The sequence below is a fragment of the Spodoptera frugiperda genome, chromosome 26, assembly GCF_023101765.2.
Source record: "Spodoptera frugiperda isolate SF20-4 chromosome 26, AGI-APGP_CSIRO_Sfru_2.0, whole genome shotgun sequence".
NCBI classification, from domain to species: Eukaryota; Metazoa; Arthropoda; class Insecta; order Lepidoptera; family Noctuidae; genus Spodoptera; species Spodoptera frugiperda.
Genome location: NC_064237.1, coordinates 5,513,948 through 5,586,036, shown reverse-complemented (window position 1 = coordinate 5,586,036; position 72,089 = coordinate 5,513,948). Strand labels below are relative to the sequence as shown.

At 34.8% G+C, this 72,089-nt stretch overlaps 2 protein-coding genes across 4 annotated transcripts; one reads left to right on the top strand and one right to left on the bottom strand.

Moving 5' to 3' along the window:
* Positions 1–15,902: 15,902 nt before the first annotated feature.
* Positions 15,903–24,470, top strand: LOC118281870 (FK506-binding protein 5). The gene is made up of 8 exons (XM_035602636.2): positions 15,903–16,115; positions 16,261–16,478; positions 17,608–17,721; positions 17,804–18,223; positions 21,946–22,153; positions 22,325–22,817; positions 22,902–23,036; positions 23,901–24,470. Exons 2-8 carry the CDS (start codon positions 16,268–16,270, stop codon positions 24,036–24,038), a joined length of 1,719 nt encoding a protein of 572 aa, XP_035458529.2. The 5' UTR covers positions 15,903–16,115; positions 16,261–16,267; the 3' UTR covers positions 24,039–24,470.
* Positions 24,471–24,793: 323 nt separating this feature from the next.
* On the bottom strand, positions 24,794–63,766 carry LOC118281871 (sodium-independent sulfate anion transporter-like). Of its 3 annotated transcripts, none has more exons than XM_050705056.1 (13): positions 63,580–63,766; positions 41,577–41,795; positions 40,764–40,959; positions 38,095–38,234; positions 37,414–37,494; positions 35,504–35,667; positions 34,094–34,248; positions 32,093–32,254; positions 30,508–30,620; positions 29,719–29,892; positions 29,007–29,157; positions 28,484–28,657; positions 24,794–27,963 (listed from the first exon to the last, which is right to left on the bottom strand). In XM_050705056.1, the coding sequence occupies exons 2-13, from the start codon at positions 41,775–41,777 to the stop codon at positions 27,776–27,778; spliced, it is 1,899 nt and encodes a 632-aa protein (XP_050561013.1). In that variant the 5' UTR covers positions 41,778–41,795; positions 63,580–63,766; the 3' UTR covers positions 24,794–27,775. The 3 variants fall into 3 exon arrangements, with proteins under 3 accessions (XP_050561013.1, XP_050561011.1, XP_050561012.1); XM_050705054.1 differs by lacking the exon at positions 63,580–63,766 and adding an exon at positions 61,701–61,722; XM_050705055.1 differs by lacking the exon at positions 63,580–63,766 and adding an exon at positions 59,738–59,906.
* Positions 63,767–72,089: the final 8,323 nt, after the last annotated feature.

Sequence of the window (72,089 nt, the reverse complement as noted above, 5' to 3'; positions counted from 1 at the left end):
ATTTTCTAGGAACATCATTAGGTATAGTCAGTTACAATTTAATTTTAAACCAAATAAGCAATTTGGAGTTATTTGCTTAAAACCAACGCCAATGACTAATTTCAAAAAGAATCACAAATGTTGCTATAATGCTCATTGTACGTATGATATTTACGTACTATAGTTAGTTTGTTTATTACGTTTCTTATACCCCATTATTATTTTTTTCCTTTTATTGTCATCAATCAAAAATCATTTTCTTTCCTTCTCATCATAATATGTTTAGTATCTGATTATAATATGTTTAGTATATGAACGACAACAACAAGAGAAGTATGAGATACCGATTGCTTTTAGGTGGTACGTTAAAAAATAAACAGTCCAATTCACTCAAAGTAATCAATATTTGATTACTTTGAATGAAGTGACCACGATAGATACTTAATATTCATACTGATCAATGAATTTCTAAGGAAATATTCGAGTATCGGTCTGTAGCTAGCAGTTATACCTAAAGCAATTGACGAATCCTATATACTCTTGGATTATTCAACGTATTTCTTAGAAGTTTTGATCACACTACCTGCGAGTCTGGCATGACCTAGTGTTTTCTCTGAAATACAAGTCTTCAGTATTGGTTTTATGATTGCGTCATACAATTGTATGCTCTATAAGAAGTAGGTATTATAATATGTGCATAGCAAATCAGACTATACTATGACTCATGATTGGTAAAGACTTCAACGTTAAGTATGTATGAATGATCTTCTATAAGCATTTTTTTTTCTTAAAGCATTTTGTTTTTTCTAGCAGAGGTAGGCACATAGCTTCACTGCTAGACAGACTGATGGAAAATTTTCACGTTGCAAAAGTGCATAATTAAAGATTAATTGATAAGAATGCGTTTATTTCATTTGACTTAGTAATCAAAAAGAACCATATAGTTTCATCACTCATAGGTTAATCCAATAAATGTGTCATTCATTTCTTTCATCATTGGAATATAAACAACAGAATATAATTAAGCAGTTACAAGCTTGCCCTTCAACTGATGGTACAGTGGTGGGGTGGTCACGAGGTGCGTCCAAATGGCGGGAGAAAGTCACCAGCCATATTTCCACCACTCTGTCAGGAGCTCATGTGACTCCGAGGAGTGAGGGGCGAGGGGAACCGCACTACACAATACATTGCGAAAACAACGTAAACTGGGCTACCAGTGTTATGTTCGCGATACCTCTTATTTTGTATTTCTAACATGTGTGTGTATTTATTGACATTCTTTAAGCAATTACGTAAATCAATTATCGAGTAAACGCCAGCGTATCGAGTTATGTACCCAAAATTGGTAAAGATTTTTAATAGTTTTAGTTCAATTGATCGATGGGTGACTGACGACCTTGAGAGAGATTCCTAGGTAAAATTAAATTGTGTGTTAGAAGTTTAGTATTGGCATAAAAATCTTTTATTAGTGAAATGTGTTTATTACACTTAATATTCTGTCTACTCCTTCGAGGAATAAAAGACGTGATGTTATTATGTATGTTGATGGCGCCTGTATATACCAACATATGTATATACCTATATAAAGTTCAAAATAACATAAACATGATAATCCATAAACGGATATGTAAAGTCAGTTATGAATACTTAATTAGGTTTTTACGAAATATTCGATCAGAGTGGAAAATTTAATTATAAGAAGTTATTAGCACATAACTTTATTTATCTAAAATGATGTTTTAGGTATGTTTGTGTTTTGTATTCCAATCATTGGAATTTTTCTCATGTTTCTAATTATAGCCAGTTGTTTCTAAGGAGGAAAGAAGATTAAAAGCGAATATAACTGATTAGACTAGCTGGACATGTATTTGAAAAAAAAAACACATTTTATTCGTGTTTTTTCTACAATTTTAGAATCACTACATACATTTTTATTATAAATGGTTTAGGGATTTCGCATTTCGGAGTTATTTGGCTAGCCACAAATTCCGCATTGCATTATTTTATTGCCAAGCAAGTGTTGTTTCACACCTTTTTTAGTGAAGTCGTGGTATCACTCCAGGCAAACCGACTCATTCATGCCAAAGTATAGTTCTCTTACGTTGATATAGGCATAAGCACGGAGTCTTTTATGCTGTTAGATGTTATTATCACAATAACAACACACAATTATTGAGATATTGCAATACCGTAATGGATCTTTCCCAACGTTTATGGTCACTAGTAAAGAGGAACGATTATATTACAACAGTGGTTTTCTAAACAAGTTTGTATCAAACTGTGTCCAGGAATTCTGAGGTTTCATAATACCTATGTTAATGTTAAACATGTCAAGAATACGTAAGTAGGTGGCGCTTGTATCGGTTTTGGGATTCTGTCCTCGATTTTGTTACTCCAATTCTTTAAGCAAAGAACATTCTCGGCTATTTCCTATACTAAAGGCCTATACAGACTGGTGTGATAAAATTTACCCCCGAAGAATTCTCCAGTTTATAAAAGAGAGAGAATAGAATAAAGCACGGAACATGTAACTTTTAAACGATGAGAGTTTGACAATAATTCGATTTACATGATGTAGACTTTCTTATTCAAACATATAACGCCTAGAACTTAATTGTTTGAAGATAAAAGCGATCTCAGCAGGTTTCGTCAAATGAGTCAATAAGATAGATCATTTCATCAGCCTACGAGAGGTTGTTCATAAGATTTTGTAAGCCCAACCTAAATCTGTTATAAACATTCAGGTTATGAAATATAAGAAAAACAATAATTAGATGAAAAAATATGTTTAGTAAACGTTCTATTTGATTTATTATTTAATTGACTATGGATTTCATTTCGCTAATGAAACCACAGAATCGCCAATTAAGCGAGAAAGCGATGGCAGTTTCTAATTTGTCAAAGTTAATAAAAAAAACTTATGTGATAAATTGCTTTAACACAAAAGTTGCATAATTTGACAAAAAAAATTACAGATCGAAATTTTCTTTCTGTCTGTATTAGCACAATTAGTATGAATGAAAACCCAGGAGTCCAAATTTGAAATACTCGTAATATTATATACTGTCGTCCTTACGACTGTCGAACTGATATCTCAGCATACCTTGTTCTAACGTAATCGCAATCTAAAAGTGTGTCAACGCTTTCTTAATGCGAAGGACTTTTCCGGGTGTTGGAAGAGAAAATACTTTGTAACAGTTTTTTGTACTTCTCCTTTACCTTGGAAACACTGATTACCAATATTTCTACGAAGAAAGATTTTTTCGTGCACAAAAACTTCCGAATAATTTTTAATTTCTGCAATTCTGTTTAGTAAACTTTTTTTGACGATTCCGGTATTTCCAATGTTCATTATTCAATCGCACTTTAACGTTATTGTCAAGGACAAAAAACTACTAAATCTTTCCTCGAAATATTTTGAATTCTTAGAACGTCAGATGGGAAATCATGTATTGAGACTTCGGTTGTTTTTTTAGAGCATCAATGACCCATCTCAAAAAATATGTAGGCACGTGATATAACAGGTCGGCTGTACCAGTTACGGGTGTTGTGGAGATCGGAGTGGGCGTCCGTTGGGTAAGAGGATGTCAGGCGCATCACATGACTTGAGATAATACGTCAAGCTTACGTAGGTAGCAACAGGCTCGATCTGATGGACGATAGTGTGCGTTGGCGGGACTTTGATATCCGCGAGTTGAGGTACAATAACCTGTTGTCGGTCACAACGCAGGAATCTCCAACGTCGCCTATTTTAAGAGCATTTTTGTGGTTCTGATATAAATAATTTTACATTTTTTTCTGATGACTAATGATCCGTTATAAGATCGTCACGCGTTCGTACGAGCGTCAAGATATTTAGCAGCTTGCGTAGTAATTGACTTTGAGAGAAGCTATTTATTAAAGCACATATTGTTTACTTTGTTTTATGCTTAGTTAAACTCTAAGCTCACAATTCAACATGAGTGTTATCATTGAAAATATACTCGAGATAGCCAATAATATTAACTTAAGAATCACAGTGAGTAACCAATGAAATTCACTATACGAGTAGCTACCATTGAATATAATTTCCTGCCAGCTTAGTTTTCGTGATGTTATGTACTAGAGTCATATAACACAAAGTTAAACGTAAACCAGCGTAATAAAGCGGATGTTTCTATCTCTTGAATTCTAATGTTGCGAATTGCTTTGTAATGCAAATGTGTTGGACTAAGAATATTCCGCCAATGACATGTTTATTAGTACACGGTACATGGGCATCATACAAAGCAATCTAAATCTTCATCAGCTCGTACTTAAATGGTTAACAACAGCTTGGATCACGATTTCGCACAATTGCCTTTAGTTCTTATTTCTGTGGAGGTCCGTAGCATTTTCTTTGAGAAAATGTATTGAGAAAAGCTTTTTACAACTAAGTGATTTTAATAGTTCTGTAACTTTTGATATCCAACATGATAACTAGGCTTTTAGTTACCAGCTTTGAATAGAATCAAAAAGTTATTAAAAAAGCTAAAGCTAAGCACAAAATTTCTTGATTATTTAAACTTTTTTCATCAGGCTGTTTTGTTTGGATTTTGGTAGGTTTTGGTACCCGATTCATGAGTTTATATATCATAGGCAGCTAAGTGTTAAATAAATGTTTCAGCCTACAAGAAAATTCTTAGAAAAACTTATTCCAGTAAACATTAACTTTAGCTTCGTGAGATTAAACCCAGGATTACTCATAGATAATTAAGAATAAACAGACAATTTGTGTGAGTACATTGAGGTGTTGGTACTTTGAAGGCTGATTATTAGACGCGTCCGTTTGTGGGCAATTTGAGACGATAGGCGTAGACTACGACTACGGATGTAGTCAATGGGCACGCAACCAAAATTTATAGTAAAGATCAAGTACTATGATCATATTATTTTTTTTGCATTGTTTAGTTTGAACTATGATCATTTCAGAATAATATAGGCAAAGCTAACGTTGTATGTGATTGATTGATTACAATATAAACAATTAATCATAGCATTTCATAAGTGATTTGGACATCTTCACATTGTTAAACCATGTTATATACCGTAAAACATGGCAACTTTACCATATTTTGGAACAAAAATCGAAATATATTTTTAACCATAAGACGCATAGAAACCAAAACTATATATTTAGAATTGTAGTCTATCTGGCTCACTTTACTGTAATCGTCATTATATACAAACGCTTACTTTAGCCGTAGTAAAGAAAAAACAACGTGGGTAAAGATACCAAATTTTTGGCAACTTTACCTACGCGCCGTATTCATCGTGTATTGCATATTAAAGAGTTGTTGAGGTACAGAGGGCTTCATCTAGGACCTCTTCGTATTATAATGCAAACAATATGAGGAAATCTATAAAGATAACGGCTACACAGATAGTAGGTATAGTTGCCACGGGTTTCATCGTAATTTACATACAAATAATTTGTTACGCTCGGGGTTGTCAAAAAATGAGATTTTTTTATGACATGTACATTTAAAAAAAAAATGATAAACCTTAAACCTAAAGTAAAAAAAAAGCATAAATATCTGACAAAAATATTGTTCCCTTTTAAACTAAATTAAGTTCTAAAATTTTAAGTATTTATGTTTAAAATTGTAAAAAAAGGCTACAAAATAATGTTTAATCTTTTGACTTTTTAATTTTTTGACTTCACTATCTCCATAGCTAATTTTAACATTACTTTCGTATACTTTTTATATTGTCTAGCTCCGAGTTTTCTGCGGTTTTGTTTCATGTGAGCCATTTTGGCTCTAAAATAAAAGGTATTATTAAATACATTATAACTTATCATCCAGGATATTCACTATTATGCTGGGAAATTTAGGTATTCGAAAAGGGTTACATACACCCAAACAAGGAAAAAAACATTTATTGCCAACCCTAACTGTAGGTAAAGTTGCCACAAAGCAGGCCGTGGCAACTTTACCTAACCTGTGTCAACATTACCGAAGCGATTATTTATCAATAAATTAAAGAAAAGGCAATTGCTGACATTACAACAGTAATCCCAACTATATTATACATACAAGATCAAAATTTCACTCACCTGTGACAAATAATTAAGGCTCTGTGAGCACAATTTAGGAACTACTAGCTTTTAGCACATTTTCACGCACTACACTGTAACGGCCATTACTGGCATAATAGCAGTCTTACGTCTATGCAAAATATAGTAAATATTTCCTTTTAAAGTCTAAAAAATACTACTATTACAAAACAGAATTCTAGTGGGTAGATTTTTAGATAAATGAGTTTATACCGAATACCTATAGTATGGTAAAGTTGCCAAGGGTCTGGTAAAGTTGCCATAGTTTACCGGTAGGTCTTCCCTAATGATTTCCAATTCGTTGATCGAAAGTGATCGCTGATAGAGAATGATTTTCCATACAATTTTCTTATCTCAATTTAGAATGTTATGACTTTACTATTTCGTATAAATCTACATAACTTAACAACACATTAAAATAGACGATACATTTAAGAAAACATGTCAATCTATAATTAAAGCATTATCAACAAAAATAGAATACCATGACGGTACAACTGAATCGTTCCACGTAAGCTCGACCGGTCGTGGCTCGTATCATCGTCCTCGTTGGAAAATGTCAAGGCTTCCATTGTGTTAGTGAGGCGGTCACATGACGAAAACGATCGCTAATATTGATGTTACAGCAGATCCTCCCACCCCAGCTAGTGTTATATTCAAACAGTCATGTGATTCCACCAGCCTCCAAGTTTGTTTGACATTTTAATAGCTTTGAACTTGTCCGAGTTTTCGTCAAGATCATGTGATTAGGATTTTGAGTTACGGTTGTTTGGTTGTTTTTTTATGAAACAGGGGCAAACGAACAGACGGTTCGCCTGACCAGACCTGACCTGGCAACACCAGAGGAGTAAAAGTTACGGTGCCTTTTAAAAAGAAGTATGGGTGTGGTGTGGTGGTTTTAAAAATTTGAAATCAAATCTAGCTGTTACGAACCATTTCAAATTCTGTGTCTTCATGTTTTAATATATTTTTCAATTATAATACCGCTGGGGTTTTTCTTCTGTTACCAACAATACAAATGGAAACACCATTTGACCTTTTCCAGGAAGAAAAAAATCTTCAGGAAAACAGGTACTGATTGAAGTATGGGCACAAGCTTGGTTAAAAGTTAAGTTCGACTCGATGCAACTATAAGAATATTGCCTACGATTCACGTGATTCTATTTCGTAAATAAAATATCAATAAGAAATTAATAATTAAAATGATATTCTTTCAAAATACTTTTGCAAGAACACTAGCAATTAAACTTCTTTTAATATTGTATATTGTACTTGTGTAAGATTTGCTTTTAATTTTAATAAGGCGCTGTGCTCACAGCCTGCTTTATTGAAATCTTTAGGTAGTGTTACAAAAGCGTAAAATTATGAATTATATTTTTATGCTTCATTACGAAATGTGTAACAGTTTCTAATTTCAATATAATTGATCTTGTTCTTGAATTTCAGCTACGAGAACAATAAAATGTTAAAATACTTCAAACAATTGCCAATTACTTTTTAGGCTTTTTATAAAACTAAAACTTTAAGAAATATGACAATTGCGGAATACTCAGTAGCAGCGTGACAGTCGTCGCTTTGTGTGTTGCGGAATGCTGCCCAGGAATATGAACCTCTAGAATGGCTTGAAATTAGTTGATTTCCTCGGCAAACAGCTACGTGAGTATGCAGAAAACCATAATAAAATTAATTGAGGACTTTTACTTACGGAGGTTTTCGACGAAGCGCCTGTTATTTTTGTATGAGTTATGTGTAAATCTTCAAATTGTTGACATCATTTTTATTACCTCTTTTTACACAAAACCTACACAATACCGACTCAGGTACCGTGTGTCTGAAACGAGAACTGGTCACCAAGAGATGAACATATATTTTTTTTAATCGTTGCCCATCACGATGATTTTCTACTGTATGGTACAAATATACAAGTTCACTTACAAATGACATCCATACCCGAAACAACAATTTGTGAATCACATAAAGATGTGTTCTGTGCGGGAATCGAACCTGCTACATGTTGCTACATCCGCTAACCTTTCAATTGTGATGCTGCCTGGAAAGTGCGACCATTAGGGCGACGAACCCCTACCTCTAGGGTGGAAGTCTTTGTTCAGCAATCAATAGCCTCTAGCTAATTATACTGATGCTGATTATAATCAAGATATTTTTATTGTTATTAAGTCAAAATCCAAGAAAAGTCGTCTTCATTATTTTATTTGTAATAAATAAATTTCAATCAATTATCCTAAATCCATCAATTATGTCATTGTATTTACGATTATACATTATAATAACAAACGAATATTATTCGAATCGATTTCAACGCCATCTATAAAGATAAAGCGTTACTAAACAAGTTCTAAGACCCCAATAATCTTTGCTATCGACAAACAACAGTGAACGTCTCTTCGAAATTACTTACAACAATCTGATGTAAGACTTTTCCACTAGATGGCGTGCGCTAATCAATGAGCAATGTCTACTTATATGAAAGTAGAAAACATCTATTAAATAATATTACTGAAAAGGTGTGACATTGTAAACATTTTCATAACGTTTATTTTAACTTTCAAAATTATAGTGTAAAAGACATAAACGCGTCGCGCGTTGATGTCTTTTGTATGGACGGACATAAAACGAATTTTAGTACTTTGTAATCGTGCGTGATTGTAAGAAGTACAAGCATATTTATGTTTTATCGAGTGGATCGATTAACCAGGTTAAATGGTCGTTAATTTAGTAACTTGCTAATAGCTTAAATACTATGTTTATAAATACTGTTACTTGTTTTTAACGGACTTCTAATAGAAATAGAAAATAATATTAAAGTAGATTTATGTAATGGCATTTCAGAATTATAGCGAAACTGGTTCCCCGAATTAATTATCAAATTATAATTATTATTTGTTTTAATCTACTTTATAAAGTACGATAGTTAGATTTTACTAGTTTTAACATATCCTTTAACATGCACTTAGCCTACAGGAAGTATATAAATACGTAGAGGAGCTCTAAGATATCTGCTTACCCCGTGGGACAAAAGCGTAAGTTTAAAATGTGTATGACACGTAAATAGAAATGTATTACACTAAGAAATACTATACAAATTAATATACACATACAATAACTATGATGTTATAAAGAGTATATTATATTGCAGTGATTACCATTTACAAATAGCCGTTATAGTATTTACATATACTTATGTAAGTGAGCCTGTACACATACATACGTATGTATGTATGTATGTGAAATCGTAGAACATCAACGGAATGCCAAATTAATATTCGGCAAAATGAATTCCAGTTTCACTTTTTAAATTCGAAAGTCAAACTTAAAATTTTTCTAAACTAGAAATTAATTTTATTGATTTTATCAACATTCTTATGTTTCTGTTACTGGCAGTTTGTTTTTTCGTAGATGTCTCGTTGTTTCTAATGATGTCGGTGAGCCAGAGAGATGTTGACGAAATGAAAAATTAAGGACGAGAAAAAGCATAAAAATACTTAAGTTTACTGATTTATACAATTTTGTAAACTAAGAAATATTTTATTAAGTTTTTAGGAGCAATGATCTATGTCAAGAAATTAAATTAAGCACGAAAAACACTAATCAAAGTTAAAATAACACGAAAACTTTAACTTACGAAAAACTCATTAGTATACTTAAAAAAAACCTAGTAACAACAAAAATCACCCCAAAACCAAACTTCACCTACAACATACGTCACAATGTAGGTACTAGATGTGGGGCGTATATAGGTTCAAGTCCTGTGCCGGTTGCGTGGAGGCGCGCGGGCGCAGGCGGAAGTGAGAACGCCCGAAAGAAAGTACTCGTTGGCAACCGGTCGTGATAGTAGGCCATCAGAGTTCACCACGGACGCTAGCTCGCGCGTATCACCGTCAAAACATGACATACTATGACTATCCCGTTACTGTGTAGGCTGTTGTCATTTGAGCCCTATATGATGAAATTAATTAACATATTCACCAATTAATCGTATCGTAAATCACAGAGACTTACTGTTTACTGTAACTTAGAAATCAAAATGAACAATACAATACTATTCACCTATTAGTTGTAAATAACAGGGGCTATTGCTGTTTACCGTCTTCGGAAAAAAAAGTGACGACTCTCGTTTCTTAGATTCATATTTATTTATTTGCTTTCCAAAATCCTTCGATTTTTGTGTATAGAATTGAAGAAAATATATTAAGATTTGTTTCTCCACAACAAAGTCAAAGTCAAAATTATTTATTTCAAATAGACCAGAAAGGCAGTTATCAACGTTAAAGCAAATATTACAATATTGAAAAAGAAATGTCTGTTTGTCTGTCATGAAAAGGTAAAATTTCCAGAACAAGGAAAATTGTTAAGAATATTTTTTGTTTGTTTGCCACAAAGCAGGCCGTGGCAACTTTACCTAACCTGTGTCAACATTACCGAAGCGATTATTTATCAATAAATTAAAGAAAAAGCAATTGCTGACATTACAACAGTAATCCCAACTGGTCTCGTATTTGAAATGTCATTTGGGACAGCGAACGTACAGCAGTGAATGTTTGATGGCTGCTACTGCTGCTGATTTAGAATGGGTTACTGAAACGAGATTGAGGTCGTAGCAGCCTTGTTTGAAATCAACGAAACGTTTAAAGAAACAATTAAAAGTAATTAAATATGACAAGAACATCCGTTGCATTGCATTTATGTAAATATATAAATATCTAATTATGTTGAAAGTCACCTATTAATAGAATCAAGTCTATAAAACTAAAACTATATGCAATATCACGCTTTTTATCTCCGAAGGGGTAGGCAGAGGTGCACATTACGGCACGTAATGCCGCTATATAATGTATACCTACTTTTCACCATTTGTGTTTTAAGTTCTATGTAATAGGGTGTAAGCCTTGCGTGGCGGGACGAGCTCCGGCGCGATCTCATGGCGGATTGGCAGCAACGACTGTCGCAACCGAGGGCTGGGTTCGCTGTCATTGCAGCGGTAAGTCCCCTCTTTGAGGAGTGGCTAGAGAGGCGCCATGGCGTCCTCACCTACCGCCTGACGCAGGTGCTTACCGGACATGGGAGTTTCGGTAGGTTCCTGTTTTTGATTGGGCGGGAGGAAACGCCCGGGTGTCATCACTGCGAAGACCGCCCGGAGGACACGGTGGAACACACGGTTGCGGTCTGCCCTGCGTGGGCTGAACACCGCCGTGCCCTCAGGGAAGTGATCGGCGACGGCGACCTCTCGCGTCCGGCTTTGGTTCAGGCCATGGTGCGGAGCGAGGGGGACTGGGATGCCGTCTCCTCCTTCTGCGAAGCAGTCATGCTAGTTAAGGAGGAGGCGGGACGCGTGAGGGAACGAACTTCCTCACGCCCCAGCCGACGCGAAAGACACTCCGGGCGTCGGGGATCGCGTGACGATCTCCGGCCACCGTAAGTGCGGGTCTGCGGACGGCGAGAAAGGGTAGCTCGCCGCCCGACCAGAACCAGACCCGTGCGTGCGGCGCGTTGCGTTCCGCGCGCGCCTCAAAGAGCCATCAGACCACCACAGATGGGGCCCAGTAGGGCTGATGCTTAATCCGGAGCTGCGGACAACCTAGCGGGTTTACCGGGGCTCCGGCTCGACAAGCAGGAGTAGGAACGGGGTGGTTTTTAGTCAGTAAGAGTCTGACACTCCCTCTCGCTTTGCCCTGACGAGAGAAGTCATTGGATGATTTTACCCCCTGAAAAAAAAAAAAAAAAAAAAAGGGTGTGAGCCTATTGCCGTATACTGTGTATAATAACAAACTCCGTACTACTACTAAAACAACTTTCGAAAAACCGAAAAAAAGCCCAGTAATACTTTGCCCGGGAATTGAACCCGAGACTCCTAGACCGGTAGTCGCGCTTGCATCCTCTTTACCAACGAGGCAGTCTAGTCAAACTAAAGCTAGTCACTTCTATATTCCCAGAAGTTACAATGTTTATCACATTGTAACTACTGCGAGAGGATATCGGTAACCACTTACATTTAACGACCCATAAAACATTCACTTTAAAAGTTAACTCATCCATTTTGAACCGACGTCTATAATTAACTCCCAGAGATAACAAGCCAGTTAAAAGAAAGGAAGAAAGCATAAAATGTTAGAAGTTAATCGAATTATATAATTTTGATCTAAGCAGTAACTATTAAGCGTAATATTGGAGAAAATAAAACCAATTACACGTCATAAATTGTAAAGTGAAATCTAAAGGCGACGGTTTATTTTTGTCTTGATGAAACTGTGACTAAGTTTGCTTTTACATAGGTACTTGGAGTAAACGAGAGTTAAGTTGTTGGACCTTAGCCAATTTTAAAAGAAATGGGTAAGCAAGCAAGGTGAACAATTACTTCAGAAGAATAAACTACTGTCCACGAAAACATTGTTTACTTAACTAACTCGAAACTGGTAGAGTTTTTCTCGATTGTTGTGAGTAAACCGTGATTTTTAGTTAATGAATATGTCTCACAATAGTTATTATAAAATATGTTTAACTAAAAAGGACATAAGCTTATATTCCGTTTAAATGCGCACATCGTAGAAAACTCATATATAATCAAGGGAAAAATCCAATACATTTACTGATATCTGTGTTGATAAGTATCATTGCAGACTGACTAGGCAATATATTGATAGCTGACTAGTACTAGAACCAAAACGTAAACGTGCAGAGATAAAATAGTTTGCATAGTATTTACCAGACCCTGTAAAATGTGTGACATTACAAATGTGCACATCTTCACATATGAAAAATACAAAATGATATTACAAACTCAAACATTACAGAAACAAAAAAGATAAAAATACTTCACATTCATAAGCGAAGATTATACCGAATAAATTGTTCACGTTTCTGATTGCATGCCTTAACACGTATAGTCACAGATATCATCACTAGAAAGAATGCAATCTAAAAATAATTCGTAACGCACGAACCGACACACAAGTATAACATAAGTAATGTTATTGTAACTCGTGCGCCGTGAAAATAGATGTGTGTCTACTAACCGTGAACTCAGCTTAAAGTTATTTCATACAACGTAACGTTTTGATTGACATGTCATTATATGCCGCTTAAACTTGACCCTCATATTATCGACTTGTTTGGATTATGATTGTGAAGATTGCACGTTGTTAAGTCGTATATGCGATCGATATTACTAATTGGAACCTTCATACTATGTACTTAAGGGTTTTCAAAAACAGTTTTTGGTATTAAAATCCAATTTCCCAATGAAGTATACTGTTACATAAAAGTCTTAATGAACCAAGTTGCTGCAACGCAATGCCAATCAAAAATGCAGTTACTTAAACCAATCATCCATACTTATAACATCGATAACGGCTTTAAATCGATAAATATCAATCGATAGCCATCATTCAGTCCTAGAGGAAGTGAGGGACGACTAACACAAATATTGTTCGTAACTGTGTCACTTTGTACGCGAATACATTGACCTTACAACAAGTGTCGCGATTTGGGAGCGCTCGCGTAGCCCGTGACTGTGTGCAGCTGTGTTGCGGTACAAGCGAGTTTTGGGGAAGTTTGATAATTTGCAGATTAAATTGAAAATTGAAGAATTGTATATGCAATAAACGCGCTATTTTATTGCGAAAAATAGTATACATTTTTGATATAATTAGTAACTAATGATGCTATACAGTTATTCATACTAAATAATGTTAACTGTATTTTTAATACATATCTCCTTAACATAATCATTACTTTTACAAACATAGCGCCGAAGTCTGGTTTATTTATCTTAGGATTGATGAAGTAAAAAAAATGATTTTGAAGATAAGAACAAATAACCTAGAAGCGATCAAAAATAGTAAAGCCAGAGACACAAAAAGAAGACCAATCCTCGGAAGTTTACAAAAGAAACAAAATACAAAAGCTGCCTGCAACAGAAGCACCATGCATACACGACACGACCTCGTCAGTGTTAGAGACTTCGAGAGAAAGTCCTCGGGGTCCATTCACAAGGCGCATACAAATATTTGTGGACGCCTACTATACCAAAAACGAGTTTAGACCTTTCTACCTTCGGCCGATGTCGCGATATCGACCTCTATGGCCGGCGAGCTGACATTTTTCTTAATGAGCTTTATACAACTATAAAACATTATATCAATTACAGATTGGAACAACCGAAATGTTTTATTTTTAGTATCCTCAATTAAGATTACGGAGTGGACTTTTAAGTTTGTTGACAAATTGCTGTTACTTGGTTTTATTTAAAGTGAATATTTAATTGACATATTTTTTTATCTGTAAAGTTTGATGAGCTTACTTTGACGATATATTTTAGAGAGTATATAAAGTTATGAAATAAAAACTATCTCTGCAATAAACATAGTATTGTATACAATGTTTCAGTCATATAATATCTCTATACTTTTCTAAGAACTTCCTGAACTTTCTAGCAATGTAGATAAACTCGTGTGGTGCGTCGTGACTTCTCATTTCCAGATGACACGACAATGTTTATCTTAGATAAGTGACTCAGTATATTTTGTCAATTTCTAAAACATAATTTCTTTTTGTCTTTACAATTTAAAACCTAGACGCTGGTGAAATTTCTACCTCCATCTGTAGTATGATGTATAACTTAGAGTATTAGTAAAATGCTAATAAAACATAATGAAATATACACAAATGATATTTTATACCCATTCATGTGTTAGTAACAGAAGTTGCATAAATGGAAATTTCATTGCTCATAAAAATATTTTACAGTGGAAATATGTTTAAATATCTAGCTTACAAGTGCTTGAAGCATGCTACATAATATGTTTTATTACCCAAAATAACATTACTTAATAATAGAAATTGAAAAGTAAGACATTACACAAGTTCTTGTATAAGGAGAAAACTTATTTAGAAACACGTTAAGCTAACAGTAACAGTAATAAAAATCTACAAATGGTATCCATTAACTCCGAAAATCTCCAAAAGTATCAAAACCAAATATTTTCTCTTTTAAAGTAAATCGATCGAGTTATTTAATAATACCATGTACGCAGTGGTTCGGAATGTGGTTGCAAAAGTTATTATATGTCCAATGTCCATACGGAACGCCCAAGTTTTCGTTTTTACGTCACCTTATCAATGGCACTTAAAGCGCGTTTACACACATAACCTTAAGTGAAAGTATGGGGCTGGTCTCCTCATACTAATGTTCAAAATACTTAAAGATTCTGACACAATACACTGCTCGCACATTTCTCCAGTGAGACACGGCAAGTCCGTAAATATGCTGAATAAATTAATCATTTGGACCTAACCAACCCCTCTTGGAATGCCATAGATTATGAAATTGGGGGAACACCGATTCGTATCCGAAATATGAATATTGAACGTAGATTTTGTTTTTCTTTGAATTCCTTTATGAGTAAGTGAAAGCTTATATGACTAATGACTCTGTTTGCAATATGCAAAACACGTTCTGCTGAAATGATTTGTACAAATGTTGCAAAATACTTAATGTTTGGAATAACCGATGATCAGATTAAAATCATCAACAAAAATAAATTGAATCATTGAATCGATTAAGTCACACGATTAACCTGAAAAAAATCTGGTAATTCAAAGTTATAACGATTGTTTAATACTTCATTTCTTATATTTTATATCAATGATACCTTAATTAATGGATCGCATATGTATATTATACGAAACAAGTAACCCATGAACAAAAAATCAGGAATAACAAGTTTTAAGATAAAGTGTCACATCAAAAGAAAATTCGTTGAATAAAGTAAAATACGTAATGAAGGCATGGTGGCCGACAGGTATAAATATGAGTACGTCTGCGTGTCGGTTGATCTGTGTCCCCGTCGTCTACCATCACTACTTTCCTTCCCTGCGTGTGTGACGTAACTCTATAAAAGAGTGCGCGGTGAAGACGCCGCCGCTATATCGTTTCCGCTCGCCACGCTCGGCCATAGCGTCCCAAACACCGGCATAGAAGGACGCGGGCGGAACCTCTTCCGCTAGAGCCCACACGGACTCAACAGTGACAGTTCAACAAAAGGTGAAGTGTCAAGGACATAGTGCATGTGATTGTGTTCGTGATAGTGTTGTGATATCGTGATAGCTACAGTGGGCTGGTGGTCGGGTCGGCACTGTCGCGGTCGCGATGCTCCCGGTGATGTAATTAAAGGTTGTGTTTGTTTCAGATACGAGATGAGGTCGTTGTTCTTGTTAGCGGCTTTGTGCTGCCTAGTGTTGTCGGTATGCGGTAGCCCTATCGCCCGGCCGGAGGAAGACAAGGAAGTGGGTAGGCAAGCTGCGGCTGCAGCGCCTGCAGCCCCCGCGGCCGCTGCCGACGACGATGACGATGATGACGACGACGACGACGATGATGAAGATGTTGACATCGATGACGCATTAACAGGTGAGTCCAGTACCCTCAGTGATTACTTTACTAAAAGTGTATCAATACGATCTTTAGATGGAAAGGGGTTATATTCCCTTATTGATCATTTGCAGTCTTTGGTTAAAATGCAAATGGTCCACAAAATATGAATATTTGTTTTACAATAGAAGAGATAGATCTCACACACTACTTAGTTTACATTTTGTATTTACATACGTTCTATACAAAGAAGGACATTTCAATAGAATTTAATTTCCAAAGTACAGTAAGGTTGTTAAAGATTCCATATTGCAAAAATATCGATACCTGTTTGGTTTACCGTTGAAGTGAGCAGGAGCTCTAACGGTAGATGCGATAAATACATCTCGTGTAGCATACGCTGTCAGCGATAATACTGCATTAGTAAAAGCACTCGAGCTTAGACTCTTAATCATTGATAGAGAATTTATTGCGTTTTACAAAACACCTGCATAATTAATCTGCAAATAGCATGGTAATGGCTCGTTAAATGATTCAGGCATAGCTGAACACATTACAGATCAATTTGCAATTATAATTTACGACTTAATGCACTTGCTTTTTCTATAGATAGCTTCTCTGATATCGACATCCAATCTAACTTAACTATCTTAGTGAATTGTCAATATCCTGTCAACACTGCAATTACTACACAGTTAGAACAAATAGGTATACAGGATAAGCTTAGATATTAAATGAATCATAATCGATAACACTGAGCTATGGTAAAAGTGTTACGCTTTATCGATAAAAATTCCTTAGAATCAGGACGCAGCGGGGCCAACGTGGAATGTGAATCGAGCAGCGTGACAGGCGCTCTCAATCGTTAATTAATTCAAACAGAAAGACTCAATCAGAGAAATTGACGCTCCCCTGCTTTCTCGATACGAAAGCCTCGCTCAGGACGTCACGCACCGCGAGACGTCGGCGCGCGGCTCTTAACTGTTTGTTTAACAGTTCATTTGTGCTTCAGTATCGGTAATAGTGCTAACGATACGTGTGTATTGAAACGGAAAAAATAAGTGATGTGTGCCAATAACTAGACAGGTGTACAGTTTTAGACAATGTCATTGCCCTAGTTCAAGCTTGTTGTTGAAGCAGTGTTTTTATTTGATATTGTTTGTCTCAGGTGACGACGATGACGACGATGATGATGATGACGACGACGATGATGATGAAGAGGCCGATGACGACGATGATGATGACTACCTCGAGAGGTTCTTCGATGACATCTTAGGAGGAGGTAAGCACTCGTAACATTTGGACGATATAGCATTTATTGCAATTACGGACAACATTTATCAACAAATACTTTAATCTCGCAGAAGAAGACGATGATGATGACGAGCCCGCGGCAGTCCAGCCCGTGGTAGCGCCCGCCGACACTGTTGCGGCCGCGCCTGCTGCACCTGCCGCTGCTGCATCCGCTGAGGATGTTGCCGCCGTCGCTGAAGAGGCTGCTGAGGGAGAAGTAGAGGCTGTTGAAGGAGAAGAGGGAGCAATTGCACAAAAAGAGCCCGCCAGCGCTGAGGTCGAAGCCCCTGCTGAAGCCGCCGCGGAAGTTGCCGAGGCTGAGGCTGAGAACGAGGAGGATGATGATGACGATGACGATATTGGCATTGATGCCGTCGGAGATGACGACGACGACGATGACGATGATGACGAGGCCGAGGATGACGACGATGACGATGACGACGACGACATCACCGACGCGCTCGGCAGGAACATCTCCGCTAAGAACGCACGTGAGTCCAAAAAGCTGAAGGCGAGCGTCGCGGCGTATGCGAAAAAGGCCGGAAAAAAAGCCAACCATCTGGGTAAAGTAAAGAAAACCAAAGCGACATCCGCCGCGGCAGTCGCCGCTGAACACAAAAAGTTCAGATAGTGAGTAGGCGGCGAGATCCCGGGCGAGCCACGCCCTCTCATCCACCTGACGAGACCTCCACGGTCCTCTCCTTTAGCTTAGCTATTTATTGACTATTTATTTATGCTATTTATTTTATTTATTAAGTGAGTGTGTTTGATGTGTGAAAGTGTAAGTATGGTACCGAGAAAGTTAAAGTTAAATTAATGTCTAGATCATGTCACACTGGTCTCGTGGCAAATTATTTGAAATAAATCTGTTGTTCTAATTTATGTGTGAAATTCTTTATCACTTTACCTTTGCGACGATTTGTGCGTCATAATTGTACACAATACATTAAATGTTGTACATGACTAAATTTTGTCGTACATCGGTCAGAAAACTAGTTGCCTATTCTATCTCGGTGTCTACTACTCGAGTGACATTATCTAGTAATATTAATTTAATTTTGGTTGTTGTAATAAAAAATGTATACTAGTCAGCTTCAACTATTTATGCTCCTCTTACCCCATCCATAACTGTAACATTATGCTGTAGACTTGTTCTAATATTATGCATATATTTAAATACTCTATCTCCCATATTATTTCCATAGTACATTTACGTAGCAGTATTGTATGTAGAAATTAAAATATAGATATAAATAACTAGCCTTTTGACCGATTTATGTATGTATTATAACGCACAAACATCCTCTATCCTTATAACATCCGTTCCTTGAATCCTTATCTGTAGCGTAATTATTGTAAGTATCTGTATCTGAATCAAGATTTCACTAATGATAGGTACCGGGGTTGTATCTTTGATAGAAATCTTGAGCTCCGTGAATGTGTCGGGTGCGCGGCCGCAGCGAGCAGTCGCTCGACAAGGAACTAGTTCGGTATATGTGTGTTAGGAGGCCGACCGACGCGGCGTCCACCGGCCGCTTACTTTCTCAACCGGAGCTCGAGCGATGAACCCGCCCGATTTCTTCTACAACCTTGACACTTTCTTTGACCTTGCTCCGGCCGCGCCCAGGAGTGACCTTGACGAAAATTTAAGTAATATTCAAAAATAACCGATAGAAAGTAAATCGAACTAAATATTTACTCTCACTTAATGTCGAAATCCACCGCAAAATTTGCGTGTCGAACGTCCGGCACAGTGAAAACAAGATAATGAGATGCGAAAAGAGAAATTTTTAAATATTTGTCGTCGTGAAATGCTGGGAGTGTCGCGAGGAGTCATATGTGACCTGAATGAAACTCGTTTATTGTCGACCATATGGACACCTGTAGTGACCGCCGACCCGGAATATAGCACCTTCCTACTGTAGAGATTCGATACAACCATTACTATGTAAAAAGTTAAATATCGTTTAGAATGACCATAGCAACGTAACTAGAGATTGCGCAACTACTCATATCACAACACAATTGTTAGTACAAGATCACACATGAATGAAGCGGTTTTGTATTTATTTTAGTTATAAACGATAGGTAAATAACAGAATTTAGTGTACCCTAAAGAGTAACTGAAGAGGCCCCGCGTCGTATCAATGTATGCCGTAATTAGATTTCTTCGAATGTGCGTGGTACGGCACGCAGTTTCTTTTACGTGTGGAAAATAGAAAATCCACCGTTGACTGGGCGTATTAATTGTGAACGACGATTAGAATTCAAGTGGGGCTCCGAGAGACCGATACAGTTAGCTTGCGTGCCAGCATAACGTGGCTAGAATCAGGTGTAGGATTCACTTGAATAATTATTGAGCGTACGTTAGTTACACTCGCACGCAGACAAATAATTTAGGTCTGCACCATCAAAGCGACAGGAACGTGACAAAACGTTACTGCAGAAAGAGAAACTGTACCTTTTACAGTGTGATTTAGAACAACCAATATTATAATTAGACAACTAAACATAACATTAAGAATAGACGAATAGAATAATGAAACAATCGTTATTATTATCTATTTATTTATTCAATAAAAACGTACAAGATATGACTTATAATTGAGCGTGATGTCCAACAAAACTATACATACAACGTGTAACAAAAAGTGGGTATACATATCAATTGCACGGCTTCTAGATAACATAACAAACGATACGGTAAGGGTTTTTTAAACTCATGTGTTCATGGTACCAAGTTATGAATTTTTCAAATCGCGCCGCCGCGTGATTCAAAATTAGGTAGACAGGTACTAGGCGATCAGATTGACAGAATAAATGTTTCGTAATATTAGCGAGTGATCCCTGTAGTGTTGTGACACGTTTTTATGATTTAAAATCAAGAACCATGCGATATCAAGTATTTGGTACAAAAATTTTTTTAATCGTATTTTAAGCTGAAACTTCGTGTAGAGACTCTATTCAACCTGTATTCATCAGCGCTTCTTGATGTATATGGGTATTTTGTTACACGTTGTATATAGTATTACTGTTGGATCTTAGAAGAAACTAAACAGATTAAGCTGACAAATATTCTTACCTAAATCGCGCAGATCTGAGTTTACTATCCGAAGGGAGCTAGAATAAATAAGAACAAATTAAGAGACATTAGAATTAAATCTCATAATAAATAAGCTTTCTTCCAAACAAAACAATGAAATATTGAAATTTTCACTCACCTTTCCACGTAAGAACCGGACCGCAGATGTATTAAATTGTCTTGTAACGATAACGACGTCCTCTTGACCACTCATGCGTCACTGTCACTATTGATAGGTAAATACAAAATGTGGTGGGTCTCGATGAAAATTTATTTACATCAACAATTTCTTAAGCGTACATAGTACTTGTAGTACATACTTTTAATCACTGGATATTTAAATTAATTTTAAGAACCGTTAATCCAGATGGCGTATACTAACTTTTTAAATAATATTAATAACGTTTGGTCATAGTTCGAGACGTGAATATTTTTGGTCTTTATGCACCAGCTCATAATAGGTTCCATATTTTTAAAGGTGATTACGCGATCAATTCGTCCATAGGCAAAAATAAAGAACGATTCCTACTCCGATTCTAGCTTCTTTAGCTTCACATTAATGAATCTGACAACTGTCTAAATGTCCATTATGTCAACTAGTGTGTTAAACATGTGTTTTTCCTACATCAAATCGATTTACCAGTTAAATCAGTGTCATATAGCAATTAATAATGCTTAATTAGGTAATTATCGAAAACAGACCGTATTACTTAGGCTTTAGCAATACGTATTGCAGTTGTTAACTAGGCATCGAATTATTGGAGTGTAACAAATGAGATACGAAACAAAAAAGGTTTTACTTTTGCTAATAAATGAACGTAGATTCTTTGCTAGTATAGAAAATGATTAATAGGAAACGAAGCTGCGGTTTTTGCAATACATTATTCCAAACTCGTTTTATTAAAGATCCTCCAATACCAATGTTGCATTAAACTGGGTCTCCAATATCGTTACTATGTCCAAATATGGTTGAATTGATAGTTAAACACGTACATTTAGGTATGTAACCATTCAGATCAAGGTCAAAACAATCTATCATATCAAAACATGATACAAAGTAAATTATATTGTAAAGTAGGAAGCAATAGAGAGCCTTTTTCCATTTGTCTTTACCGCCAATAAATTTAACAGGCGCTCTCAGTGATGAGACCACAAAGAAGCCGACGACTGTCCCCGCTATCTACATCGTCAAGTACAACCGATTCGTTGACAACATCTTGGAGAAAATGAACGACATTTTGAGGACATCGTACGACCCCGTCAGTGTGAAGCTGCAGCCAATCGACGCCAACAAGAAGACTTCCAAGCCAAAGAAGGGTAACAAGACCAAACCAAAAAGGTAAGAACTTTTTCAACCTCATACATTCGAAAGGGAGAAAGTAAAAATATGAAACTTGGTGACTAATTTTGACAGTGCATAAAACCAGTGTTTTGTTTAAACGACACACAAACTGACTCAACGAAATAATCCGGATACATATGTCATTACATAACTAATTTTCACTTTTAGGAAAAACTCAAACAAGAAGAAGAATACAGCGCGCGGCAGTGAAGCAAATAAGAACAAAGAGAAAGCTGTATCTGAGATCCCAGAGACAATAAAGGAAGAGATTACTCAAGTTAACGATGTGAAGCCTAATGAAGTTGTTGGAGAGCAGACTCCTGTTGCTGAGGAGCCTAGAGCAATTAAGGAGAAGGCTTCAGAGAAAGCTAAGCCAACAGTGACTAGGAAGCCCGCTGTAAAGCCACCAGTTAAGGCCCCTACTAAAGCGACGAAACCAAAACCGAAGCCAACGAAGACTACAACCAAGAAACCAGCAACCAACAAGACCAAGAATAAGACTAAGACTTCAGAGAAGAGCAAGCCGAGGGCAAAGGGAACGTTATACGGCCTGTCGTCTTTGAGGAGGACTGGAGATGTATCAGTCAGCATCATGGCCGACCACACTACTGTCAAGAGCAACTTTGCTGTTGGACCGCTGATACTCAGAGTTGAGAAAGAGGTAATTGGATCGGATCTTTATGATATTGGTTGTTAAGTTAATATTCCTATGAAATCTTGTGCTAAAATGAATTTATTTCTGTAGGTTGGCCGTGGAGCTAAGAAAGACATCAGATCAGCGACAGCAACTACAGCTGAGATGCTGGGTAAACTGACACTGAGAGTAAATAACCAAGGAGTCGCTACTCTACATACCATTAAGGTTCTGCAGCCTAAACAGGTAATTTTATATGGTTATTTTTTAATGTGATATCTTTTTCTTCAATGAGTTAGAAGTGGATGTTTCTTCAAAAACTGTAATTTTATTTAACAAATCATTACTCTCCCGCGTTATTAAGCATCGTGGTAGCTTATTATCATCCTTCTTTTTGTTGCATTGGTTGAAAGTAGTGCCACAGCTTGATTTATTAAAACCAAATTTTGTGTTACAATCGGCAGAATTGTTAACTTTTGGTCGAGGATAATGACGCCGTTAACTTTTTGTGATTTTTTTTTTAAGAATCACCCATGTGATGATTTTTTCTATACAACGAAGTTGAATGTTTATCGACGTGTAAATGAAATTCCCTTACATATGCCATTTGCCTGCCTGATATCGTGTTTCAAGTCGTTCGTGACTGGTGACTTGTTATAAATATCGACAGCTTCCGACTCTGACAAAAAGCATGACAGCAACATGATTTATTGCCAATTGTGACTACTTTAAAGCATGCAAGTAGGGGTTTGACTTACTTACACTAGAAATAGTAAAGTTTTTTTACGTGTAAAAATGCTATTTTGTGTGTGAAAAAAACAAATTCTAAGGATTTTCAAGCACTGGGTTTATTATCGCTAACCGTGCGTTGGCGTGGTGGCTGGGGAAGGACCACCATTTCTTCCTGTCTGAGTGTCATGTGCATGTGAACTTGTATGTTTGTAAACGCACCCACAATACAGGAAAAAATACTAGAGCGCGGAACCGTTTTTTTTTAAATAAAAAAGTAACTATCTCAGTACCATTCAGATTGCTCTGCAACTGTAGATTTCTCTTACAGTAGTCATAAGATATATTTTTTTACCTAATGACTATTTATTCGATGCTCAGGTACGAGTGGACAGCAACAACGAACGCACTAGGGAACTTGTATGGCAACGCAGCGCAAGAATAGCACACGTCGTCTCAGAGAAACTGCTCTCAGCATCCAAGCCAATGTTCCACCAACAAACCGTCGTCAAACAATGAATTTTAGACTTTATTACAATGAAGTTATAGAGCACAATTTAGCTTTATAGCAAGGGTTACGGTGGTGGGCAGTTGAAATAAAATATTGCATTTAAGTAGCCGACTCGTCAGACGCGTAGATTAAAGAAAGGATTTATGCAATAGATATTTGTTTAGATGAGATAAAACGGTACCAATGTCTCAGTACATCACAAATACGCCTTTGAATTGTCGGTTCGTTTAATTGACTGAATGATAGTTATATACTTAATTTATTTTTCAAAGTTTATTATGTTTAGAGTATATTCTCAGTCGCGAGGCTTATGATACTCATTATTTTTAGTACATAGTCAGACAATGCATTTACTATGTTGTAACGTTATGGTGCTAAGATCTTAAAGATAATTTTATACGCTGTACATTATTTTATACTTAATAAATACTTTTTACATATATTTTTTGTTTATTTCTTAACTATAAGCCTGTTTCCTAAATTGTATTTTAATGTGCCTCTGGTAGATTAATTTAAAACATAACACACGTACTTTTTCTTACAGAATTAAATTCTTTTGACGATATATAAGATGATTTACCACATTTTATAAGGAGCGGTGACATAGCAACCTCCCAGTCTGTCATCATCCCTATTCCAAATAAGGAGCAAAGAAGATTACAAAGTAACATATCTTAATCTATTCAACAAATAGTGAATCAAAACTACGACTTTAAAATTACTAATTACTAATCAACGAAAAAAACAAATAAAACAGTAAACATGATTGTAAAATTGTATATTTTAAATAGTGTACAGATTGTTCAATACATTTTCACTGGTTAAACTAAGAACACATAAGTAAACATAGTATACATTTATATGATAGTACAAATATTTATAGGTTTAAATACATTTTGGAGATTTCTACTGATTTACAATAAAGAGAAACATATATACGTAATATTACATTAGACTCACTCATCTTTGGTACTATTTTTTTCATTTCATGCCTTCGAGATGGGACATATTTATGGGACTAAAAAAACATAAATTCAACATCAAAACTATTATAAAACAAAATTATATATATAATAAGTACTTATATATAAACTACAATTATACATATAAATAGTCACCCATTTTATACCACCTCAAATTGCAATTACAAAAATTACCAAACTATATAGTATATTATATATTTCAGTACAAAACACGCAACTTATGTACTATCAAGATTAACATTGCATTATTATTTATTAAAACAATTGTTTAACATAAAGTAGAAAGGCGATTCTCACTGTTACGGGTAAAAACAACGATTTATTTTATTATTATTATTAGAGGTTACTTTTAAAAGGCAAGACATTTTAATCATAACTTATAGTATACAATTTTTTTGTAATATTTAATACGCATCGTACGCACCGTATCATCAGCAATGCCTACATGCGATGCGTACTGATGACGTCATACGGAATGCGTACGATGCGGGCCTGTGGATGCTTACTTTAATATAGAGGTTGGGATCATTATTTATTGATGTAATTGAATTGAATGTAATAAACGCAAAACTCGAGAACGACTAAACAGATTTAAACAATAAAAAAGATAACTCCAGTAGGGAAAAGTATAGCACCATTGTGACGCCGAATCGGATAAGATGGTTGAAGTAGTTGTATTCTAGTTTTGTTATTTACTTTAAAAAGGACTGGAATAATTAGACATATTATGTGTATATTTCTCCTTTACTAGTATTATGGGAGTTGATTCTATTTTTTGTAATGTAATAAAATTGATGACACATATAAACAAAATTGCACACTCTACCTACATCATTTAATATTATCGGACTAACAAAACAGATACCTGATTGCACTAATTCGTATCAAGTTAATTATTATCTTCTAAACTATTTGAATAACAGAAATAACAGACTACGAAGAAGTCGGCACAAATTACTTATATGGTATGCATGGTTGGTTCACCTCTAAATTCCAATATATTAGACATCAAATCTAACATCGATATATTAGGAGCTTTAAATGTATCTACCGCGGCTTTAATGAGAGAGAAAATCTTCTAAAACAACAACATCCCATTAAAAGCGTGGCAGATATTTCAGAACACATTATATGCATTAATTCTAGACATACTGTTTGATTATTATGAATTACTGATTTCGAGACATTTGACAGACACATAAAAACGGCGTTGAACGCCAGTAACGCAAATGTATAATTAATTTAATCTACATTATTACTCTAATTTATTCATTATTCTGTACAAGATCGACAATAGTCAATAAATTATCTAGGAAAATAGGCTTTATAGTTTGACTGGTACCGCTATACTGCACCTAAGGCAGACGCGAGGAAATAAGGTTGAAAAGGAAAGAGCATGAATTTACAATAAGGTTGATATTCGGTCCGATGATGGCTACATTATCTCTTGCTCACCAGGTGACGCTAATGGCAGGTTCTGAACGTCCAATTATTGTCGCTGACAAATAAAAATAGACTATTCATAACTTTGACACCAATTTTTTTGTTAACAAATAAGTACTCAATTACTTAAGCGAAATCTGGTAAACAGCTGCAGTTAATGCTATGTCTAGCCCCCCCCCTCCCCCGCTTATACACTTCGTTTTAACATGAACAATGTGCGCCACGTATTTGCTAGATGTGAATGCACCATAACTAGCGTCTAGCCTAAGTCGCGGTGCAACGGTATCAGTCAAACTATAGTTGATATGGGAGATATGAATTTAATTGAATAGTAATATTTTATCTTCTATTGCACCGAAGGTTTAAGGGAAGATAAAGATCAGACTTTTTTTAAATACATACATTTACAATAGGAATGTTGGAAGAGGATAGTGATTTAATGGAAGTCATGTGTGGTTTTATATGGTAACGATATTATGACGAAAGGCCATTATGCCTTTTATATTAAGTTTAAGATAGCACTAACAGAAGCTCACTTTTCGCATAGTCTTTACGTATTAAATTCTTTATCAAATTAATTTTAAATGCTAGAACAAATTTGCTAAGATTTTAAGATCTAGAGTCATTATTAAGAGTAGGCAGACAATATGGGACGGTTTTGAGGACATACATACATATTATTAGGAGGAAATAAAAAAAAGATTCTTATTAACTTATACCTATGAATCAGCCCTGCGGTAAAAATGCTGTTGGCAAATAGCTATATTGTTTTTTTTTTATGGAACACGCCAGTAATCGAGCAGCAATCGAGCCGACCCATTCGTACCGAAGTATGGCTCTCCTAAGCTATTTCATAGGTATAAATAAGTTATGACTTTACAAGCACTTTAGTTAGAACTGTCAACACTAACCAAAGTATAATTAAGTACCTTACTCACATAAACATACTTTAGGAACTATCTACACGAGGGACACTGTCGAACTTGTACGTATATCTACACAAATATCTAGTACAGCTGATATTTTAATGGTTTCAGATTTACATTTGAAAATGAATTAATTAATAAAGAAAATTATAGCATTTAAGTGTGCTTTGGCGTTGCTAAATTTTTTCCAAATGTCACGATATTATATTGATTTTTATGAGCCCTGACTTTCATTCGAAACCGTTCAAGTCAACCCGAAACTTCAACCTACATAAAAACCAACTTGCAATTAGGGTAATTTCTTTAACAAACAATACATTTCGAAATCTAAAACCATTAAAAAACCAACAACACTATACTACTGCAATAAAAACTAAATAAAAATTAATACCGTCACGTGTCATTGCCCCCGTTTGCGTGAGATAGTGCCGTCCCGTTCTTGCACAGTAGTGGCGTACTGTTCTGATCGTCAACTATGACCACTTCTGTGACGTCATCGTCTGATTGTTTGAGTGAATCGTAGTTTGGAGGCGGAGTGTGTTCTTTACTGGTTATTTGCAGTGGTATTTGGCCTGTAAGACCTGTGGATAAAGAAGTAAATTATTATTACCTATATAATTATTTAGATAGTTTTTCTTAATATACATAGTTTATCATACTTTATTATTAATTTCTATAGTAAGCTTTTCTTTACACATAGCACGAATTCCCGATTGATACAGCTAAGACTTTTGTCATCAGTAGTACCCTTAGTATGATTTTACTTTACGTCTAAAGTATTCTAAACGAAAGCGCGTTTGGCGCTCTGATTGGTCGGCTCGAATAAACCAACCAATTAGAGCGCCGAACGCGCTCTCGTTTCGATTACTTTAAACTTAAAGCAAACTCGTACTAAGGGTTCAAACTTTTTATCAGAAAACATTTATGCTGGCAACAAATCGATAAAAAGAAGTGTTAAGAGAAATCATCTGTGCTGGCAAAATAATCGCTAAAAATAAGTGTTGCACCTTTATTGAAGAAGATTAAAAAAAATAAGTTTATTAACATAACTTACTTATTGATAACTAAATGTAAATAATTATATTATGTAAAGTTACATACTATGTAAAGTGGAGTCCAGCTCAGCATGCGTGAGTACAACGACTACATTAGACCCGGCCCCGCTGAAGACACTGGCGACGCATGCGCGGGGAGACAGCAGCACTAGTGGCTGCCCGCGCGCAGCCAGCGAACCTGATAGTGCGCATATACCCTTAGCCGCTGTGAAGTCTGCGCCTGTACGTAATAAGAAGTTTTAAGTTAGTTATTTTAAGGTTTATTTTTGAGTGAACGATTTTTGAAGACAACATTTCTGAGGAAGTGGAGTTGAGTTTATGTGTAACCAATTTTATTTATTTTTCTCTGCTTTTAGATTTATTTAACATTGATAGTAGAACTAGAAACTTTGAAGAGAGTTTAGATATACATATACTCAGAGTCATTTAATGGTTAGTTAACACTGTCTTTAGTAATTGTTTTCTATACAAAATCGTTACTAAGGAATAGTTTAAGTTATCATTAAATATCTCTGAGAGCGGTGGTTAAGATAGCTATTTAGCTTCTTTAGAACCTTCTGTACACTTACCTAACACATATCGGCAATCAATAACGACGGGCATGCTACACCCGCCCTGCTTCTTGGCGGCTCTCTCTACATACTGCCTGATGTACTCCACGCCAGGGAAGTACAGACTGTTGCCTACAGTTACTAAAACGTAACTGAAGCCTGATGCGTTCTGGAAAATAAAAGCTAAACGTCAGAAGACTGGTAGAAAAAATAACCTTATAGTTATTGCCATAAAGTTTATTTTTAAATGCAGTAATGTTGACGTTGATAGAATAAAAAAGTTAACATAACAATTTGAAAACTCTTTCATGTCAATACAGTGTCATCGTTGTGTTTTCAATCTATTGTCGTAGTTAGTTTACACTTAATATCTTTAAAGCTTTAAAGTTTGGTACTTTGAAAATCGAATGACCTTCTATTCAATAAGGAAACTTGCAACATTAGAAGAGTTAAAGACTGCAGTGTGCGCGGTGGGCAACTCGCTGCCGTGTAACGTGTAGAGAACTCTTTGTGTGAACCACCAATTGTTGTTCAGTTACTGGGTGTCATGTATATGTGAATTTGTATGTTTGTAAACGCACCCACGACACTAGAAAAAATATTTGTGTGGGGCGATAATTTTTTAAAGTACAGTATTTTTTTTACAGTACAGTAGATTTGTACGGTATCTTTTATCGATTATTAACTACAAGAAAACTACTAAAAAATTAATCACACAAGAACATCTTACCGTAACAATCTCAGCCTCAAGCTGCGGCCTGGCGCTGGGGTACAGCAGTAGTATGACGTTGACGGCGACGCCCGCCAGGATGCCGAGCTCCACGCCCACCGACAGACACAGCGCGAACGTCGCGAACGCAGGCAACAGGTCCGCGCGACGAGACCGCCACATCGGTTTCACAACCTGGAACATACAAATATATTTAAGTAAATATTTAGTTTATGATAAGTTGTGTGGGAGAGCCATGCTTCGGCACGAATGGGCCGGCCCGATCGGAGTGATACCACGGCCTCACCGAAAACAGACGTGAAACAACGATTGCTTTGTGTTTTGTTGTGTGAGCGAATTTACCGGAGGCCTAATTCTCCCCTTCCCAAGCTACCCAATACCTGATTCCCCAACAACCTTTAAATTCCTAACCTCCAAAAGGCCGGCAACGCACTTGTAACACTTCTGGTGTTTCAAATGTCCATGGGCGGCGGTGATTGCTTACCATCAGGTGATCGCTCGTTTATATAAAAAAAAACAATAAAATATCATAAAAAAAGATAATGATAGCCCAAAATAGTGCAATACTTTTTACAAACTATCGTTGTTCGCAGATATTGATAAGTATTGATAGGTATTGAAAGGAATAGTATGTTTCGAAGTTCGTGTAAGCATCAAAAGGTTTTCTCCTTTGTGATGATGAAGAGCGTTTGAGGTACAATGGTAAAAGAAGACATGATTAACTTATTGTATCGACCCTAAATAACTAAAGTGTATAATTAGTAAGGCTCATTGGAAATGGTTACATACCTCATATTCTATCATAAATATCACAGCACATATCACTACGGACGCCAGCGCCGCCTTCGGGATAAAGTAGAAGTACGGAGTGAGAAGACTGAGCGCCAGTAACACCAGTACACCTGGAAGTGAGCAAATAAAACGTCAATATACATACATACATACAAATAAATAAACACATCTCCAAGTCTCATCCCCATTAGGGTATGTAGAACTAAAATGACTATTATATGACAGCAAAAATAACTGAACAGATTTAATGACTCTGGAATGAAATATACATAAGCTAAATTTTAGCGTGAGAATGCGGGTAAAGACGCCGGCGGATCCTAGTACGAAATATTTACAAATATATTTTACTACAAGTCAATATTCCACGCAAAACGATTGTGTAGTAATTAAGATCATTTTATTATGCATCTCAATAGTTTAGAGAAGCACACACACTCACAACGTCACGCCTTTTATCCCCGAAGAAATCCCGTAAGAGAAGAAATCAAATATCACTAATATCACTAAATATACAGTTTCCCTGAATTCGACGTCTAAGTCAAAAGTCAAGTCCAAGTCAAAAGACTGGCACAGGATGTACTTTTCTGTGGATAACACGTAAGTCACTAATTTAAAAAGTGTAAGACTTAGTATTTTTTGATATTTTTCTGATAATTGTTGGAACTTTGCCTATTACCTGGTGCCATTTGGACGTCAACTTCAGGGATAAACAACAAATCTTATGAAAGTATGGAAAACATAGTAATAACTGTAAAATAACAACTGAAGACAAGCAAATGAAGTTACTCTTAATTTTAAAACTTCTCCAATGCATTTTAAATTTTATTACAGAGTTATAAGGTTGAAAGTTTAGGATACCTTGTTATGCTCCTGTACGTGTACAGAATATGCTATAGGAGTCGTTTGAAAGTGTTAGACATGACGTGACTTGAGTTAATCATGTTATTGTATTAAGATTAGCGGTTCTGTATCTAGTGAACATTGTTTTAAGATTTAAATTTTATAGGTCAGTAGGTTTTGAATGATGAAAAACATATGGTTGACATCTAAACATTAACCACATTTCTTTTTATTGCAACGCCATGCCTTTTATCCCCGTAGGAGTAAGCAGAAGTGTATATTACGGCACGTAATACCGCTATACATGTACACTCAATTTTCACCATGTGTTATAAGTTCCATGTATTGGGTGGTGGGCCTATTGCCATATAATGGACAAAATTCCAGACTTTGTGCTATCACTGAGATTTTTTCAAAAACACGAAAAGAACCGAGTAATCCTTTGCCCGACCCGGGAATCGAACCCGAGACCCTTTGTCCGGTATTTGCACTTTTGCGATCACTCCACCAAGTAGGCAGTCTACTTATTGAATAATATGTAAAGATATGTGTCTACGTAGGAACGTTAATAGACAATTAATAGAATAAATATATGTACTACATATACATTTCTTCTCAGAGTAGTCGGATAGGAAATGCCGGCCTCATCTAGCTATTTGAAATATTGACGTGTCAAAGTGTTATTTTATAATCTATTTACAGAAATAAATATGATTTATCATTTATGAATTAAATAATTTACCTGTATAAATGCTGCCGAACTGTGTGGCGACTCCGCTGGCATGGTTCACAGCACTTCTAGAGAACGACCCAGTGATCGGCATAGCACCAGCGAATGAACCGAAGATGTTTGCTAGCGACAGAGTTATCAGTTCTTGTGTCGCATCCACTGATTCGCCACTCGCTAAAACAATAAAAATACACTTATAATTATTGTGATAATTCTAAATTATATATAAACGTTGCCCCACACTAGCGTTGGTTTCCAAACATACAATTTTACATGCATATGACACCCAGATCCGGAAAATCAATTTCTGGAACACACAAAGAGTTGCTTCGTGCGGGAATTTAACCAGCTACACGTTGCACAGCAGCCAGTTGCATAGCCACCGCGCCAACCAAGTCAAATCGTAGTTACATAAATACGTTTAATAATTTATTTATTGTGAAACTATTCCAATGAATTTTGGTTTTGTAGTTAATTTTATTTTAATGTCAGTAGAATAACCGTGCTTAAGCTTCCGTATCATTCCGCATGCTTGATGCAACTTGTCATTTACTAAACCAAAAAAAGAAAAACTATTCGCACGTCATACTTGCACACAACTTGATATTTTTAATATATTTTGCATTACAAGTTGGTAAAGATTAACTTTAACACAACAGTTTAAACTTTTAAAAATGTCAAGGCTACACAATATGGTAATAAACCACAATCCCTTACCTACAAACTGCGCATGACTTTTAATATAATAGACCCCAGTTTATAGTAATGATAGTCAAACAATTAAACTTAATAATTAATAAAATTGTTTTATGGCTATTCATTGCAAATGGTGACTATTATTTATTATTGCTAATTCGAGGTCGATGTTAGGTTATTGTCATAAAACGACAATTAAAAGCAAACATAAAAACATTAAAAAAAAATCTTTATGTTTACCTAGCTCCATTCTATCAAGCCATTTCGTTTGACATCGCTAATGGAGATGTTTGTAGAAAGAAATACATTATAATTATTGTATACTGACCCATTTATGAGTAATCTTCAAATTAAGAGTGTGTACAAAAATTCTAATTTCTTTTGACTCAAACATACGGAGTAGGCTTAATAAAACCGTCTTTATATATAAAAATGAATTGATGTTCTTTAGTCTTCTTAAAACTCGAGATTGGCTAGACCGACGGGTCAGTTAGTTTAAATTAAAAATATTGTTCGCTTTTATATAATTTAGTGTGTTATTATTACAAAGACTCCATTTTTAAAATTTTTAGGTGCTAAAACTGCGTGTGACTTGTACCAAAACAAATAAAAATTAGTTATCATACAGTTCAAGCACCTACTGAAAATGTAATAAACAATTAATTACAAATACTATTAATTAAACTGTTGCACTTGACTGACTTCGCTAGTCGTGGTTAACGGGCCAATTGGTGAAATTCATGACGTCATAGCGTTAAAACAATGATACAATCTACCGACCAAACTAATATCCTTAGATTTCTGTCCCTTTATTAATAGTGATATGCAAATGTGAATTCTATTTTTTTTTAAATAAAGTAACAATTGCATTGCTCTACAGTTGGTTAGAAGTTTACCGACACGAGGATAATAAAAACGCTTGATGTTATGGTAATCTGCACTCTATAAACTACAGCACTAAAGTTTTAAATATATTTACAAACAGCCTCATTCGTAATTCTTTTTGTTATAAGTTCAACAACCGAATAGGAGGTTTCCAATTAGATTTTCGGCGGTTAATATTACGAGAATATGTATTGGAATTGTAGTCAGATTAATAAAATACCATTCAACGATACTTAATAAGCGGCGAAAATTGATTAGTTTTTGACTGCCGCCGGTAGAAAATTGTTAAAGGCAAGGCCCAAGCTAACTACCGGTATCTGGTAACTAACGACGCAGCGTTGAACATGTCAATATGACTCTACTTATATCTTTAGACTATAATTAACAAAAGTTAATACAAATGTATTAAAAACGTATTTAAATGTTACTTACCAAAAGCTTTAGCAATAGCAACATTGCCTAGCACAGCAATAACAGGCACTATGAATATCGAGGAGCCAAGGTCTGAGCACATCTCCATGAAGCCCACGTATCTGCCATTCACGGCTGTATGGAACGGAGGCCAACTCAGCGAGGGCAGGCCGTCTCTGTAAGAAGATAAATACAGTATTACTTTGATTTAATTATTTTTATTAAACACAGCGCCTAGATTGTTGGGAAGAAAGACAAAAGTGCTGGATACACTTTAATGGTGGAAATTAAGACCCGATATTATCTAATCTAAAATGTCGAATCGATCTAGATAGTAAGGGGTTTCTATATTAACTACATATTTAACATCCAATATATGTATGTAATGTAGATAAGTATGAATGTATGTGTGTGAAGTGGAATTTTGTAGTAGCTATCTTTAACTGATTGAGCTGAAATATTTTATACATGTTTAGTTTGCATGACCGTAAATGTTGACTTGTATAAAAGCTTGTTTTTTAAAAGAATATTTTTTTTTTTAGGAATAATGTCAACAAACTAGCAAACAGATCACTTGCTAGTAAACAATCAGACACTCGCAACACCAATGGAGTTACAAGTAGGTTGCCAACCTTTTGGCGAATGAAGTCGATTTTCGCTTTGAATTTTTCAGTAATTTTTTCCGACTGTTTAATTAGTACGTACATATAATATGTACTATCTATTTATTAAAACAGATTATACCTACGTAACGCAACCACACTTCTTCACATTTTTTTTCAAAACATTGTCATTCATTTCCATAAAAAAAAAACTCAAATATATCATGATCATAAACCAGTAGCAATTGATATTAGCATCAGTTGCCTCGTGAATTGAATATGTCGGTCAATTTGAAGGACATCTACCATTCAATAAGGAAATGTAATGTACCTACTTAATACTTATAATAGCAAACCTTTGTTATATCATGATTAATATTCGCGTGTTTGTTTTTGCGAATATACCTTGTGTACAAGCTACCTTTATTAATGTTGTTTTTAATCAAAACATAATGATGTTCAAATCCCCACGGAGTAAGTAGAGATAAAAGTACAAGGCAATTCCAATTTACTGGTGAAAAATTGGTAAACACTACAAAACTTCTAGTCCCTTATAAAAGGGGTAATCCGATCACCATAAATCGGAAAAAAATCCAGATACTATGTTATTATTGAATATTTACAAAAACTTGAATTGAACTTGAGACTTCTTACTTATTGCTTTTTCCGACAAGTCCAATGAATTAATGAACCAACCAACACGCTTATTCATAAAAAAACCTAATTTAAACAAGACAATAACACAAGGAAACAACAATAGGCTAGAAAAACTGAACGCTATATTTTATTAACTTTTTTTTAAATTAAATTGACAATCAAGGATACTTACTTGACAGTTCCAGTTAGTTTGAACGGTTGCGTGGAGTATTTCTCAAATAAAAACGCGGCCACGGAACATCCTACTACCACGATCGCGTTTCTTGATGTCGAGAGCAACCAAAGAGTTTTCTTCAAACCTTTTTGACTAGCTGGCAGCTTGAGGTCTTTCATTTTCTGAAATAAAAGTTAACATTAAACATATTTTATAGGAGTTAATATCATCTCCTTCCTGGAACCTTAAAATCTCATCAGCATCAAATAAGTCACAAGACGTGTACTATTAAATATAGGCCGCAACCAATGAAAATGTCCTATTAATTTAAAAAACACAAATAGATATATGATACCTAAATATTTTTCTAAAGTCATAATATTGTTTGAATTATTTATAATTTGAATAATTTTTCGGGAGTTCTTCGGCATTCATTTGGCCACTATTGACACATAACTACACTACTCTATACAAGAGTTATCTTGTAGAAATAAAAAGGTATGAATTGAAATACAATTGCATATAGGTAAATATCACATATGGTGAATGCAACGCTCACATACCTAACATAGAAAGATAAATTAGACTAATTTTGTAGTCTGTGTAGCACCTCGCCTTATAATTAGAGGTAATTAAAGTTATTCAAAAGAACAAGACATCTTCTTTTATTACTGCCGAAACCACCACGTTACTATTTAAATAAGAACGTGATGGAAAAGATAACTTTATTTGCAAAAGACATTACTTTAAACAATAAAACTTCAACGATCCACTTAAAATACATAGTATAACTCTTTACAATATATAGAGCACGTGTTTTAACAGAAGTTAATAATAAAAAAAGAACAACGAACAAGTGCAAACAACTGCAATATTCGCACGAAACTAAAACAAAAGACGTAAACATGATAAACCGTGAAAAGTTAACGAAAGTTGTTCCGAATTAGCATAATGAGCAACACACAACACTGTATTAAAGAATATTTAATACCTTCAAAGCACACACTTGTACAAGTAAAGTAACATGATGAAAGTCATTGCGAGGTCGCCATTTTTTAAACAAACACGTCTCATAGTGAATGAAATTCAATATCAGTCTATATCATGATCCCATTGTTCATATTGAACATCTTTGTACATTATTGTCTATACAATAATCACCCTTGTGTTCTGTTTATCTCGGAAAACGTGAACTTATAATGTCATGTAGACGAACATCACGTTTCCTGACGGATGGAACAACAAGCCCATGTTCTGACATCAAATTAAGTGGCATTGTAGTTCACAAAGGAATACGAACACAACATCGATTGCAAACAACAACAGATGTGTTGAACAAAAATGTACTATTTGTAATATCAGCACCAGATCAAATTGATAGCAAACATACGTTTCGAAACATATGGACACAGCGTTTATTGTGTGTACTTTTTAATTAATGAATTATTTATATGTTCCTGAAACTGTAGGTATTGGTATACTGTTTAAACTAGAGGTATCATGGTCACGTGCAATCACTTATTATTATTTAAAATACTTTTGTTTGTATACCTATTTAATAAGTTCACGTGGTGAGGAGGGAAACTGAAAATTATATTATGTACATATTTTAATTTTATCGCGTTATTAAATGTAATTATTATTTATATCTTTCATGATTATAAGAAAGCTGTTTATAGTTCTAGGTACCCACGCAATTGGATAGCATACATAACTTTTTTATTGGTTAGGTATCATATTCGTTGTTAGTCATCTAAAATACCTTTCTATGCAAGACCATGTTATATAGGGTGACTGAAAAATAAAACTATTGAGTAAACAAATAAGTTTCTTTGGGAAAGTTGTTTGTAATCATGAGTACAATCACGTGTTTAAATATCGTTCACTAATTACCAGTCACCCTATATAGAGGTTAAAGTGATACTTACACGCATGAGTAAAAGTAGCACTATACAGGATATTCCTAGAGTACTGTCTGCTAATCTTGCGTTCGGTATATTGGTTATAACCTGTAACAAATTGTATATTATACATACATAGGTATAGGTACAGTCGTCAGCAAGTCAAGCTACCCTTTCTGACAAAATTATTTATTAGATTTTCAACTTTATAACTGCGATATAAAGTCAAAAATCTAATGAAAATAATATGACAGAATGGATAGCTTGACTTGCAACTGTACATGCAAAACAGGCAAATATGACGTTTTCTGTTCGTGCAATATAATTTACTTTCAGGCCTGACTGCATTCAATTACACACGTTGCTTCGTCTTGAATAATACATTATGTACAACATGAACCTTAAACTGCCAAATATCTTCAATCAATTTGCGACTTTAATGCAAAGTCTACAAGGTTTCGAACTGATTGGAGTATGCAACCAAGTATAACTGAAAGACTTCTTTAGAGAAGGAATTGATATCTAATGTTAAGAATTAAGGTATTAAGATACGTCACGCCTTTTATCCCCGAAGGGGTAGGCAGAGGTGCACATTACGGCACGTAATGCCACTGTGCAATGTATACCCACTTTTCACCTTTTGTGTTATAAGTCCCTTGTAATAGGGGTGGGCCTATTGGCATCTATTAAAATAACATAAGTAAATACCTTTTTAACAGTGTCCAAGAATCCGCCAGATTTGAACTGTAGTCCCAGAAGGCCCTTCAGTTGTGAAACGGCGATAATCACAGATGTAGCTGATGTGAATCCAACCGTGACTGGCACTGATATGAAGTCTATTAGAACACCTGTACAGAAGTATAAACAAATAAATAACATTAATAAAAAAATATACATACATACATATCGTCACACTTGTCTCCCGTTGGGGTAGGCAGAAACAATGGAAAGCCAAATGACTCGATATCTACATTCATCAATCATATCAGCACATCAAACTATCCTAAATTAATAAAATATGCAATGCAACGTCACGCCTTTTGGACAAAAGCCGTCGGCAGTGGTATACATTGTGGCACTTAACGCCGCTTAAAAAAGTTATTTTTAAACTTCGAAGCAAAATCGTATAACACCCCTCATGTTCTGTATATCTATTTGTCTGTGTCACCATAGTTCCAAAATAAATAAACCTATTTGATTGCAGTTATTTAATCTTAGAATGTAACTCTAGCAACATTATACAGGATCAATATTTAGTTGCGCAAATCTCAGAAAATACTTTTTTAAGGGGCTAAAATCATCCAATAATTTCCATCCCTTAAGTTATGCGAGAGAGTGTCAGAAACTTACTGGCTTAAAACTACCCCTTCCTACTCCTGCTTTGAGCCGGGACCCAGGTAACCTGTTAAGTAGTCCGCAGCTCCATAGTCTGACTTGGTACTTGGGACTTTAATTATGTTCTATATTAAGTATCAAACTATTGTCTTATCAAAAGCTTTGAGTAGATATATTTAGATACATTACCATTGTCCGTCTAGCCAGTCAAGGCCAGTCACTATTTATTGTAGTAAATATAAAAACTCAGTACCTACATACATACTTATGTACATGATATGTGTAGTACGCACACGTAAATACAAATGTAAGACTTTTACAGAATATGTTTATTATTTTTTGCATAGCATACTAAAGGCTTCCGAATCCTATCACATGACTTTACTACATGTAAATATTATGTATTTAAACGAAACTAAAGTCAAACATCGATGTTACAAGAGATTACATTTAAAATGATTATAACGAGTTACATGATTATAAAGACTAATCCAAATTATTATTAAAACTATTTTTCTAGAAGAGCAGAATACTTTACAATTAACCGAAGCGATTACACACAAAACACAAGATTTGGACAGCCATACTTGCGCTTTCTTAACCAACGAGAAAAATAAACAAATAATAATTCCAAAAATGACTTTAAACCGGTAACAAAACTAATTGGGCCAAATTAAGTTTCAAGTATCCTCAATATCAATTTCAACCAATAAACAAGTAATCATAAAACATAATACCTATGAATCCTTCACCTCGACATAATTAAATAAATATCAAAGAACAAATGAAGCCAATTCCACAGAACTGAAAGACAATTCGAGGAAGGTTTCTAGTTGGGAAGAGGAGATCAAATTAAGCGAGAGGGAGTGAATAATGAAACAGAACCCATACCCGCTCCTGAATTGAAATTGGATAATGATACTGAGATAAGCACACAAACTAAAGTATACACTAGTTATGAACTAGCTCATGATAATTGAGGGCGCATTGTAAATGTAACTATTATGTATGCCTTTGTGGATAGAGGTGGCGAACTTCAATTTGGAGATAACAAAGGGAAAATTATTATTGAGTCGGCTTGTATAAACCCGCTACTCATAGCGATAAATAACACATTGACAATACACTATTTTCAGGACAAAAGAAATAACTTTTATCTTTATGTTGTCCTAAATAAGGATCGATTTTGGATGTCGGGTTCAAGTATAAAGGTAAATTGATCATTAAATTAATACAATTATTCAACTATAAATGTTTACTCTCACTTGTATTGCGCGTCGGCCTTGCTCAGTACAGGATATAATTAAATACACAGCAGAACATTATGCCAAGTTAGTATCGTGTCTTCGACGGGCACAATGCACTTTTGTTTGCAAATACGTCAAATACTAGAAAAGGAGTTGAAAACATGTCGATGTGTTTTCATTCTGAAATGCTTTTAAGAACTGTTTTAACGTGGGAAAATGTTGAAGGCCAGTAGTTCTTTGCTTTCTCAAAACTCGTCGAGTAACGATTGCAGTAGTGTCTGCACTTCTTCTAGTCAGTGCTGAGAGGTTCATTTAATTGAATGTCAATGAAGATCACAACAATTCACGAGAGAAAATCCCTACACGTCCATTAAAAATATCAAACATAATATCGGATGTGATTGACATTACACAACCATTTTTGAGCTTATTAATTACATACTAAAACTGTTTGCAATAGATTAAGTCTAGAGCCAATCTGAACATGATTAGAGAATATACTAATTAATTAATGTGAAGCAGCAACACGTGCCATACTGGCTCATTACATTACAAATTAAAGTATAATTGAGGAAGTAGGGGTTAAATTATCTTACTAATATTATAAATGCGAAAGTTAGTGGGTTTATATGTTTTGGCACTCAATCACGTCAAAACGGCTGAAGCGATCGGAATGAAATTTGGAATAGGGGTAGATTATGGTCTGAAATAACACATAGGTTAGTTTTTATCCCACGGAAACGCGGGCGAAGTCGCTGGCATAAGCTAGTTTAGAATAAGGAAGACTCCACTTACCTAAATGTAATAAGCCCATTCCGAGTTGTACCACGCCAGACAAAAAGCAGAGTAATACGGCATAGTCAGGGTTTCTTCCCTGTATTTGTTGATAAGTCATGAGGGCCAGCAACGCTGTCGGTCCCAAAGTAATGTCCTTGCAAGACCCAAACACTATGTAGACGAAACATCCCATAAACGATGAGTAGAGACCGTCCTGAAAAATTTACGACTGTGAATACGTACTTCAGTTATCGTCAGGGGACAAGTGTAAAGTACTACACAAGTCTGCAATATTTCTACATAGTTAGAATACTACACATACATTACTTGCGAAAAAGTTAACGTCAAAGATTCTGTAAATACATTTATCTCTGTTACCACAAACTACGTAAACACATTATGAATACATAAAGCATTTACCAAATCAATCTTATTCGAAAGTTCTGAACTAAATATAACCATTACATAAACTTGATACTTTCAACACGTGTTCGATATTTTATATTAAGACCTGTAGACCGAAGGTTTTTGGTAATCGACCTTATGTCTCCAAATATCCGGTCATTGCTCCGCTAAAAATGCAATCAGATCCTCGTATTTGGAACAGATCGACTTTTACCTGCGGCACCCTGTCGATATTAAAACGTTATTCAGATTCCTGGGATAAAAATATTCGGAAGACTTGTACCATATAGGAGATATGATAACAGAACTCCGTACGCTGCCCGAGATTAAATATTTCATGGAGTATGCGGCCAACGGGTCCGAAGGTCAAAAATGTACCTGCCTCAATATTTATCTTGGTACGGTATGGTGAGCATCTCAATTTACCTGTGGACTAAGTCCAGCCAGTGTCGCATACGCCAGAGCCTGTGGTATCACCGTAAGGCCCACTGTGATGCCCGCAATTAAATCTGCCAGAGCCTTCTCCGAGTTGTATTCTGGAAGCCATTTTGTAATTGGAAGTCGTTTGTGTAACAGACGTTTGTATCGAGCCTGTCTCTTGGATCGAAGTTTGGACGGCGATGACATTTTTCTGCTGTGGACCACCTGATGACAAAAAGAAAAGCAATTAAGTACTGTTACTGATCTTCATGACCGACACAATTTATCGACATGTTCTACAAGATAAAGGGAAACACGAAGCTAATAGCTGATTCATAGATGACAAGGTCGAAACAATTAATGAGTTAAAAGTAGAGGCCGGTCAATGACTGACCCTTCCTATCTAAATAGAATGTTACACTTTTGTAACGGCAACGCCTAAAATAAAGAATGTGACACACATTTTTGCAAGTCACGCTTGTGAATCAAGTGGGTACGTGAAAGATTTGAGCAAAGTTTGTTCAAACAATTTAAAATGTAGATTGATATTAAAATATTAAACTTGTTTAATAAAGACGCAGAAGTGTATTGTACTAACTGTAACTTATTTTTAATAGCAATTTACTTATAACAGTTTCTTTTTTACCTGGTAAATGATCAAAGTTTTTGAAAGCACACCAAAATGTATTTACTGTAGATGTATTATACAAAAGTTTATTAAACATTTTCTATGTATTTGCAAGGTAGCTCCAGCGAAACATGGTAGAACAATAAAATGAGAGACAAACTTTACTACATTGTCTATCCACTATACTTCGCAAGCGACTCAGTATTTACGGAGAACTGAAACAGGGAACATTTGAAAAATAAGGATTGAAGTTAATTCACTCAGACACGAATGTTCTAGGGTACAAAAGCAAAAATAGTTGAAAGTTACTTGTGCCGTCCATTCCACGTTTTATTTTATGCTGTCAAGCTAGACTTTAGTCAATATGGAGCCAGTAAGGCGGCGGTTACAGCGTCCTTCAATCTATAAAGCACTCCTGCAGGGAATATTGGGGTAGTTGATTTAATTTAAGACCCTTTGTGTCGCACACTTCCAATTCCCTAATAAAGGCTGGCCACTAAACATGGCCGCCGAAAAACAAAGGACCGAATGTAGGTCCTCCGTATGGAAAGGCCACAATAATCGATGCTCCGTTATTATTGTTGAAATAATAAATACGCGTATTGTGTTGAGAGATCACTGGGCCCACTATTATGCTTTGTTAGAGAAAATGAAAGGGTAGGTTCTGTGGCTGAGAAACATGTACAAACTTTCCGTCTTTTCATAGGAAGTCATTATCTAAATAAAGACCGAAAAATTACGTGACGCTATGTGCGTGGTTCAGAAAAGTCTGTCAGCACTGGAAATTGAAACCAACAATGGAGGGATATAAACCTCGACAAAATAGTGTGGCGGCCGACATTTTACTACAAAAGAGTAAGGAAGGGAAGGGAACAAATCTATTACTGTCAATTTACCTCTTGAGTGGTAGGTGCTGGGGGAAAATTTGCTATTAGTGTGTAGTGCGTTCGGACACAAGGCGAAGGCCGTGTTCCCCGATAATATTGAGGTCGGCTGTGTTAATTTGCGATGGTATGTTACATCGGTTGCCAATAAACCTCCAGTGAACAATGTCGTTGGTACGCTTTGTTCCAAGCAAGGTAAGTCTAACCAATTATTCGGCCAGATTGGATTGAGGATTTCCATTAACCCTTGTGTTAGTTGTACATCTTTGAGAATGTGGTTTTATGTTGGCAATGATCGAAAAGTTATCTTCGTAATGTACTGTTTAGTGTTTACGTAATAGGCAATTTTCGAAGCTACAGGATGTTGGATAATGTAATGATACATTAACGAGCATTATAAACATGTAATCACTTTAATGACAACGTCAATGTCAAGACATAGAGTCTACAATACTATAGGAACATTTCGTAATTAAAATATGTCAAGAACGTAGTATTGCAAATTCACTAAAATAAATGTAGGTGTGTATTTGGTATCTCTATGTTTATGATCATTATTAGCGATTCATTTGATCGGTCAACCTTGAATTACGACTTCCTTATGATATCTATCTCAATATTAATGTTACGGTGAATTAACTATTTCGTTCTATTTATAAGAAGATTTCAATTTGCGATACGTTTTTATGAAAGTTAATATTTGTGCAACTGTGACCTCGGGAGCTGACTTTAATGGCGTGAAATTCATATGATAAATAATTGAATTCGCGCACAAATGCGAGATGCGTGTAAAATTAATGGTTGAAAATTCTCATCATAGAATTGCATTCGTTTAAATACCTACAGGACGATCGTTTTGCTAGCATTGAGCGCATTGTAATGTATTCTTTTACTAAGTTGTCAAGTAAATAACATTGTAATTGAATCCATATTACCCAATACATTCAAATTATGCGCAGTAGCTACACGTGTTGTTACAAAAATGCGTGTTTTGTTTACATAAGCAATTAATACTGTTTCAAATATTATAATAAATACATATGTACTAGTGACGATCGATAATAAAGATATTGACCATGAACTGATAGCGGGCAAATAACAGTATTCGTACATTATCAAAACTTGTTTATTAAAATGAGTCATTCAATATTTACGGATAGATTTTGCAAGTGATAAAAATATCTTGTTCGTTTTTAATAAACTTTTGTAATATAGATGGGGTATTATCGATGCTCTAGTGAGCACGGGGACGATCATAGAGTCGGGTAACTTTATTGGATTTTAAGAAATATTCAGTAGAAACACGGGGAAGGGAAATGGTGTGGTGTATAAGCTTATACTCAAAATACTCGTATTTTTATGTCCACCACATAAGGACTAATATTGAATAGTTCTAGATTGAACTGATACAAAAATATACATAGGTCTGTAAAATACCCAAGAAATGTAAAATTAGATTAGATTAGAGATACAATTGATGATATTTAATATCATCATTAAATCGCGAAACACATCGCATAAAAATGAGCGAGGAATGTGGTGTTATCAACCTACTAGAATTGGGTCATGTGATTACGTTAGAAACGTTTCTAACGGTGCTTTAGGAAACAGTATACCAATACTGTTTTATTGGGGGAGATGACTTTTTATGGACACACAAATATTTTTGACTTTACACTTAGTTACTTCAGTATCATTGGCGGGTGTGCGGATAGAAAGATCCAACATTTGTGTCGATAAACCAAATTCTGTTGACTACAGAATAACTAAAACCCAGCTAGAACGTAGTGTAAGAGATAAGACACGTAATATTCTTATCAGCAACACATATACGGAGAGAATGGGAGCCTCAAAGGAGATAGCTCAGTACTAGGGTCTCTAACGACGGCATACGAGCATCGAAATCAACTATCGCACTAAACGCCTATCAGGGATCCAACAATAATTCCCTTTCCCAAGACGGTTATCAATCATTTTGGTAGATGTTAGCCACGTAATTCCTCGATCAATCCGTCGACCCGTGTGCCGAATGTAGGGCTGTCTCGGACTGTTTTGACCTTTCAGGCTGCGTTGGCCATATCTACAGTCTACGGAATTAAGCTTCCATTCACCAAGGTCTTAGTGTCCGTTTTCTCTAGAATTTTTAAAGTTATGACATTTAAATGTGCATTTTGGTGAACAGATGTGAGGATTTAGGTATTTGCGTGCACCTACGCTATCAATTAATCTCGAAATGAAGGCGTGCCTAAACATTTCCTTTTGCGTATATAATGACAGTGCACCATGACTTTTAAATTTAAATTTTATCTATATTTATTAAGTAATCCAATAAGGACAAATATAAAGGGTGTCCCAAAATTAACGCAAGATTTGAATTAAATAGAAAACGCCGTTTTTAGTCTTTTGATAGTTATATTTTTATTGACTCGTAAAGTACATAGGATAGGGTTATATATGGAATAGCACATCGGACAAATGGCCTCCATGGCTTTGTTGAAATTTGCCATGACCATTCTGCATAAATGTGGCTGAATTTCGTTGATGCAGCGTTGAATCTCCTCCTTTAATGCACAGGTGGTTGTGGGCTTGTTGACATACTTGTGATATCAAATAACCCCATAAAAGAAGTCTAATGGTGTTAAATCACACGATCTAAGAGGCCAATTTTGATCACCGAAACGAGAGAGTACACGACCTGGAAATGTCTTTAAAATATTCTTTAATAATGAAGACACGTTGTTCTATCGTGTAACGCTCCATTTTTAATAACCCTATACTGGTAGCTGTCTAATTGCTTTTTTTTCAGGGTTGCCAACACTTCACTGCACAAATGGGGGCAAATTCAAATCTTGCGTTAATTTTGGGACACCCGTTATTTGTATTCTTTGACTTTTATCTGACCTACTGTAGAAAGATAAAATTCAGTACATTCAGGGTCATTACCGCGATTAGTCTCCAAAAGAGGTGTGTAAAAAGTGATCGAGCTTATACGTACTTTAGGTTATACATATTCTGAGTTTCCTAAAGCAACCCTATCGGTGTACGGCGCGATCCGTCACACGCGACACGACGTGACGAATGTGAAGTGGTAAGAGCTCGCAGAAACGATAATCTAATGAAAATTCCTATGGGAAGTACACATGATACCAGTTTCCATGTACTCTAATATTACATTCCTCAGAGTCAGCTGCGCGAATGTCGTATGTGAACGTTCCATCATGTTAGCAATAAGTATTCCACATACTGTGATAATTTTAAGATAATACCAGTCTAGGGTTACTTGTAAAATGTTGTGGGAATATAAGAGGAAATATATGAACACGTGTTGTTTATATTTGGTGCAGTTTCCTCGGGTTTGCTGGAAGAAAAGGTTCCCCGTGGAATAAGATCGGGTTGCAACTTATGCACTTGAATTTTTTATGTAAGCTTTATGGATATAGATGGTTTTCCGTCCGCTCTGTTACAGTTGGAAAGATTTCTAATTTAGTATGTAAAATTGAAAATCTTTGTGCTCACAGAAAACTTCTGTTGTCGATATTGTTTGGCTAAGAAGACTGTTTATTATTAAATAATTTTATGTGATTTTAGATCTAGCTAAAGTTTAAAAAGTTTATTTGAAATCAAGACTGAAGTATTTTCTCAATTTAAGTAAATACTCTTTTTATATAAACTGATCGTGTTGCCAGATGAACATACCTAACTGTAAATAAAAAACATGTTTCTTTCATATACTTATAGGTACTTTTGATGGTAACTGTAGTTAACCAGTATTATGTAATCACAAAATCATTATATAATACAAACGGTCAGCGTCATGAATTACACGTCGTTAGTCAATTCAAATGACATTATGACATACTTCGACAGAAGATCATTTAATACGAGTATAAGCTACGAGTATTAAGTAAACACATTAAAACAATGATGATTCTGCCAACGGTATATAACACTAATTTATGTTAAGATTGAGGTGAAAAGTCCTATTTAATAAGGTTGTCAATCAATTGATTGTCGACGACTAAATCGATAATTGCTACAGATCGTACGAGTCTAAGAAGTACTACTGTTAAATTAAGTATAACACGAGAAAATTAAAATATTCATCAAATATTCTATAATACAGTGTTTTATAAATTAAGACTTCTTACAGACAGAGAGAGAAGATAGAATCTAGAGGTACTGAATACTAGAACCTCTAAAAATTCATCCAACAATTTACATAGTTTACACGAATATCAATAAATATTAATTAACAACATATGAGTCACGACCCCTCAAAGATTAAGTATCAAATATTTTTATATTGCATAATAAATAATCAATTGCGTGCATGGGGCATCGATTCGATACAGCATTTTGTACTTTGTACCCTTGAACTAAAACTAACCTTGGGCAAATTGATTTGATACCAATAAAAACGGTTAATATCAATATTTGAGATAAGACTGACTTGACAAATGGCATGATTTGAGGCAATGTTTCATAGTAATTGTAATTATTGAATAAAATATGTCGATTTGCGATGATACGGAGATTTTCAGTCCTTACACATTTTGTATTTAAAGGACATGACTTTATAAGGAAAATCGTCTTATTTTGTTTGCACTTTATCATCGATAACTGTTTTTTTTTGAGAGGGGGAAAATCATCGAATCACTTCCACCGCCGGAGTGAAGCGAGAGGGAGTGTCAGATTCTTACTGACTAATAACCACCCCGTTCCTACTCCTGCGCTTTGAGCCGTAGCCCGATAGTCCGCCACTCGAATCATCGATAGCCGTAAAATCTTATAATGCGTTAATCTATGCAAATAATTTTTGTTGTATGTAAACTAATTATTGCAATTTGTAACACCGTAGATTAGAGTTTATCCATCAAACTTAATGAATGGATTACCAAAATAGTTACGAGTTGAATGACCTCTTTCAAATACTGAAACAGGTATTTTACAAAAGAGACTGCACTACTAAACTGAGCAATAACATGGATTGCTGTACTTCTAATTAAACTTTCTCGTTGCATTTATCCAACTCTGCGTAGAGACAGAGCAATTCACGTGAATACTCTTGAGAATTTGTATCAAACTATTACATACATGAACACAAAAACTCACGCCGTTTTCCTTACGTGATACTTATGTAGCAAATATTTATTGCCCCATGGAGTGAGATTCATCAAATTTCATATAGGATAAGGTAAAAACTACTAACCTAACATAGGTGCCATTCACTACGACCCTTTTTTTGAGGTGGTAAAATCATCCAATGACTTCTCCCACCTTGGATGAGGCGAAAGGGAATGTCAGACTCTTACTGACTAAAAACCACCCCGTTCCTTTTCCTGCTTTGAGTCGGAGCCCCGGTAACCTGTTACGTTGTCCGCAGCTCCGGATTGGGCATGAGCCCTACTGGGCCACTACGACCCTGACATAGGTATAGCTTTATCTTCTTTTTTAATTTTGTCATAAGCATATCGTAAGGATTATATCTAATAAACAAACTATTAGATATACCCATATCTTGCAGATAACAGTTGAATTGTATTATATTACGTCAATACTCAGTAATCATATTAAAACAATCAGTTCCTGGTGTTGGTAGTCAGTGGCGTCGTAGTGAATGACGCTGTTTTGACTATCAGATATGGGACAATACCTCCAGTTACCACGTTTACACACATCAATGATAAATGATATTTATTTCTGTAAATAGGTTATAAAATAACACTTTTACATGTCAATATTTCAAATAGCTAGATGAGGCCGGCATTTCCTATCCGACTACTCTGAGAAGAAATGCCGAAACAAAATCAGAGGTCATAGTCTCTTTTAAAGTCCAGACAATGAAATAGAGGATAATGTGAGAGAACCGTGCAAGTTGATTCTGTAGTGGTCCTTAGAGGAAAGAACCACAACAGTTTGAGCGGACCTGTTATCATCATCAGACATCAATAACTTATCTACCTATTTTCATAAAAAAAATATAATTGATGTCTACTAGTGTTTGTACATGCCTAACGATATTTATACATATGTTTTGTGACAAGGAAATGGGTAGAAATTATTAAGGGCAATGAACTCGTCGTAGTAGGTACCTAGTATTTCAGTACAATGACTGAAGTCAAAAAATATTGATTAATTTTCTTTTATTGTATGACACGCTTGCGGTGTAGCTATGGGTATTGTTATGCTGGATTTTAATAGTTTTTATATTAAAACTAGCGGACCCGACAGACGTTGTCCTGTCTACACGTCTTTAATTTGAAAATTTTAAACTTTTTTTAATACTCGTAAGCTAAAACATTCTGGACCATTTTGATGAAAATTATTATTCAAATGTTATGACAATATCTAACGTCATTAATATTTGACACTGCGATGGTAGCGCCGTCTGTCCGATCCAATGTAAAACATTCCAAAATCAACAACTACCTACTAATAAATTAAAAATTATTTAAAAAAACATTTTCCAGCGGACAAAATTGTGAATCTAAACCATTCTCAGATCCCCTTGAACACACACAAAAAATTTCATCATAATCGGTCCAGTCGTTTAAAAGGAGTTCAGTGACATACACACTTACAGAAGAATTATATATATAAAGATTGTCAAAAAAATTGGGTTATCGGTACCACCAACGGTTACGTGCGGTCGCACTGACAACTGATAACTATACCTACGTAGGAACTTAATGTAAAACGTATTGTTTATATGAGAAATACTGAAAAATAATTGCTAAAGACCCAAGCTAATTTTCGAGAAAACAATACGACTTATTATAACTTATAATAAGTCGTATTGTTTTAACCTACTTAGGTTACTTACCTACAAATCTTTTTACGTAATTATTAATTTACGTCACATAACATAATTTAACAATGAATTAATTTGTTATATTTTATTTAAAATTAAACATGAAGTACAAGAAACAATGCTTATTATGATCGTAGGATCTCACATTTTACACAAGCTAAGTCACTAAGTAGGTGTAAAAAAACTATTTCAAGGATATTCAATAGAGATATCATGTTAAACCCTAATACATACTTAATTATGTAGGTATTAAGACTGTTTATGATAACACCGACATATTCCACTACAAACTAGGCAATCTATCAAAATGTACCAAAGAAAGTGTTTGATGAAAAACACAGTAAATAAAAGAGAATTTTGTCAAAAAAGCAAAACTTTCTAACAGGCTCATTACGCAGAGGTCACATGTTTAAACGACTGAGATAAATACGGAGCGGGTGTTATAAAAAGAAGTAATATTTTTACACCAACAAATTGCCTGAAATGCGAGTCCGTCGATTACGAGACATCGATTTGTTTCGCGTCCCGTCGCAAGCGCGGCACGTTCCCCTCATTAATACGAAGCGAACAGTTTTTCCAACGTCTACAAAGACCCATAGCTAGGAAAAGCGACCTATAGTTTGATTGCAAGACAATATCAAATGCTTATCAAATAAATGTAAGTAAAGTCTGAAAATAAAACCTTTTAAGTAGATTACTAACATGAACTAAGTACAAAAACACTTTTATTTCAAGAACATTGGTAAACTTTTCAGGTATAAAATCTTATAAAAGTTATATTTTAAGAGCATAGAACATTAACTTATAAAACTAAAGAATACACATTAACTTCAATAGGTTATTAGGTTAGCTTTCTTTTATTATTCATCAAGGGCTCTCTCATTCTCAAAAGAAATCCAAAGTTAATTTAAGAGTCTATAAATAAACATGTCGCGTTTTCGTTCACAACAGATGATAGTGCACATCTGCAGAACCCAGGACCCAATGAACTTTCCCTTAACAAATTACGGTACCCGTGTTAGTCCAACGATTACAAGTCGCCGATTCATCACCCGGAGTTTCGGACGTAGCACGTACTTCTCTCATCTATTCCAGCCGTCCAACGTCCGATCAGTCAATGTTATCGAGAGTCAGAGACGACAGGTTCGCACGCGTTCAATAAGCAACAAAATTAATTTCAGAAAGGGCTGAACGATCACATTTGATAAAGTCGAAAAATATCGCGAATCCGTAAAGGATTTCAAAAAGTCAACTTTCAAAGTCGGGCCGTTTGAATCTCCGCACACTCAAAGAAAAACTTTCTAAGTAAACAAACTGTGAACGATTGCTTGCGTATTGTTTTCAGCTTCCAAGGTATAAACTTGAGATAGTTTCTCGTAAATGTTGCTGCGCTTGCATCACACCCTGTCAGTAGTATTTGGACCATTGTGTATAGATTTTAGCGCGTAACCTTACATTGCAGAACTCGTAAAACCCGCTGAGTGACTGGCGTTGAGTGCTGTTGTCTCGACATATTACGCGATTTCCTAGCAAACAGCCCGATCGCGACGGATAAAATGTTCCTCGTAGTCGTGTCACGATTTCGCACTCTCAGCGTTTGTCGCTACTGTAATTTTGTACAAAAAAGTTTATGTCCATAGTGATAGTAGTAAACTGGTTGTTATCAAACATAATGGCGTGCAATTTTATATGTTTCCATAAGTTAAAAGAATTCAGTGTTTCCTTATAGCAAAATTATGAATTCTTTCATAGTTAATAAATCTATCTATCTAGTAATATAAACAATGTAGTTAAAATTCTAGATAGGTAGGTGCTCAACATCGCAGGAAAATTAGTAATTAATGTAGAATTCTGAGTACATATTTCCAAAATCCTTAATACCACCGAGAAATTCTTAAATCAAATTATTACATGAATCCTATTAAATAAGTTTTGGTGAGAAATAACCACATTACCCAAATTGTGAGTTGAGTCCAAAAGTGCTTCAACTCAAAAGAGATTCTATACATTTCTGAGTCAAAACGTGATAGAGACGGTAAGTACTGGGAAAATCGTGTTCGAATATCATTGGACCAATTTTCAGCATCGACGGCGGTGGAAATGCCGCGCCGTGTTGTTGAATGTGTATTTCTTTATCGCTTTTGCATATCCTCTTTTATATTCGCTATTATTTAGTGTCGCGCTATCTATTTTATACACAAGTTTATTATTAGGTCTAGTATCATTTACCTAGACGTTTTATTACTAAGACGGAATAATAAACCCTAATTGGTTTCTTGCGTTGAATGTCAATTTTTTCTCGGTCTATAAAACTAAGCGATTAACTCATAATATTGTTTGTTAAACACGGAAACATAAGACATTTTTTGAGCGGGTTATAATGAAGGATGAACCAGATACTGATGACCTCGGATTATCCGCGAATTCTAAGTAAGTATACCTACAGAGAATAACGTACTAGAGCACACACCCAACTTTCTCTACCAACATCAGTATTCTTGCAACGTTCCCTTAGAATAATGTCAGTGCTTAAATTCGTTATAAGCTTTTTATGAAAGACCACGAATATTTTCTTTTGCTTTATTAACACGGGTATATTGAGTTATACCTAATTGGGATGCGGCAAACGCTTTGGCGCTTTCACCAAAAAACAAAAAAGCTATTTCGCGTGTAGTGTATCTAAGTTTTGAAGGTAACATACCTAATAATTACGTGATACGACTTCAAAAGGAACGATTGTGGCGATATATTATTTATGACGAAGAAAATAAAGAAAAGTTCGTTCTTTGAAATATTTACTTTTATTGCTGAAACCCTTTCATATATTCGAATGTCGTAAGAAATATTGGCAACAAAGCGAAAAAGAATTTTATTGTGAAGCCGCATTCTGTTGGTGTCGGTTTCTCTAGCCTAAGAACATTCCAGCGTTTGTCACTTGATACGTGACTCGTGAGTGCCACGCTCTCGTTGTGGACTGAACCAAAAACCGATGCTCGACAATACCCTTATATTAAAAACGTTTCTTTGAATGTCGGGACAAAACAAAGCTGCCATGATTTTCTTACGATAAATAAACACGAAATACTTTCTGTAAGAATAGGCTTTGAAGAGCGATTGGGTAACGGCTCATTATTAGTGTAATACCATAGTATTATTTAACGTCTTCCCTTCAGAAGGCTTATATTCATTTCAGGTGTTAAACTTTTACGTCCACAATTTTAGCATCAAGTATCATTTTAGTGACTAAGTAAGCGAAGTACGTGGGATTGTAAAGTTGCTACAATTTCACGCGTTTTGCCTTAAACATTATCTTAATATGGACGTTATAAAATTATATTACTGGAATTACTGGAATCGTAATATCGCAATGGTAGCGTTTAAAAGATTATCTTATATTTCTCATTGAAGGAAAGGTCGATAATGTTACAAATCGTCTTAATTTTATAAAACGTTTTACCAGAACAGTAAGATGTTTTATCCGATTTATCCGAATTCCGCTATTAAATCGATCAATAGGCCGCTGATGACTACTACGAATAGGTACCTACTGTGAAGAGTTTAGCTGGGTTATTGAGAATCAACATTGAGAAGTTAGGTAATTCCAAATTCATCCACCAATTAAACTAAAAATATTCCACAGTTTTTAAAAATACTCAATACTCTACGGAAAGATGCCTACGTCCTAGAAATTTCCCTAGAAATAAACGTAAGAATACTTAAGGTTTATATAACAACTAAGATGTTCAAAATCCACTCAGCTTAGGCTGGCTCATTCAAAATTCTTTCAGTGCACGATAAAAACTAATTACAAAGACCTCAGTTTTGACGTCAAAGAAGCCATTTCCTAACAAATTAGAAACACAAAACAATTTAATCTATCAAAACTTATAAGGATACAAAATATAATTAGTTTTGTCGTAAATTCGTGAACGCGTCACACTATGTATTGTGAAATTAGGTTTTATCTTATAGTGGAGCGCCTGGGGGTTTTCACCTCGGATTAGAGTTACAGTGAATGAATTAATATGATCGATGTGGGATATTGTTTTTTAAACTATAAATTGCAATGTTTACCCAAAATTTTTTTGTGCACTCCATTTTTTTATTGTTTAAACAAATTATTATAAAAAATTAATGTTTGACCATATATTTTCACTTTAAACAGTATTTTTTTTAATTTATATGTTAAATCTTACCTGAGTAGACATATAGGCACATTTTTCAAAGATACCTCTGTATAAAAATAGCAGTATCTCGAACAGGTAGAAAAACGTGGAGGGGAGAGCGGAGCGACAGCTGCTATGTACAATGGAACTTCTTGGCCAGTTTAATTATAAATGAAACGCACTTTATTGTGTACATTGAAAAAAATACGGTAATTAATTATGACTAATGAAAAGAAAAAAAAATTGTACAAAATCTGTTTATTTAAATATATTACATGGTTGTCTACATCAAATATTTTCTTCTACTTCATCTATCTGTATAATAGGTGAAGTATTGGAACAACTATTTCCGCTGCACTGTAAACATGATACACTGCAGTATAAACTACACTCGCGAGCAACCAAATCGACTCAACCTACATGTGCGCATTCGAAGATGTTTTCTTAAAAATATACTGAATTGCTTTTAAAAACCGATATACCATTAGAAAGCTTACAACTTCAGCTTTATATTGGTAACATTATTATAAAAATTGTATCAGTACTTTTTAAAATATTTAACTTAATTCAGCGGACTAGAGTATTTGCTCACTACGACTCCAACAAGTTATAACACAAACTACCCCTATAAAACCTCCACATTAAGGTTAACTTTATCTGTAGCTTATCGAAAGTTGATCGTACACATCTCCGCAAAAACGCTTCATTTTATTTCCAAAAATTTTGGATACGACACCAGAAGAAGCCGCTCAAGTCGTTGCTCTACTGGAACAAGGACTAAGTCAGCGAAGAGTTGCTGCTCATCTGAGTTTGAGCCAATCTGCAGTATCAAGAGGGTACAGGTAGTATCAAGATACTAGTGCCTTCAATCGAAGACCAAGAATAAGCCGCCACCGGTCCACCTCGGAGAGAGACGACCGTTTTATTATTTTAACTTCGCTACGAAATCGTCACTTAACCGGTGACGATGTTCAACAGGAACTCAGAAGAGTTCGAAGAGTGGCTGTCAGCGAGTGGACAGTACGGAGATGGTTGAAGGAAGCCAACCTCACCCCTAAACGGCCTACCACAGGCCCGAAATTGACGACCCGCCATCGGCAAGCGCGCATTCAATTTGCCCGAGAACACCTCGATTGGAGCATAGAGCAATGGAGGCCAGTCTTATTAACTGCCGAATGCAGAATGTATCTGTACGGTAGTCGTACGGAACGCCGGGCGAACTGGCCAGGTGTTCTCGGGCAAATTGAATGCGCGCTTGCCGATGGCGGGTCGTCAATTTCGGGCCTGTGGTAGGCCGTTTAGGGGTGAGGTTGGCTTCCTTCAACCATCTCCGTACTGTCCACTCGCTAACAGCCACTCTTCGAACTCTTCTGAGTTCCTGTTGAACATCGACACCGGTTAAGTGACGATTTCGTAGTGAAGTTGAAATAATAAAACGGTCGTCTCTCTCCGAGGTGGACCGGTGGCGGCTTATTCTTGGTCTTCGATTGAAGGCACTAGTATCTTGATACTATCTGTACCCTCTTGATACTGCAGATTGGCTCAAACTCAGATGAGCAGCAACTCTTCGCTGACTTAGTCCTTGTTCCAGTAGAGCAACGACTTGAGCGGCTTCTTCTGGTGTCGTATCCAAAATTTTTGGAAATAAAATGAAGCGTTTTTGCGGAGATGTGTACGATCAACTTTCGATAAGCCACAGATAAAGTTAACCTTAATGTGGAGGTTTTATAGGGGTAGTTTGTGTTATAACTTGTTGGAGTCGTAGTGAGCAAATACTCTAGTCCGCTGAATTAAGTAAAATATTTTAAAAAGTACTGATACAATTTTTATAATAATGGTACCAATATAAAGCTGAAGTTGTAAGCTTTCTAATGGTATATCGGTTTTTAAAAGCAATTCAGTATATTTTTAAGAAAACATCTTCGAATGCGCACATGTAAGTTGAGTCGATTTGGTTGCTCGCGAGTGTAGTTTATACTGCAGTGTATCATGTTTACAGTGCAGCGGAAATAGTTGTTCCAATACTTCACCTATTATACAGATAGATGAAGTAGAAGAAAATATTTGATGTAGACAACAATGTAATATATTTAAATAAACAGATTTTGTACAAATATTTTTTTTTCTTTTCATTAGTCATAATTAATTACCGTATTTTTTTCAATGTACACAATAAAGTGCGTTTCATTTATAATTAAACTGGCCAAGAAGTTCCATTGTACATAGCAGCTGTCGCTCCGCTCTCCCCTCCACGTTTTTCTACCTGTTCGAGATACTGCTATTTTTATACAGAGGTATCTTTGAAAAAGTTCCTATATGTCTACTCAGGTAAGATTTAACATATAAATAAAAAAAAATACTGTTTAAAGTGAAAATATATGGTCAAACATTAATTTTTTATAATAATTTGTTTAAACAATAAAAAAATGGAGTGCACAAAAAAATTTTGGGTAAACATTGCAATTTATAGTTTAAAAAACAATATCCCACATCGATCATATTAATTCATTCACTGTAACTCTAATCCGAGGTTTTACGGTTTTGAATGCTCCAGGCACTCCACTATTAAATATTCAGCCTAGCTATCAAGACTTTAAAGCCTAATTTGTAATTAAAATATTTTAAAAGTAACTGTTAATAGAATGTTGAACCTATAAATGGGTGCTATTTAATGAATCTATTTTACACGTGGTCTTGTATTCTTTCACCGGCCATCTCTGGTTTCCGATCAAACACTGATATAGATAGTAGCTGGCTATTATATAGCTATTAAATCAGATTCAAATCTGGATTTCGGCGGAATTTGTCTTTATTTATCGCAATACTGGAATTTTAATGGCATATAAAATTATAATCTGGTTTTGTTAGAGACTACCCGATGCCCGTGGCTTTGCATGTGGATAACAGACTTTGTGACTAAAAAATAATTCCCAAATAAAATAATGCAATTTTTTTGAGCAGCACATCTAGAATATGAATTTTAGGACATTGCAATTATTGTTAAAATTTTCTAAAAGAAAAATAGCCATAGTTACACCTTCGATAATACATCAGCAAGCTGGAGGCCAGCTCATGCGTTTGGAGTCCATACGAGGCGTCTTATTCACTCATGCTTGAAAAAGTACAAAATACATTTTTGAGATTTCTTTACAAATGTTCTCTGGGGTACTATCCATACATGTATCCGACAAAGTACCTTGTAGGATGTCTAGGTTTTAATATGTTGGATACTAGAAGAAACTTTAACCAACTTCACATCGTGCTTAAAATCTACAGAGGGATAATTGATGCTCCTGACCTTCACAATGAACTGGTTCGACTCTATGCTCCTAACAACTACATACGCGCTCGCAGGCACCGTCTATCTGTGCCCGCATGTCGTACCGTGGCCAGGGTATCCTCCCAAATTCCTCGTGTTCTGTCCGCACTGAATAGCCTCATGGAAGCCTACCCTGACTGTGATCTATTCGTGGATGAGCTAAAAGCAATTAAAAGGGTCTACCTAAGCTTTTGTGAAAGCCTCTAGTATCTAGAAATGTTATTTCTTTTAGTTACTTTGGTGTACTGTGCAATAGTATATTATTGATTGTATTTTTTGTTTTTGTTTTACCAATTTTATTGTGATGTAATTTTTATGTTTTTCTTCCTTCATTTTTTTTATAATTCTATATTTTGTATGTATTAATGTAATTGGTTCGTTGAACCGTGTTAACATATAATAATAATAAATAAATCAGCTAGATGCCATTCAGAGATTTAAAAAGTTACCAAATAACTTTTTTTTTGTATCGTACGCATATTCATTTGTATGTATTAAAAAGCGGTTATTGCAATATAAGTTACTAATAGCCATTTACATTTTATTTATTAGTCTAGATTTAATAATAGCCATTAGGGTGTCTAAACACTTGAAATCCTGACATTGAGACTATCGTATCTAAATGTCCTTCTGTCAGAGAAAGACAATAGCCTCAATCTGAAATCTTTAAATAGACGAAATCGAGTAACTATTGTTTTATTGTTGTATCGTCTACCGTGTTTCTGCGTCTACTGCAATTGTTATTGAAATGAAATATATACACCATATATAAACATAGTCTTTACGTATTAAGAATTAAATTACGAGCAAAAATAATAGCGCTTGCTTTTGCACACCTGTCTATTCAATGTTTCAGTATGTAATAAAGGCAGATACACATAGGTACATGGTGGTATCGTGACAAACGTGGTGTCTGATGTAAACAATGAGTTTACTGTAAGCAGGACAGTAATAATTTTTGTTTTGAATCAAGCTAAATGTAGGCTGTATCGTGTCGTGACAAACCTTGCCATTACATGTGAATCCAGCCTAAAAGTTGAACAAACATAGACACAGTTGTGGAATGCGTATGCTATTCTTTTATTGCGGTCATTGAACGTTTGATTTTTTTTTGTTGTATATCTATTTTATGCAATGACGTAGATATTTTAGGCTTTTGGATATGTGCGAAAAATAATCTATTATATAAAAATAAGTCGGGTTTTCCTTCCCGATTCTATAACTCCAGAACGCACGAACCAATTTCTACGGTTTAGCATTAGTTGGAAAGGTCTCGGGTTCCGTGAGGTTTATAGCAAAGAAAATTCAGAAAAAAATGTCATGGTGGCGAAACGGAGTTTGCCAGGTTTGCTAGTTAATGATGTTTTCTGTTCCAAGTTATATGGGATAGGTGGGTGAGCCTAGTCATATGTTGAGGACAATTTCATGCTCTAATCTATTTGATAAGTCTTCTTTTTCTTTCTGCCTTAGTCCTAAGTTACTTAGGGTCAGTGCAAAATGTCTTCCCATCTAAGTACGTCTCTCTCAGAAACCAATACATCAGCATCATTGACTAACTCTTTCTTCTTCCATATCACACAGTCTATCCATCTTTTTATTATCCTCGTCGTTCTATTAAGTAAGAGATTCTAAAATTATTTGCCTGATCTAAGAATTGGGATGTTTTTCATACATACCTAGAAAGATATTTATTGTATCGTTTTTATTATTATTTGGCATCTAAAATTATTATATTACATGATGTAACTAATCTAAATTTAAATTACGTTACATTTAAATGTAGTAGGTATTAATTCTTCAACGATTTTATAATAATAACGATGCATAAAATTATGGAATAATACTTGTGCTTGATCAAGTAGTCACATGATTCAGGATAAATGAATGTATATATTTCTAAAAATTTTCTTGTTTCAGCTAATTTAAAAACTAGTAAACAGTTAATTTCCTATTATACTCAGTAAAGTTGAGCCTTCTGTGTAATATTAACCTATTGGGGACCTCACAATAAAAGAAATAAATAATTTGCGTTGCCTATTTAATTATTTTTTCTCTGACCTGTTACCTAGTAAAATGCATGTATATTCGATAAGAAAAGGTGTGAATTTGGCGTTCTTTGTTTAGATCATTTTTACGCAGAATTATTTCCCCCAACAAGAAAACTAAATTGTACGTTCAATATTGTTTGCAAACGCCGAAATTAATGAAGATATAAAATACTCTACAGTGTAATTATGTTTAAATACAAGAAACGCACCTGCCTCTGCCGCACCGGTTTAATTAATATAAAATTGCAAACAGAGGAAGCTCTTAACTATAAAAAATAAACATATCTAAATAATATTAAAAATACACTTACCGAAAACAAATATTGCAAATTATATTAACATTTAGGAACGTCACTTTAGTTTAAATTAAAACTAAAATAAAAATACGAACATATTTTTCGTAACTGAAATATTTTGCGTGCGAATATCACGAGCACTCCACATTAGCGTTCGATTACAGACTGATCTAGCGATACGAATGTTGCGCGGCGCACGCGCATGCCCTACGTAACTTCGCTTACTACATAGTAAATAAACCAGTCTACTACGTTATGCAGACAAAAGAAAAATAAAACAAACAATGTTCCAAGGACTATCAGAGTAAGGGTAAAAAGGAAACCATTTTGATTCGGTATTTAATCGATTTTAATTGGACCTATAAGCCTAAGAGATTTCGTGTTCCGGTGAATGTTAGTAATAATTTTATTTTCATGATTTTAATTACCTTTACCTACAAATAATATCCGAATTGTAAGAGGAAATTCAACGGCAGTTTTTTTTTATTTATTTATAACAGTCTGACAGTCCTTTGTTTGAGTATGGGTCTCCTTTAAATAAGAGGGTTTATCATAATATCCACGCTTCACAGGTGGCTTGAACAATTAAAAAGGTTTAGATTTATGAAAAGATGCTTTTGTTGCATGGTCTCTAGAATGTGTTCCTAGTACCTAAATTCAGTGGAAGTGTATTCTACTCAGCGAATACCAAACGATTTATTATTCGTAATATTATTGGTTTTGCTAATCGACTTTGTCTTTATGCGTTGTAATAAATAATGAGAGATAGCACAGACCCTTAGCAGAGACGTATTTTTTTTTTAAATAATGCAATCTGCGATAATGTTTCTCGAGGATGATCCTAAAATCCGTGGGAGTAGGATATAGGATGGAGTGCATCCGAACGGAAATATTTATCAACTCGACCTATCATCTCATTTGAGACATAGACTTATCGTTAAAGCCAATCCAATGAGTATAAAAAATGGGTTATTTAGCTACCTCTTTTTTATATTTGTTCAGAAAGTATGGAATTCTATAGGTTCGATATTCAAGCTCCGTTTTTATTTTATTTTTTTGTAATTAATGTTGCATTTTTAATTTGGAATTCTCGGTAGGTATACCATAAAACTGGTTTTGGTATCTGGTAGTTAATAATAAAATTATTTGTCTCTGTCACTGTCACACTTGGGCAAACATTTCGATAATTTCACCAATTTGAAACACAAAACAAGTAGGTAGACATGATCCACGCGAAAATAAATCAATTGAAATACGAACCTGTCTAATTGTTTATTAAGAAGCACTGGCAGTAAATAAACATTTAAACGATCAGATTGCATCACGAGTTGCCCATTACAATTGACTCAAGTACCTATCAAGCAGATGTATAGTCTGCCATTAATAATAACATTGGAAAAATGAATCTTATACCTTGGTTTTAAAGGTCATGTCGAATTGTTACTAACGAGCCATTGATTATACCATCAAACGAAGTACGTGTGCATATAGTGATTGCTTTATCATGGAATACTCGATGTCGCTTTTCTAGAAAAAAAAAAACTTATAAGTATCTAATATTTTTTTACGAGTATTCGTTACTATGTCTTACTTTTGCACTTTGTAACGGGAAACCAGTTGTTATTGTTCATTTATCGTGCATAATTACATAAGTGATTGTTTGTTGGAATTTGAATGGAAGATCTAAATTAGCTACTGAATACTTGTATGTGATATATGTATGTACCTACTAGACTATTACACAATCTGCTCAATATTATTTATAAAATATGATCTAACAAGTGTGTTGATTATATAAGATTTATTTGTAAACAGATGTAATATCATGAAATTACCTTTTTATTGTATTATATAATTTCTGATTGTAGTCTTTTAATAAGCAGCATGGGTAACAATAGTTTAAAACACTTTCTTGTTGTATTTTTGTAATAACAATTGTGCGACATACTAAATTAACTAAATATCACAGTTTACTCACGTCCATTAATGTAGAAAAGCTCTACTAGTTTCGAGTGACAGAGAGACACTTCATCATGACCACTGAGGCTGTGCGACGTCGCCTCGTCTGCACACGCTGCTCATGATGAAGGGTCTGTTAATGTATGTGAGTTAATTTAGTATTTTGTTATATTAGTTATACAAAAAAATATCTTTTATACACTGCTACGAAAATAGATTATTTAAGGAAATATAAGTGCAAAAGCGATGACTCAATAAGTCTTTAGATATGAATTTATCTTCACATACAAAAAATTACTAAGCATCCACACAAACTAAGTTGTAGGGGACTTACAAAATATATAAAAGATACCTTATCTAAGGCATTCGTCATCATTACACTGACTTGCATAATATATATATTTTTAGTGGGACAAGCCTGCAACTCCCTCTTAAACCATTGCAACTCCTGTATGCCAGGATCTACAGTAGATACAACCATGAAAACACGGGAACACTTAAGTCCGGCGTGTCCTAGGGACATGAATAACTGTCTTGGCTCCCACAACAAAATAAAGCAGAAAATATAATTAGAGGAGAAGAAAATAAAAACATAATATTTAAAAACAACTTTGTCACACATTTCATCAAGGAAAGGGGTAAGCAGAGGTGCGCATTACGGCATGTAATACCACTGTACAATGTACACTCACTTTTCACAATTTGTGTTAAAGTCCCATATTTAGACAGGGATGTAACTATGCATAATATTTATGTGACACACATTTTATAATTTATGACACCATTGAATGAATGCAACGTTTTTACTGTTAGTTTGTTTTATAGCTCAATTGCAAAGTAAATAGCTATGAAAAAATGTATAAAGTAGTTTGATTTATTGCAGAAGATTGTCCAGTGACATGTTATAAGTTAGTTAAGCATCATGGTAGTACTGATGAATTTTACCTTCAACAGGTTACATTCATAATAATAGATATACTAAATTGATATTTTATTCTATAGAACTAGTGAGCAATGTTTAAATAAAGTAAAACCTATGTACCTTAATTGTATATTTGTGTTATCCTCTAATTTGTATGTGTGTACATAAATAGTCAATAAATAATATTTCTATATTCTTTTCGATGCTCAATTCATTTATTTATTTAGTAACTTATTAGCCAATATTGTGTACTACTCAATGAATTACTAATACATATTAGTTTTAGAATTAATAAACAAATCTGTGGTAACTATTTTGCAACAATAAAACAAATAATCTTTTATAGTGTGTAAGCATACATGACAATAATGATTTCGACAAAACCAATTTGTATAAATTTTAAGTCCATTTTGAAGGAAAATAACATACAGCAATAGAACATTTTTACTAAAGGAAAGGCAGTATTAAATGGTCCCAATAAAATGTAAAATATTATAATACTCAGTACCTAGTTAAAATGTATTACATAGGAAAGAACAAATACCTAACAGGAAGAAAATTATCCCAATATATATATTGAAAGGTTGATCGAGGTACATATTATTAAATGTAATAATCTCAAATAATAATGCCTTATTATCGAGGCAGCTAATAAGAATACAACTGGATGAAGAATTACACATCAACAATTAAATTTACATGGAAATTATTAGCTCAAGGATGAAACTGCATAAAACAAAAACTTCATTAAAATTCATAATTAATTTAAAAAAGTTTTGATTGAAGAACATTATTATTTTACCGCAAATTGGAGTCAAATTGAATTAACGTGCATTTGATGTCCACTATTTACACTAAAATCAAAAAGTACCGTTTACTAACTGTCGAATAAAAGCATCACTGGATATCGATTACATTTTTTTCATTGATGGTGTAATATACAAACTGCAATGCAACTTTCGGTGCAGATACTTACCGCAACACAGCTGTTGTTCGTTCTTCCCTGAAGTGACGTCTTTAATTTATACTATTCGCAAACTATACACATCACGATGTTCTACCCATTGAATAATAGTTCAATACACTGACATAAATATTTTATTTAAATTATATTTCGAGTGCAAAAACCTTTCGCAACGAAACCGTATCGAATGTTGACAAAAATTTTGGAATCTGTCACTGTCAGTTGACAACGTCTATAACGTTTCGTTTCTTCTACAAGCAGAATTGTATTGAAATAAAGAATTATATTATTGTAATGATGATTTTTTAAAAGCCCTTAAGGGCTTTTAAAAATTGTAATATAAAATTTAAAACTAGTTTAATTCTAAAGAAAATAATGTAATAGTTTATTGTCATAAAAATCTTAACAGTGCGATTGTGGCGCCACCCCAAATTATAGCTGGAATTAAACGGCAACAACTTGTGTGAAGTGAAACATATTGATAGAAAAATTTAAAAAATTAAAAAACCCGACTGCATAAAAAACACTTTAAATAAAAACTGAAAAGTAAAAAACAAGCTTAGTCTAAAAGTGTAGATAGCAATGCTATTACCACAAAATTAAATAATTTCATAATCAATACACAAAAAAATAATAATCTTATGCGAAACATAATTGAGTGCAACAGTCGGGACCCATACCTATTGAATGATTTTAGTCTAGTTTATTTAATGGGTCCCGACTGTTACACTCAATTATGTTTCGCATAAGATTATTATTTTTTTGTGTAGGTATTGATTATGAAATTATTTAATTTTGTGGTAATAGCATTGCTATCTACACTTTTAGACTAAGCTTGTTTTTTACTTTTCAGTTTTTATTTAAAGTGTTTTTTATGCAGTCGGGTTTTTTAATTTTTTAAATTTATTTATTTTTATTTAACACTTTTTAGTTAGTTATAATACGGCTATGTGTTTCTCAAGATTTCACCCGCGACACGAGAGAACTACTTCCAATACCAAGATAATAAAAAAATAACACACGTCGATCCAGTTATTTTAGATTTATTGCGTAACACAAAGAGAGTAAAGGAATTAGAAAAAGAAGAAGGATTAAGGGCAGTAAAATTTACTATTTACAAATTTCGTAAACGGTCTAATTCTTTAAAAGAATTTTCGTCGTGTGGACTATTTAATATTTTTTTTGGATCTTTTATTGTGAGGGATTTTTGTCCGTAATATATTAATCCTTATCCTTTTAAATAGTCTATTAATTTTCTACATTAAATGAAGATAAAATTTGCTCTTTACACTGTTGTCATAAATTTCTACTAGTTTTAGACAAAAAACGGTCTTTACAGTTGCCGCGTCGCATGGGCTATAGGTAAACGACTATGTAGATAGATTTTATTTAACGTTCAGTAAAGCGAGGGCGGGTCGCTAGTCCTTTATTTATAAATAAATTCATTGTAAATAATTTAGTTAAGACGTACTTTTATTTCACTTTTCACTTTTAAGTTCAGACACCGCTAGTCAATATTTTCGCGTAGTAAATATACGAGTATTTAGTTTGGATAATTTTTTTTAAGAACATAATTGACATAGTATTTTCTTTCTATATGTCAGTGATATACCATTTTGGAATCCTCATGATGAGCTCTTTAATTTGATACCCATATTGTAGCAAACAAAAAAAAAAAATTTTTTTTTACTCTTACTAGGGCGCCTCACGGCCGCCATGTTGGTTTTTGTTTTACGTCACATATCTAAGAACACTTGGGTAATTAAGACGAATCCAACGATACCCTGATTGTCGAAATCCATCAAGCCGTTTCGAAGAAATGAGGTAATAAAGAATATTAGGCTCATACATACAAGATACGCGCGAAAAACATAACCCTTCCTTGGCAGTCGGGTAAATAACCCTTCCTTGGCAGTCGGGTAAAAAAGCACTGGAAGGATTTTAAATGTACTTACACAAAATATAGTTAGGTACCATTAACGTAAAACATTACATTTTTACTGAGGTAAGTGTAAGTAGGTATACGTAGGTATCTTACAGTAGATATTCATTTGCTCAATGTTACCTTTTGTTATAAACTCTTCCGTCACGTTCATGCTTTCAGAGCAACGGTCACGCTTGGCCGTACTTTCTCAAAAGTGAAGTTCTCCGGTTGGGGTGTTTTCTCATACGCAAGAGAACTTCTTAGAAATGGTGTTTATGACTTACACAATCTTGTTATTTTGTTGTTTTGGTAAATAGCTTTTGCATAAATAACCTAATATTTAAGTAGGTTACCTTTTTTGAGGACGCAATTAAGTAATTTCAATTTACTTAAGTAGGTTTCCTACCTAATCAAATATTTTGGTGTTTAAATCATACAGCCTACGTTTCCATTTAGATAAACTTTTTTTTTAATTACTATATTTTTAAATGATCAAGGACTTTTATCTTGTTTCCCAATGTCTGGATATTCTGTGGTCTGGACAGCCGCTATGTCATGACATAATTTTGAATTAAGAACGTAATTTGTATGCACTATCTGCCACATAAGTTTATCGGGCACTTATATGAAGGTGGTGAAACAGGCGCTAAGTGTTGATTTGTGTTGTAAGTTGGGATTGCTCCAAAATTTTAAGCAGGGGCAATAAATTAAAAGAAGATGTCCTGTTTGTTCTATACGTGTACCTCATTCGGTAAGTCTAAAATAAATCCTACCTACCTATAGACGAGTATATATAATTACAGATACTTTTAGATTCAATATTGACCTTAATTTGCCGTACTATGTGTAATGGAACTTTGGAAAAATTAGGAAAAGTTAGGACGCCTGTCACTTGTTCTTAGCAATGTGGAAATTAGCAAATACTAGTATTAAAGTAACTAAAGGAGCTTAGTATACCGAGCAAAAATTGTGCTACGTACTTACGTTTATATAATTTTAGAAGGAAAGAAAATGCTATCAAAATTTAGATAGATCGCAAGGGTAGGTACTACATAAGTGTAATAAGAATGTAGTCATATAACTTGCTTTGTACCTACGTATAAACGTCAATAAGATTCATTGACGAAAATACTCTTTCATAAAACGTATTCCAAAACTATAAATTCAAATTGGAATGCAGAACGAATTTAAATTTGCATCCGAACTAAAAAGGATCTAAAACAAACATCTCATTGTGTAGTCCACAAGGCTACGAAGCCGGAGGAGGGAGCTAGTTTATCGAATCTTTAGATTATCTCCTGTGGGATATTGTAGTAAGTATATAGCCTTTGAGAATTATATTCAAAGATGTTTTTTTGCGAAAATGCTGTTGAAATAAGGAAATTCCTCGTTTGATTTACGATAACAATGTCTTGTGAATAGACGGGAATAAATCTTTTACGAATGTACACCTGCCTCATACATAAAAATAGTAATGTATTGTTACGTCAGAGGATTGGAGTCGCGCATTTAAAGGATTGCTCTGTAGTAAATATCTGTAGTGGTGGACTGTCCTGTTGCTAGCTAAGGTCATAGAAATTGATACTATTCTAATTTTCAGATAAGATAGGGCCATTAGGTGAGTGCCACGGGCGCATAGAGTGCCTCTAGGCGCCCATCCAGTGACCTGAAGGAAGACAGTGGTACAGTGGTTACGTGCTGCCGTGTAGCTTGCACATTGTGGCTCATCAGTGGCGCACGTCTCTCTAGGGAAGTGCCGTAACAGGCGTTGCATCGTGGGGGCTCTGGAGCAGGTCCAGCAAGAGGTCTCGGTGCTCCTTACGGTGTACTAGGTGTTGAGGGTGCCACCGGGGTGGTTTTAGTGAGGTAACTCATATTCCCTAGTCTTTTATCTCCAAAAAGCTAGGTGCCTTATGAAGGCTTACCTTCGTCATCAAAAAAAGGTAAATGACGTTGCCAGTTTCTGAACAGCCAAAACAGAACATACATATCCGATTGATTTGACTGAAATCACTTACAAAAAAGTGCGTCAATTAACTGGTGACTTTGGGTCACCAGTTAATTGACGCACTTGGGTGCTTGCTTAATTGGGTTCACTTTGTCACTGGTGACATAATTATTTACTGCGTAATCTAAGAATCTGCCTCTTTGGTCAAGTAGTCGCAAGGGTGACTGCCGGACAAGGGGTCTCGGGTTCGATTCCCGGGTCGGGCAAAGAATTGATAGACATTTTTCGGATTTTCGAAAATTTCTCAGTAGTAACACGGAGTCTGGAATTGTGCCCAGTATATGGCAATACTCACCCCCTACTACATGGGATTAATAATACAAATGGTGAAAAGTGGGTGTACTTACATTGTATAGTGCATTACGTGTGGTAATGTGCACCTCTGCCTACTCCTTCAGGGATGGCGCATGACGTTGTGTGTGTCTAAAAATCTTATAGGTACCATTATCATAAATCCATAGACCTCAGTTTCATCCATATTTTATCAAAACAAATACTACAAGTAACGTACATTAATGAATCCGGGTCATTATCCTTCTACATTATGGATCTTTTTACGTGGATTTTTTATAGATAATTTTATATATCCGTTAGTGACTTTTTTGCCTCCATACATTCAACTTCACAAGGTTTCGTGATTGTGATTTTTTGTAAGACAACGACCTTTGAGATCCGGGATATGCCTATGTATACCCAGGTAGTAACTACCTTATTCAAAAAACCTATTCAGTCACTCTTTTGTCGCCTACGACAAGGGATGATGACGGGGTATGAAAATTAATAAATCTATATAGCCAGTCAGTTAGGTAATGAAAGAAGATTAGACACGTATTTTTTTATTTTGTCAATTAAGATACCTACCAATACTTAGATAAAATGAATCAAAGTTAAGGAGTGGGAGCAAATGCGTCATTTCTACGTAAGTATAAAACGTACCTAGGAGATAAGTCACGCAATATTTCAAATCAATATATCTTCGAAAGTATTGATTATCCTAATAAAATAAAAATTATGTGTCTAATGTTTAAAAATATCTACAAGACATTAAAACAAAAATTAGTTATCTATCCTATTGAGCTGAAAGCAAGCAAAGGGACTAAGAAACTAAACAATAAAACAACAAGTTATTTATAAATCGATTTTAATTTTGTAACTTGAGAGAACATCTTTGAGATTTTTGAACTGTGTCCGTTGGTACTGGGTCCTGGAACAAAAACAGAACATTTAAGTTTCACATAAATTTTGTTAAATGGAAGAGGCACGTGGCGTTGCTACAGCGCTCGAAAACGTTTTGTTAAAATGTATGCGGTCATACATACATATGTATGTGGGTCGAATCTGAAACGATATAAATCACAGAGCAGGCGTTATGCACATAACTCTCTACTTTGGACTCGGACCACTTGACATTAGCAAGGTCTTGTCCCCTTCCAAAGAATTATGTGACTCCTTTATATCTGGAAAGGGCCCAATGACAATAGGGTCCTTATTAGTAGTGGAAGAAGGCAATCATCACATTTTAAAATTGATCTTTAAGATTGACGCACTTACTACTTAAAGAAAATTCTCGCACCCTGATACATAATTAGGTACGTACATTTTAAGTGTTTCAGGATTATTTTTACATGTGGATTTTTGTATATAAAGGTGAGGTGGTAAGTTTTATTTTACAGTTTATGATTGTAAACCAAAAGGTCAATGTACTTAAGTAGCTAATAATAAATTATCTAGACACACGGCAGTGTGTCCGCCAAGTTCGAGCAAAAAAACCGACACACCGGCCGTGGGTTATATTACACGAACCATTTCGGGCCAAGTTCGACCCACCTATAACTCAAAATCTATTTTATCTACGCATATGAAATTTCTAGTATCTGTCGAGATCTACTTACTTATCTAAAATACAAAATTTCATTAATGTACCTATTGTAGGTCTTGAGATATTGACGTCAAAAAATCGCTATTTTTACTATACACTCACTGGCTGACTCACTCACTCACTCACTCACTCATCAAAAACCTAGACCACTTCCAATGGTCGTATTGACTTGAAATTTGGCATGGAGGTAGGGCTTTAGGTCAAAGTAAAGGAAAAAATCTGAAAATGGCCAAGTGTGAGTCGGTTTTAAAAATAATGAACGTGTAAATTCATACCCCTAAGGAACTAAAACAAAAAAATATGCATATCTTCCAATGGTCGTACCGCCCTAAAATTCGTTACGAAGGTTTGTATTTAGTCAAAGTAAAGTAAAATAAGAAAAAAAGAAAATAAACCTTACAAAAATAAATGAAATCCCACCCAAAACATAAAATGAAAGGCTGCCAAGTTCGATAATAATGGAATGCTTCGCCTATAAAAGAAGTGAGATCTAAATAAGTACCAAGTTCCATACACAGACCTCAGTTAAAAATGAAATAACTTGGCAAGTTTTAATGGAAAATTATACTTGCCAAGTTTGTTTTACTTTCTATGTACAAGTTTTCACACACTTTGTTATAAACCTACTAAACGCAATGAGTCAAGTATATAATTTTCTATTAAAACTTGCCAAGTTATATCATTTATCGAACTTGGCAGCCTTTCACATTTATGTTTTGGGTGGGATAATAAATTATGTATTTAAAAAAATATAGAACCCAAAGAAAATCTGAGTCAACCATAGACTTTCAATCAATTTAGAAAATCTCACAATACTCAAAGAAAAATATTTTAAAAAGCAACAATACTTTGTTGAAACGTAATTCAAATGAATGCTCTTGCATGGCAATTTCGCTTGCGACCACTTGACTCATGACGCAATCAAGATCAACAATAATAATAAACCTACGGAACAAGGAACCAACTAACATAATAATATCATTTTATATGAGTATGATATAACGATTGCTTCTATATTTATAACTTATTAGTCAAATGGTCAATGCATAAGCAGAAGATGAGGGCATGACGTCATAATATTAAGGAACTCGCTTGTTTTTTAACCCAGTTTTTGTTAATATCTTTTATGCCAATATTATTGTAACTTAAATATAGATACGCAATACAAATTATTGGTAATCGCTTTTTATATATTAAATTAAAAAATAAGCTCTTTATAAAGCACCGGAGCCTTACGGCTATTTCTAATTAAGTGTGTTGTTTATGTAGATATACGTACTTTTTTCTGTTTCTATAATGTTCAATGTTTACGTTCCTTGAATAATCTTTAACGGGAGTTGCAGACAGAAACCTTTAAGCTTAACCTTTAAAAACTATGAATAATGATATTATCATGATAAATTAGTCGTAGTATTAATAATACAGTTGTCAATGTATACACCGCCAATATAAATACCAAGCGCACAAAATAAAACAGAAAATGTATCCTCTATATTTGAAATGGAATTTATGATTATAATGAAATCGTATCTAGTATAATACACTATAGACGTATCTCTTTGTAATGTCCCTCCCCGTAGTCCCAAAATTGTGCGGAGAGGTTATCAGTGGGACCTAATTTAATTCATTATGCCCATGCCCGCCTTGTGTCGCCGTCGACCCTTCTACGACAAGGCGAAAATGTCCCTATGCAAAATTCTTTGACCAGGATTATTAATGTGACCAGATTTTACAGCCCTTTATTTCCATAAGCTTTTTGTGTTTTAATGAAATTTAAAAACTAAATAAGTAAGGCAAAACGAACAAAAGAAAAAAGAAAATGGCGATCCATTTGGTCACTAATTGACTCGTGCCGACATAAGTACCCACCCGTTCATTGATGATGATTCATTAACGCCCCTTCCGACCGAATGGACCTACATTGCAAAAAGGGAAGAGATTCCCTTAATCACGTGGACAAAAGATTTTTGTACAACCTTTCCTCATCAGGTCTTAAGTTTATAAAATCTAGTAAAGCATTTAGTAGTCTAAATATATAATTCAAAGGACTAACTGACTGACACAGTGATCTATCAACGCACAGCCCAAGCCTCTGGACCGATCGTGCTGAAATTTGGCATGCAGGTAGATGTAATGACGTAGGCATCCCCTAAGAAAGGATTTTGATAAATTCCTTTAATAATAATTCTTATTAACGCAAAAACTAATATATTATATATAGGCATAGTAGGTAGGTATATTATATAGGCATAGTATGTTCATAGTTTCAATAACTATGCTTCCAAAACCACTATCTGAAATTTGATGAGCCTGATGAAATGTCTGGGGCGTCTTGTCTGCAAATATGGCTTGTATTAGTTCCCGGCATACTGTGGCAAGTGTTACAATTAGTCGAGTGCTTTTGATGAGAAATTGAAAATCAAGTGGGTATTGATTAAGATGAGATGATTGATGTATTGCTGACATTATTTGTCGTGATTAGTCTTCTACAATATTTAGTACCTAATATGGTTCAAATAGTTATGAAAAGAAAAAAAAAATTATATTATATTTGGGTAGAGTATTTGATTGTGTTATGAGTTCAGCACCTACGTAACACATTTTCGATTTGTTATTTATAACGATAACGTATTTAAATTGATTATTCTAAAAACCCTCATTTGATCCTGAAAACTTATAATCTAAAGATGAATTTAACGTTTATAAACTCA

What these genes read in the sequence shown, in the direction of transcription:
- LOC118281870 (XM_035602636.2), top strand. Translation starts at nt 16,268, where the DNA reads ATGAGGTCGTTGTTCTTGTTAGCGGCTTTGTGCTGCCTAGTGTTGTCG. An exon ending in CATCGATGACGCATTAACAG is followed by an intron (nt 16,479 to 17,607) that starts GTGAGTCCAGTA and finishes TGTTTGTCTCAG; the next exon opens with GTGACGACGATGACGACGAT. An exon ending in CGATGACATCTTAGGAGGAG is followed by an intron (nt 17,722 to 17,803) that starts GTAAGCACTCGT and finishes TTAATCTCGCAG; the next exon opens with AAGAAGACGATGATGATGAC.
- LOC118281871 (XM_050705054.1), bottom strand. An exon ending in TGCTACTTTTACTCATGCGT is followed by an intron (nt 35,668 to 37,413) that starts GTAAGTATCACT and finishes CTTTTATTTCAG; the next exon opens with AAAATGAAAGACCTCAAGCT. An exon ending in TTGAGGCTGAGATTGTTACG is followed by an intron (nt 29,158 to 29,718) that starts GTAAGATGTTCT and finishes TTTATTTTCCAG; the next exon opens with AACGCATCAGGCTTCAGTTA.